At 41.0% G+C, this 72089-nt stretch overlaps 1 protein-coding gene across 1 annotated transcript; it reads right to left on the reverse strand.

Moving 5' to 3' along the window:
• Positions 1-19934: 19934 nt before the first annotated feature.
• Positions 19935-57453, reverse strand: TESPA1 (thymocyte expressed, positive selection associated 1). The gene is made up of 11 exons (XM_037159663.2): positions 57297-57453; positions 43049-43256; positions 42079-42121; positions 34860-34909; positions 34231-34284; positions 33438-33474; positions 33094-33192; positions 30734-30942; positions 28271-29076; positions 27054-27150; positions 19935-20672 (listed from the first exon to the last, which is right to left on the reverse strand). Exons 2-11 carry the CDS (start codon positions 43209-43211, stop codon positions 20464-20466), a joined length of 1767 nt encoding a protein of 588 aa, XP_037015558.2. The 5' UTR covers positions 43212-43256; positions 57297-57453; the 3' UTR covers positions 19935-20463.
• Positions 57454-72089: the final 14636 nt, after the last annotated feature.

The raw sequence follows: 72089 nt of genomic DNA on the forward strand, positions 1-72089 counted from the left end.
ATCCAAAGCTGGCTGCTGCTAGTGCCAGGCCTGGGGATGCTCTATGGTGGCTGGGAGTTCAATGATGCTGGTTGTTGCTTGTTTGACAGGATTTAGGAAGATGTGAAGCCTGAGCTGAGACCAGCCATGAATATGCAAAAGCCACTCTTAACAGCTTGGGTGGGGCTGTAAGTTGGGTGAGGCAGAGCCTCAGGGACTCATCAGGGCGGAGTCAGGTCAGCCAGGTTGATGGAGCCTCAGATATGGCCCCTGCCTGTCATCTCTGTGGTTCTGGTGGGGGAAGGCCCAGAAAACGAGCAATGCCCATGCCTGCCTGTCTGGGAGAAAGCTGGCCCCCTGCTCCTGCCTTGATGTCAGACACTTCGGCTTCTCCTTGTATGCCACTGGTATCTTTTAAATTGCCACCCTGGTGCTGGAGCTCAGAGGGAGTGAGTCCGAATAAGCCTGTGTGTGACTCCTTTAAGAGGAAATGCTTGGGATTCTGGTACTTTCTTTCATTGACTCCAACCCTGCTGGGTTAAAAAAAATTTTTTTAATCTATTTTTAGAGAGAGGAGGGAGAGAAGCATCAATGTGTGGTTGCCTCTCATGCCACCCCTACTGGGGATCTGGTCCTCAACCCAGGCATGTTCTCCTGAGTGGGAATCAAACCAGTGACCCTTTGGTTCACAGGTGGGCACTCAGTCCACCGAGTCACACCATCCAGGGCTTTTTTTTCCCCTGCTGGTTTTTATAGCCATAAGTTATGGGGGATTCTCTTCCAGGCACTGGAACCCTGGGCTGGGTGGCCTGGAGTGGGACTGGGACCCTTTGTTCCCAAGCTATCTCTCCTGAACTTTTATGCACCAGATGCAGATGTGGTACCAGCCTATCCCATGTCTCCATGTCTCCTACCTGGATGGATGTGGTTTCTTTAGTTCCATAGTTGTCAGACTTCCATTCAGCTCTGTTTCTGACAGTTCTGGCTGATGGTTGTTCTATGGTTTAGTTGTGATTTTGATGTGGTCGTGCGAGGAGGTGAGCCATGTTTACCTATGCCTCCATCTTGACCAGAAGTTGGATCTGCTCGCTATCTCTTTGTTGAAATTTTCCCTAAGTTCCTTATTCTGTCTTTATTTTGAATTCTGTATCTGGTAAATTGCTTGCCCCCATTTCATTCAGCACTTTTTCTGGAGATTTCTCCTCTTCTTTCATTTGGAGGTTGTTTCTTTCCCTCTTTGTGTTTATTTCTATGTATTAGGTAGAATTATTATTCTCATTCTTCATAGAGTGGTTTTATGTAGCAGGTGTCCTGTGGGAGCCAGTGGTGCATTCTTCTTGATCACCTGGTCTGGGTACCCCACAAATGTTCCTTGTGTGGGTTATGTGGGCCCCACTATTGTAATTAAGTCTTAATTGCTATCAGGCTGTTCATGTGTTGGGTTGACTTTCAGGCTGGATGATTGCAAGGCTCAACACTGACCACAGTGTACAAACTGCTGTGCAGGTGATGACCACGTGAAGGAGAATTTGTTTCAATAGTATCTGGAGCCTGCCGAGATCTCCCTTTGAATATGCCACCTGTGAAACTAATTGGATCTTGCCCTGATGTTGTCTGAAGCCAGCCACTGGGTGTGTTGGTTCTGGGGCATCTTGGGAGGGACTCTGGTACAGGCCAGTGTTGGATGTTGTTTGTGATTAGGTCTTGGCAACCTATTTGGAGCAGTCTTGATGTGGTCACTTCTCTAAATTATTTGTTATATTCAGCTAGCCTTTAGTTGGTTATTCAGATCGATTGTTTTTATTTTAGCTGTAATTCCAGTTTGGTCCCAAGAGGAGGTAAGTGTAACATCCACCTAGTCTGCCACCAACTTGATCTCAGTTAAGTGATGTTTTTAACGCATAACTTCCAAAAAATACAAAGAATCGAGTGACATTGTTAAAAAACAAAGTTTATACTTTTTTTACCAGCTAGTTTATTTGAAAATATTTTGTCAGTGCTCACAAATAAAAATAAAAAGAGAAATGGTATTGATGCTGAACCATTCTTGGATACACAAATTAATTAAGAAATGGTCTATTCATGAAATGGATTCCCAATTATATATTTTTATATTTGGTATTTGTCAAGATTTACAATTTATGTGTACTACTTTGATCAGTAGTGATTAAATAAAATTTGTAACAATAACTAAATTCAGAAGTAAATTTTTAGAAGTTGGGATTTTATGACTACAGAAAATATTTAAATAATATACATACTTCTGTTGCAGAAAGATATGATAAAGTAATCAATAAAATGCTTTCAAGCATAAAATGTACTAAAATAAAGTTCTCTGGGGGAGTAGGGTATAAATATAGGTTAAGGAGTAGAAGAAACTTTGTAAAAATTTTAACTTTAAAAACAGCTTGTCTTTTAAAAAGGTTTGACAGTGGGTGTCAAATTGCTATGGCATTTAGATCTCATTGGATGCATTTTAAAAAGTGAAGTAACAGTTTTATTCAAAATGTCAATATTATAATGTGCTGTAAGTTATATCACTTGTAACTATTTAAACTTAAATAATTTCTTTAAAAATCTGAAAAGTCTATTTAAAAGTGTGTGAGAGGGTATGTACTTTTTCCCAAATCCTTTTAGGGTGCTCATGAGTAAAATGTTTAGTGGTCGTTTGACTAGACCACATGGGTATCTTCTTTGACTTCAGCCCTAAATGGCCCAAGATTGAATCTCAAAAGTCATTACTCAAATAGGATGGAGAGTTAATACCAACAACTATTAGAGGAGAAAGAGCCAAAGTGAAAATTTTCCCATTGCCTTTACCCATTAAAAAAAAACCCATCTTCACACTTGTTCTGAAATCTGGCCAATTAGAGCAGCATTCCTTCCGCCAGACAACAAGTGAGGTGCCGGTGTTAAGAAAAATGGAAAGGTGTTTCGTACGGCTCCCAAATGATAGTGTAAAGTTAAGGAATAAAATAAATGAAACAAGAAATAACAAATTGGGAACATCCTCATGGTAGCAAGTCATGGTATGCTGAACCTGTGTTCACCATTTCAACACTTGCCATCAAATTTAGTATTATGCAAAACATCCACCCCCCCCCCCCGCCATTTGCCACCATCTTTTAGCCTCGGCAATCACTAATTTGTTCTCCATCTATAAAATTTTATGATTTTACATCACATTCTTTAGAATAATTTTCCTATTATATGGAAGGTAAGTAAAAATTAAAGTAAATTATAGACATACCTCATTTTATTGTACTTCACAGATACTGCACTTTTTACAAATTGAAGGTTTGTGGTAGCCTTGAGCTGGGCTAGTCTATTGGCATGATTTTTCTAGTAACATTTGCTCACTTTGTGTCCTTGTGTCACACTTTGATAATTCTCACAGTATTTCAAACTCTTAATTGTTATTATGGTTTTTTTTGGTGATCTGTAATGAGTGATCATTGATGTTACTGTGGTAATTGTTTTGGGGTGCTATGAACTGTGCCCATGTAAGATGGTGAACTTAATTGGCAAATCTTGTGTGTGTTCTGACTCCTCTGTCAACTGGCTGTTCCCCAGTCTCTATTCCTCTCTTGGGGCCTCCTTATTCTCTAGGACAAAAACATTAAAATTAGGCCAACTAATAACCTTACAAGAGCCTCTAAGTGTTTAAGTAAAAAGAAGAGTCATGTATACCTCACTTTAAATCAAGAGTGAGAAATGATTAAACTTAGTGAGGAAGGTATGTCAAAAGCTGAGATAAGCCAGAAGCTAGGACTCATGCTCTAAACAGTTATCCAAGTTATGAATGCAAAAAAAAGCTCTTGAAAGAAATTAAAATGCTATTCCAGTGAACACACAAATGATAAGAGAGTGAAATATGTAGAAAGTTTTATTGCTCTAGAGAGAAGATCAAAGCAGCCACAACATTTTCTTAAGCCAAATCCTAACCCAAAGCAAGGTCCTAATTCTCTTCAATTCTGTGAAATCTGAGAGGGGTGAAGAAGCTACAGAGGAAAAGTTTGAGGCTAACAGAGTTCAGTGCATGAGGTTTAAGAAAAGAAGCTGTCTCCAGAACAGAAAAGCATTATGTGAAGCAGAAAGTGCTGATACAGAGGTTGCAGCAAGTTATCCAGATCTAGCTAAGAAAATTAATGAAGATGGCTACAATGAACAACTTACTTTCAATGTAGATGAAAAAGATTTACTGGAAGAATATTCCATCTATGACTTTAATAGCTACTGAGGAAAAAGCAATGTCTGGCTTCAAAGCTTCAAAGGACAGGTAGACTCTTTTGCTAGGGACTATTGTAGCTGGTGACTTTAAATGGAAGCCAGTGCTCATTTTCCATGCTGAAAATCCTAGGGTGTGACAGATCCTGGCCGGCAGGATCTGTGTATGTCATGGCTGCTAATGAACAAATACACATGTACTATAGAAATCCTGTGGAAAAAAAGGGATGGCATGCCACTCTCTAAGTGACAGAGAGGGCCTCAACCCCCACCTAGACAGGCTTTTATTGTTTTCCTGGGTACATTACAAGGAGGGTAGTCCTCAATTACTATGCACAGGTTTGTATTAGGTGGCTACCTTTTACAGACAACAAAGGAGAGGATGTTGCTAATTACATCAAAGAAGGAGGATATTTGCAAATGTAAAGGGAAAAGTGGTTGGATCGTTAACACTTCATACTTGGGAGATTTAGCTCACATTTTAGGAAGTTGTAGTAAGCCATTGCTGCCTCAATTCAGGGTGAGGGAGTTTTAGTAAAAGCAAGCCTCATAGGCCTAGGTACAATGCAGGCCTGATTCCCCACGGGAAATCCTCTCCACATGCATGGTCCTGTGTGCCAGCCTACTCCCCACTGGTTTTCCATGTGAGTGCTAAGCTACATTTCCATGACATGCAAAACAGTTTCCTACACCACGGCCCTTAAGAGTTATGCTAATTCTACTTTACCTTTGCTCTATAAAAGGAACAATAAGACAGAACATCTGTTTATAATGATTTACTGAATATTTTAAAGCCCACTGTTGAGTTTAAATGTACTACTCAGAAAAAAATGATTTCTTTCAAAATATGACTGCTCCTTAACATGCCACCTGGTTACCCAAGAGGTCTGATGGAAATGTACAGTGAGATTAATATTGTTTTCATAGTTACTGACCCAAAATTCATCCTGCGGCCCATGGATTAAGAAGCAATTTCAATTTTCAAGCCTTATTATATTAAAAACACATTCCATAAGGCCATAGCTGCCATAGATGGTGATTCCTCTGATGGATCTGTGCAAAATAAGTCGAAAACTTCCTGGAGTAAATTCACCATTCTCAATGCTATCAAAAACATTTGTGATCATGGGAAGAGGTCACTATATCAATGTTAACAGGAATTGGGGAGAAGTTGACTACAACCCTTTGGTGGAGGAAGTAACTACAGATAGACTGAAATAGCAAGAGAACCATAATTAGGAGTGCAGCCTAAAGGTGTGACTGAACTGTCGCAACCTCCTGATTAAACTTTAATGGATGAAGAGTTGCTTCTTGTTTTTTTTTAAATATTTTAAAAAGATTTTATTTATTTATCTTTAGAGGGGAAAGGAAGGAGAGAGGGAGAGAAATGTCAATGTATGGTTGCCTTTCGTGCATACCCTGCTGGGAACTGGCCTACAGGGAACCAGCCTGCAACCCAGGCATGTGCCCTGACTGGGAATCGAACTGCGAATGTGTGGTTCGCAGGCCCGCACTCAATCCACTGAGCTACACCAGCCAGAGCAAGAGTTGCTTCTTGTTGATGAACAAGGAAAGTAGTTTCTTGAGATGGAATCTACTCCTGGTGAAGATGCTATAAAGACTGTTGAAATGACAACAAAGGATTTAGAAGATTACATACATTTTATTGATAAAGTAGTGGTTTGAAAGGATTGACTCCAATTCTGAAAGATGTTGTATTATGGGTAAAATGCTATCAAACAGCATCACATGCCACAGAGAAATCACTCATAAAAGGAAGAGCCAATTGAGTTGGCACACTTCATTGCTATCTTATTTTAAGAAGTTGGCACAGCCATCCCAGTCTTCAGTAACTGCCAGTCAGCATCCATCAACACTGAAGCCAGCATCCTTTACCAGCGAAAAGATTGTGACTTGCTGAAGGCTCAGATGCTGGCAAGCATTTTTAGCAATAAGTATTTTAAAATTAAGCTATGTGTGTGTATGTATATATTAGACAAGAGGCTACTGCACACTGAACAGACTACAGCTCAGTGTAAACATAAGTTGTATGTGCAATGGGAAACCATAACATTCGTGTGACTCACTTTAACTTAATGTTTGCTTCAGTGTGGTGGTCTGGAACCAAACACAGAATCTATCCTCAGTATAGCTCTTCCTCTAAGAGACCTGGGAGACAATAAAAAATTGGCCATATTTAATTTGGACTAATAACCTCTTTGTGTTTGGGTTCTTTTTATGCAGCAGTATTTATATCCCTCCACAACCCCTAAAACTGCCTATGAGAGGTAGTACTGGAACCTTGTCCTTCTCTTTAGATGAGTATAGATTTTTCTTGTGGTTTAGAAAATGCCTTAACTTTTTTGTGTTATTCTTTGTTTCTAACTCACATTGAACTTGAAACATCTTTTCGTTTGCTGACTCCCCTAGTGCAGTTCTTCCTTACACTTGCAGATTCTGGGTCTTAAGTTTCCTTTTCCTCACATCACGATTCTTGGTAATTAATATTTGATACTTTCAATGTCATTAAAAGAAACATATAAGGCACTTGGTACAATTTTTGTCCTTATTTTTAAGTCCACAGTTTGTGTGTGTATATTCCACTCCTCTGCCTGCTTTGATTGGCATCAACACCTGTGTTCATGTGCTCTGTGTCAGGAGTTGTCAAGAGATGGGGATAGGCAGGGTAGTAATCCGTGTATGTGGTCTTAAAAGAATGGCACTTGGTATCCTCTTCTGCCCACCTGTCTACTGCTTCATGCCCCAAGGGATTTTGTCATGTCCTTCTCAGTACTGAATCAATCCACATTGTGTATCTTAAAGGTACGGACTGAACAGGTTGGGGCTCAGGTATGCTAAACAAATATTATGAACAATACATATTGCTACTTACTGACTCTTCTATTGATTAAAGAAAAGGATAAAATTTTATACTATATTAAGGAAAAAGATGGTGAAAGTAACTACAATAGAAAGAAAAAAAGATAGCAGGTGCCAGTGTTAGCTATGGTAAATAATTGTAACTGTTGTGAAGATAAATGCTTTAATCTCAGTATCTTAACACAATAAAAGTTTCATATATTGCTTATACCACAGGTTAGTAAAGACTGTAAATGGGGCATTTGTCAAGGTAGACAGTCTCCTTTCATATAGCTACTTCAAGATTACTTGGGGAAAGTTGTATATTGGACACTATCTCTGGTGAAAAGACACGAGAACACAGTGTGGAGAAAAGGCATTTACTCACCTTGGTCCAGAGGGGATACATAATTTCTACTCACACAATATTAATGAAAACTAGTCAGATGGCACACAGAGAAATGCAGATGATCTGTGTGAGAAAAGAGCAGAAAATATTTGGAAACAATCCCCTTATGGCAGGTAACATTTACTGAAATGCATCCACATTGCTAGCTAATACATCTACAGAATAGGCAAAAACATTTCACAGGTGCACCAGCACCTCCTGTAGCAAAACTTTGTTGAAACCTAGTTACCTGACTATAGTCTTTTGGCTGTGGACTGCCATATGCAAAAGGAAGAACTTAAAGGAGGAAGAGTGAAAGTGTTTTTTACTCTTGCTGCAAATGCTTGGCTCTAAAATCAGCTTCTTGACACCGTGGTCCCTTTCTTCATTCCTGAAGCCACGGATTTTACTAAACCAGCATATTTTTAATAACTGCAACTCTTATAATCATTTATACACACATATCACTTCATTATGAAGTACTATATATGGTAATCTCTGGGAAAATTAATTATCTATGCAAACATTAGCCTTTCTATACAAACAGGTTTATATTAATTTTTCCTGCTTCTGATCAGCTATAATGTTCTTTGAGGGATATGTCTGTGAAGACAAGAAATTATATTTATAAATAAATTAATTAATATTGGTACTGTGCTTTATTAAAACATTTAGAAATCCCAAAGCTGTTTCTTTTCCCCCAAGAAAGTATCTGAGACTCACAATCGATCATATTTCTATCTCCCACCTCTACCCACTTAAACAGCACTGAAAATAGAGAACAGGTTGGTGGTTGCAAGAGATGAGGGTGGGCGAATAGGTGAAATGAGTGAAAATGGTGAAAGGAAAAAACTTCCAGTTATAAGATGAATACATTCTAGGGCTGTAATGCACAACATAGTGACTATGGTTAACAACATTCTATTGCATATTTGAAAGAGAGATCTTAGAAGTTTTTGCATCATGAGAAAAAAATGAAAAGTATGTGAGGTGATGGTTAAATAAAATTATTGTAGTAATCATTTCATAATATATACACATACCAAATCATGTCATATACCTTAAACTTATACAATGTAATATGTTAATGATATCAGTAAAACCAAAAAAAATAGCACTGGATACTTCTACTAAGAAAAATTCATGTTGGATGGTCAGTTCTAGAAACCCCTCATAGGTGTAGGTATTGCTGGTTGGGAGCCCTTGAATCCTCCTGTGAGGTCCTAGACATGTCATTTAATATTTCTAATTTCACTTTCCTTTGTTTTGAAAAAATGTGAAACTAATAAGTCCTAACTCACAGTGTTGTTTGGAAAATCTCATTACATAAATGTTTTATGGAAAACACTCTGAAATGCATGAAATGATTTTAGAAAATATTTGCTAGTGTAGCTATGTAGCATGTAGTCCCTTTTTTCTTGGTAAAACTATCTGGATTTACACTTGAATATCCATCTGCTCCTTGTGCTTCTGAGGAGATTGAGTCTGCCCAGGAGTCTTGGGGGTGGAACAACATGAGGCTGTTCCTAAACCAATCAGCATATCTCAAATCCCCAGTCAAAGTTCATTGTTCAGGAGTGGAGGGATGAGTGGCAAGTGACCAGGTTGAAACAATGAGACTGAGGTCCAAAGCTTTTGTATGACATAGGAGGAAGGGATTCACTCTTCAAGTCAGATGTTCTCAAGGAAGCATTTAGTTAAGGATTGAATGGCAGTAATTTTTGGATTATGAAAGGGAAAGATACTGAATATAGAACCATCACTAAAGAAGCAGAGGTAATAAATAGAAGAATAAACTGCTTTGGTAATGTCATTTGAACTATAAACTCAAGGCTCATCTAAAAACCTCTCTATATTTGAACTTCCCAGGTGTATGAGATAATGTTTTCATTATTATTTTAGACAGCTTGAGATTCCTCTCCTGACAATTAAAAGCATTCCTGCTACCACAATTGTTAGTGTAGCTAGCTAGTTAGTATAATAAAGGAAGGGAGCAAATGGAATCAAACATTAAACCTAATGAACTAGGGAGCTGAATTGGACATTAATCCTAATTTACTAGGAAGCCATAACATTCATAGTCTCCCCAGGGGACAGCTGCATCCTCTGCCCTCTCTGGACTTAATCTCTGAGCAATCCCCAACAGGGCAGGGCAGAATTTCCTTGGGAAACAACTGGCTTGGTACCCAGATCATGGGAGAGGGGGAGCAGGGGGTGAGTTGCTTTGGGCCCAAGTGCAGTAGAAACCAAGATGGCACAGGGGAGGTGAGTGCACACGCAGTGGAAACTAGAGGACACAGCAAAGCTTTGGGGCATGTGCAGTAGGAGCCAAAATGGGGACATAAAGGGGTGGTGCCTAGCTTGGGAAAAGAATCAGATTAGATAAGGGCATGGAACTCTGAATGGTTAAGGAGAGGGGTTGGGTAGGGGAAGGGTCCAGTGAAAGCCTAAAAAAAACCTTTGAAGTAGGTCGGATAGTTCGAATGACAGCCTGCTCTGTCCCCCAAACCAAGAAAATATACGGAGAATTATCAAGGATCTTGAGGCAGTTGCTACTAGAGTTGCTCATGTCTGTATCCTCGAGGGCTTATTATTTCCTTTCACCCCAAAAAACCTTGCCACAATGCTTAAAATTCTTCCACGTATGTGCTCTTTGAAATTGCTTTCTTGTATCACTGCAAGAACCAATTTTCACTGGCAATACAATGTTGTATAAACATAAGGAATTTAAAAATTACTAACCTGCATGTAGATTAATGACTGGAACATGATAAGTGCATTTGTTTTACAAACGTTTTTGTGTTAATAATAATCACTAATTATTTTATATATAACAAAGGAACTGCTATCCTGAAGCTACTTTTTGTGATATGGACTCAGAAAGAAACTTTGACCCCTTACCTGTTTCCTGTTCAAGAGACTGAGACAGAGAAAACTACTTTAGGAAGGAGAACCTCAGGCTAATTTGTATTAACTATTAACTATGGTAAACCAGAGGGCTTGAGGCAGGTGCTCATTAGCTGGATACCTGCTGTGTCCCACTGCTTCTGAGTTGCCTGGCAAAGATTTTCCTGTCAAGTGTGTTCACTCTTCCTCAACTATCTGTAAATCATCTATTCTCACTCCTGAAATCTAATACTCTGTTCCCCTCCTTCCTCCTTTGTTCAAAAATGTCTTATATATCAAGTGTTGCGTGTTGTCTTTGGAGTTTTCATGAAATTATCATGCTATGTGAATGCCCCATGCACATGTATTAAACTTTGATTTTTCTCTCAAACTGTCTCTGTTAATTTGGTTATTATCCCAGCCTGGAAGATCTTAGAAGGTATAGGGAAATGTATTAATATTTATTTTAGTCCCCACAATAACAACAGTAAAATATAGCAATAAAAATAATGACCACTTATGTCATCATCACCATCACCTACAAATGCACAGTTCATGTCTGAATAGAACATGAATAGACCCCTGGCTGTTGAACTTGTTCCCTTTTACATTTAGAGAACCTATGCTTCTCTTATTCATCATTTTAAACTTTCTTTCATATTTCAGCTTCTTTGTAGTAATCCTAAAGGGGTAGGTCTCTGCTTAAACATTTCTAATCCCAAACCCCAATAGCTATACTCAGTACCTCAAACCCTGTATATGTATTGAAAAAAATTTTTGTGCGCTGTCACTGCTATGTATGAAGCTCCTCTACATTCAGGCAGTAGTTCCATATATATGGGACCCCCTGTATGTATGATCTTTAGTGGCATTTCTCAGTTGCCATGAATCTTTAAAGTTTTTCTGAGCTCACAGCAATTTGAGTTCTATGGAGAATTTTGGCTTGTTTTTGTTTGCAAGAGTTCCAAAGCAGAAATTTTTTGTAGCATCTTGCTCAGTCATCTTTGCCATGTTGCTTTATGATTATTACTAACAATTAAGTATCCCCTTGGGTTTAGTCATAACTTCTCCTGCTGACACCATAGCTCATTTCTCCCTCCCATCTTTTAGCAGCAAAGAACAATTCTTTTCCATTTTCTGAAGGTAACAATGTAATCACTGACTCAATTCTCACTCAGCCTGCTTTTTCCTCAGCTGAATCCAATCCTAATGCCCACTGGACAGATTGAGACTATCCAGTCTATTTTTAAGGTACTTCTGGCAACAGAGAACTTAAAAAAACCACCTCTAATTCTAGGTAGGATCACTTCCTGCCAGGCAGAGCAATATTCTTTTTTCTTCTGAAGCACTAGAATTGTAGTAGGCAGTAAGATAGGCATGAGCAGAGCAAGGGCAATAGACCAGGCATAGAAGGTGACCAGGGCAGAAAGCCCTGGGTGCCTAGCAATGGGAAAAAATGGGAAAACAAGGAGCTCATCCTAGGGTAAATGTGCCTCCCTTGGCATATCGCTGGTCATGTGGTTTAGACCCCCTGACCCTTTTTCTTATATCACTTGTCATGCAGTTTGGACCCTCCCCTGACCTTTCCTCCCCTAGCATGTCGATAGCCAGTGGCAGACCCCCTTAGAGGAGGAACAAAGGGGCCAGAGAAGAGCTTCATATAACTCCCATACAAGCCCTTGCACAACCACTCCTTTAAGTGTTAAGCCCTCAAGAAAATAAGGTTCTGGCCCAAATCAAATAATCTTAGGAATGAAGGTTATTGTTGATCTTTGGATCTGTTGATCACAGACAGAGGTTTGGTCAAACCAGACATAACAACTAGACCTCAGTTGTGTTTCAGCTCTAGAAAAGCAGCAAAACCAGAGGGAGTGATGCCATGGCTGACATCAGGACAAGCTTCAATTACTAATGACCCCTGCCCCCAGCATCAACCAATCAGTAGAGACCAGAACCCTGAAAGGACACACCTGGAAAAGCTGATGAATATTATACTGAGTACCTCCCCTGGGACCTACCAGAAGATTCCCCACCTTTAGAGAGGGGATAAAACCCTCCAGACAAAGGACCCAGCATGCGTTTTCTCTCTCTCTGGAGCATGTCTGTGCCTTTCCCCTGTCTTCTTCCTCTAGACATGTTACCTTTCTTTTCTTTCTCTTCAACTCTAAGTGTTCTTCTTTTACCTCTGTAACTTATTTCCTGAGCCCATGCAGCCCAGCTGGCTCACTTTTTCCATGGCTCCCTTCTCTGTGACTTTCTAAATAAACTTTTGCTTGTATTTGAGTCTTGATGCTAAATTCTTTCTTGACAAGAACTCAGGTACTCAGGTTGCTGAACTGAGGTCCAGTTGCTGGTAACATTCTGGTGCTGTTCATCACTAACAGAATCCCAAAGAGAGGGAATGAGTCCCAGGCTTCTCTTACACTGCTTCTTCAGATAGTCACTAAAGCCCTACTCTTAAATTGCTTGCCTTCTTTCTTTGGGTGTACAGATAAAGAGAAGGTCCCAGTGCCTGTCTTTTAGTAGTTTTAGTATACATTGGGAGATAAATTTTATTTAAATGGCATACTTGGGAGCCATTTCTGGTGTAAGAGCTAACATAAATTTTATTTTAACTGTATGAGAAAGGCTTTATATCTAAACTGAATCTTTGATGCTATTACCAAGTTCATGAGATAATAGAAGTGTTTATTACAGTTCACTGGCAGAGGATGATTCAAAGTGGGATGAAACCAAAGGATGAATGTCTCATGACTATGTAAGGCATCTGAGCCAGGGATGAGATAAGATGCCTTGGGGCTTCAGAAGGTTACTGCAGGGAGAGCACCTGAGCAGCCATTAATAGTTATCTCTGAGAATCATATCATGAGCAAGGCCTCTAATTCAAGTTCTGGGTAGTTAAGGTGGGGGCAGAAGTTTCTCTTGAGCCTGGAGCTAAAGTTACCTTTAGCTAGAAAAAAAATCCACATACTGTAGAGGCGCATCATGGGGTGACTTGCTCTGAACCCCCATATTCATAAGGCACTTTTCTAGCCTTGAGGGTATATTATAAACAAAACAGACAAAAAGAGTCAGTGAACAAATTACATAAGTAAACATAAAATTTTAAATAGTGTAAGTTCTATAGAGAAAGTTATAGCAGGAGAAGGAGATATGAATTTTGGGGGCTGCTAAAAGTGTAATGGAAAGTGAATGAGGATCCAGAGGCTGAGAGATGGAGAGACTTGTTCGTACTTGGGCAGTAGGTTAGAGCAACGGCTCCTTGATCCTGTGTTCATTCCTTTATTCCTTCTGTGTGTCCCAAGGTCAGAAGCACCCTTACGAAAGTCACTGCATCCTGACTTACATGAATGAGAGTCAACAGGGAAAAACCCTAACAGTGTACTTTTCTTAAAATATAAATACATTAACCTTGATTTTGATTATAGAGTAAAATTGAATTTACAGGTAAATTTGAGGAGTGGCAGGATTATAAAGAGAATAGCTGTGCCTTAAACTGCAACTTATAAAAATAAATAATGCAATGCTTATAATATATATGGTTTATAATTCACAAAGCACTCTTCTATTTTTTATCTGATATTTATGACAATATGAGAAATAAGCAAATTTCTTTCATGTTATTATCCCCATTTTTAGTAAGTGAAGAAATTGAGGCCCATAGAGAGTAAGTGATAAAATTGACAACTGTGTGGGTCTCTCTCTCTCTATATATATATATAGGATATATATATATATATATATATATATATATATATATATATATATCCTCCCATCAAGTTTTTCTGACCAGGCTAATCAAATTATCAGGAGGAAATTACATATGCATGGGGAATCCACATGGGCATGAATATTCCAAAGACGCTGAGGCAACATTGTGTATATAAGACATTTTTAGACAAAAGAAAAGGGTGGAGAAATGGGGTATTCATTTTCAGAAGCGAGAATGGGCAATTTACAGGTAGTTGGGGAAGAATGAACACAGCTGGCAGGAAAGTCCTTGGTGGGTGGCTCAGAATCAGTGGGACACAGGGGCATCTAGCTAACAGGCATCTACCTAAAGCCCTCCATTTACCATACTTAACTCAAATTAGGCTAAAGTGACGTGCTAAGATTTCCTTCCTGAAGCAGGTTTCTCTGAATCTCTTTGGCAGAAAAGGCAGGTAGGTCAAAATTTCTTTGAGTCTCATTTCATAATAAACAGCTTAAAAATTAATATCCTATAAAGCAGCTTCAGGGTGGCAAAACTTTGGTTCCCTTCACAAAGAAAGAAATATCCAAACCTGTAGGGAATTTTTTATAAGATTTTATTTGTGCCAAATTGATGACATACCAGGAGCAAGATCTCAAATGCTCCAGAGAATAAGTTTCTTATATGCATTTGAAATTAAGGAGGAAATAAGGAAAATTACCTGAGGGTGTGCTAAAACAAGGCGACATTAGATTACAGCACAGTGAAGATTATTGCTCTCTAGAGGGTGTCAGCTTTAGAAGACAGAGTCCGAAAGGGGGTGTTGCAAAGGTGTGGTAACCTAGATGCACAGGGCTCTGCTTAAGGCACAGCTACGCCTTGTACCAAATAGTTATACGCCTGCCCAGTTAGGAGTTTATGAGCAGATCACCCCGTGAGGTTACTTTTCATAGAACCCCCCTTTTTTATTCACAAAATTCATTCTGATAAAGTTCTCACAATAGTGAATGGCCTCTGTGGCTGGGAATAAGTCACTCCCCTAATCAGGGACTGAGGTAGGATGTGTGCACAAGACTCTGTACCTAAGGCTTGTTAACTCATGCAGCCGCGTTGCCTGTTTGCTCTCATGCACAGAACTGATTGGTGACTAAATACAGTCATAGTGATGTGTATGAAGGAGAAGGTCGTACTAGGGAATGCTAACTTTATCATGCACCTGAGAGAGAACTTTCTTAGGACAGAAGATTGTTACAGAAGTTTCATTGGAATTGTTTGGAGTCTTTTGCCATCCAAGCTGGGGTCTCCTATCATAGCCCTGCATAGAAACATGTCCCTTGGAGACAGGACTGAGGAAGGATGGATCAGGCAGAGGTGTTTTCCCTGGTCACCTATCTGCTATTAATTCCCATCTTCATACCAACAAAGAGGTGGGTATAGGGGAACCGGTCATGCCAATCAGCAGGTGATACAAGTCATTTTGGATTAGATTTCAACAAGCACCCATGACAGTCTTCACCCCCGGAAGATGCATACAATTAATTTGGTTTCGTTTATAAAGACTATGAAGTCAGTTTATATTTCCGGAGACTGTTGGGGCCCTGCATGTTTTAGAACAGTCAGCAGAATAAGTGCTGAGCAAGGGCGAGAAGGGGGCTGGAGGTGGAAAGTTCACCTTGGAAAGCTGCCTAAGTACAAACTGATGCCTGGGTAATTGACCGTTATCAGGGTTTCATGATAAAATATTGTTTTCCTGCATTAAAGCATTAATGAGCCTCTGAAATGGAAGAAATCTGAGACATCATTTGTAACATTCATAACTTTAGACCCTTCTCTAGTGATTAGCAAGTGCAAGCACTCTTTTCTGCTCTTTACATAGAATTCATTCAATGCTCACTTCAAGCTCACGAAGTGAATATTATTATTATTGAACAAGATGACGTTAATATCCCCTTTGAGTTTAGTTTGGCTTCTTTCTGACTCGAGCCCCTTGACCTCCGTTTTCATAGAGCATTTACTTCAGAAAACTTGCCATTGTAAATTCTTCCTTGGCCCCCTTGATATGTAAGTCTCCCCTGAGACTCTTGCCAGTTTTACAACTCTAGGATATTTCTCTCAAAGACAGAGAGCCAGCTCTGTGAAACATAACCCTCGAAGATTAGCCAACTTCTCTGGGAGGCTAGGAACCTAACATCTGCACATGCCTAGTTCCCAAGTTGTAAAACTATCTCCTGTAGTAAAGTTATGAGAGAGATTTCCCCTCGGGATAAAGCCAATTAGCAAATACAGGTATGGCCTATGACCTCTCCTAAGGTCCTCAGTACTTTTCCATGATTTCACTCTAGCTCTTAAAAATTCTATCACCCTTGCTTCAGCAGAGATGGCTTCAGACTTAAGTCTGGCCTCTCTTCCCTACTGGGATGGCCGTGTAAAAATTCTTTCTAGTCTGCTTAACTTTGTTGCAAATTTTACTTTGACATTATCCACAGTTTATCGATTAAGCATCTGAGGCACAGAAAAATTGATCAACATGCTGAAGAGCACATGTTAGTGAGTGGGATTCTAGTCCCACCTCCTCGCTTTACTGACAAGTGGATACTGTCAGTCAGGGCTGTCTGTCTGTCTGAAATATTCCTGAATAAACATTACTGCGTTAAAAGCAGTTTCATGCTATTATTTTGTTTGATCCAACCTGATGTACTAGGCAGGACACATATTTTTGTATCTTTACTTTATGGTTGCAAATTTAGGAAGCTCAAACACCTTGCCTAAATCACACAGTTGGCTAGTGAATGATTGAGGCAAACATGTTTGTTTCCTCAAGGAAAGGGCCCCAAGGTTTGGAGTTCCATCCTCACTGAATTCTTGAGCTGTGAATGTAACTAGAACCAGGCACCAGGGAAGGGCTAAGTCCCACCAAACGCTGGAAGCCTAGCCCTCTCCCAGTCAGCTAATTACCTGTAATCCTTTCATCGGAGTTCCAATAGTCCCCCCAGCTCCCCTCTTCCACAACAGCCTCCTGAGGCCTTTCTGGAGTTCAGAAAAGCCATCTCCTAAAGCTTTCTCCACCCACATTGCTTGGCATGAACCAGCTCCCTGTAATGATCCTGCCTTCCCCCAGCCTCTTGGAATTCACCGAGGAACTCTGATTTATAGATGGACACCTGCCACTTCGCCCTGTGAGGCCACGACTATGAGCTCCAGCCGTTTCCTGCAGGTGTCCTCTCTCCCAAATTGGCTTCTCTTCCCTGAAATAGAGCTAGCTTCCCAAATAACCCAGGATGGCAATGGGGTGATGGGGTAGGTGGGAGTAGTCGTGGCAGAGATAAATCAGCTCCGAAAGGGTGTTGGTGCAGGACTGGGTGTGGAAATGCTTGACAACCAGAGAAAGGATCTAATAGAAAAAATTCCCCACTCAGGTCTGGGGACTTGACCTCCATCTAGCTCTAGCTGCTGGCATGTGATTTTGGTCACGTTCATTTCCTTTCTCTGGGCCTTTTTTTCCCTTTACAGTCAGACCACTGGGCTAGTCCTTTCAAGCTGTGATATTCCGGGATGTTCTGGCCTCGGTTTTCTCGGTAGGAATGAAGGGATTTACCCGTTCCCTGCTGGGCTCACAGGGAACTCGGTTGTCCCGATGGGAGGCGGCTTGTCTTGTAAAGAACAGAAGAGCCGGAATCTTGGAGCTTTAAGAGGACCGCAGTGGCTGTGCTGCGCTTCACTGATGGAGCGCCGCATTGCCAGGCATCTGATCTGTTTTTCTTAAACACTGCACGTTCTGCCACCCCTCCCCCACCCACGGGCCAGAGAGGCGGGCACTGCCCACCCCCTTGGGGACTGTTAACTGTTGTCGGGCTGCGACCTGCCCCGGAGCTCCGTCCCTCACGCCCCAGACAAGGCAGGGACAGTCTGTGCCTGGGAGGCTGGCAGAGGGGCCTGGCTCTCCTTGGGAAGGGAGGCTGAGCCCACGCACGTGTCGGTGAACCGGGCTGAGAAGCTTTTGTTCCAGGGCTAACAATAGAACCTTCCGCAAATGATTCTGATTCAGCGTCAGAGTTCAGAATCCGCCTGGGAGGGGCCGTGGAGGCTGCGTGCGTTGCTGTCTTTCCTCCTCCCTGGCAACGCCTGTGCGAATGCATCAGTTGCTCCTCCCGGGCTGTGCGCACCGAGGAAGGGAGCAAAGGAGGGCATCTGGACCATACCCCACCTCCGGAGTGCTGTTCCCACCTCCCGCCAGACGAGCCTCCAGTCATTCATTCCTGTATCTAACAGTAGTTTCTGGCCAAGCGGAATGTAGGGATCACCTCATTCCGCAGCCCCAACGGGTCTCCTCCACGAGATGGGATCAAATGTGCTGTGAGTCTCTTAGGCTCTTTGAATGACAAAAGTCACAGGTCCTCTGTTCCCTCTCATGAAAAATATGTCCTTAACCTTCTCCCAGCGTGACGAAATTTCGGACAGGCTTTTTCTAGACGCTAGCCCCTTAGCGTTTTTTAAGAGGATTTTATTATAAATCCTTTCGTTGTTCCTTCGAGGTGTAAATCTTCTCCCTGCATCGTTCTGGCTGGACCCGAGAACCCTGTCTCTACAATGTAAATATGAGGGAAGTTAGTGTCCTATCTCCCAGTTTCTACGGAAGGGTCGGAGCCTAACTTCAGTGCCCGCGTCGGGGAGACCCTGGCTCCAAGTTGTAAAACTACCTCCTCTTCTGAGGACACCAGAAAGTTTACTTTTCCCTTTGGGTAAGGCCAGTTGCTAAATACAGGTGTCTACGATTCCCCCAGCCCAGCTCTTAAAATCCTGCAGCCTATTGTTTTCACCCAGATTTCGTCTGAGCTGCCTCCCCTAATGCTGGTGATAGTATCAGAATAAAGTCTCTCTTTCTCAGCTCATGGTATCTGTTTTTTTTTTTTTAATTTAACATTCATCACGGTTACAATTTCCCTCGAATCCCTCTCTTCTAGTCTGCGCTGTTTTGCAACTTATTAAGTAACCAAGTAATACATTACTGGAAGAGTGTGTGTGTGTGTGTGCGCGCGTGCGCGCGCGCTGGAGGTGGGGGGGGGACCTCTCCCACTCTACTAAAATTTCCTTGGGAGAGCAATGTGCCTCTGAGATGTCTGTGCCACATACTGCCTCGTGGGGCACTGCAGGTGCTCAAGCCCTGGTTGCTTTCTTTCTTCCCACCCTCCCCTCCCTTTCTAAGACTCACAATACAGGGTATGGCACCCCTGCTGGCTCTGTCTCACATATGCCTCACACTAATTTTTAAGTTTTTCCACTTTCAAAATTGCTGTACTTCACCTGGTATCTTCGGTTGATCTGTCCATCTTTCATCTTGCTAATTAACTAATTTTATCTTGTTGATAATCCAATCTTTTGCTAAATAGTTCCACTGAGTTTAATAAATTGTATGTTTTAGCTCTAAAATGTTCATTAGTTATTTTCTGTCCTTTTCAGTTCTCTGATGAAATTGTCCAACTGTCTATTTTCTCTTTTTTCTTGTGCATTTTAACCATCATTTTTGTGTGCTCACTTCAAACTCAGGGTCACCTGGGTATCTGCTTCTATTATCCCTTTTTACTGTTGGTTTCATCCTATAGTCCCATCTATTGCTATTAATTATTTTTTTACTGAATGGCAGGAATTGTGAATGCAAGACATAGAGCCCCCAGCCTTTCTTATCTTCCTCATGTGAGTGGTCCCCCTTTCCTCTGCTAGGCAGGCAAAGTGAAGAGGTTGATTACCTGAAGCAAATCAGGACTATTCTAAATCAAGGCAGGTTTGCCTTTTTGAAAGTTTTAATGTACCTCTGGTTTGTCAGGAACTCAGTTTCAAGCCCTAATGGTTGATGAAACATTTTCCATCCAACACAAACCGTGACTTTTAGTTCTCTAAACACATGACAAGGTTTTGAAGTACTTTTATTTGTATTGTTTTCTGCCAGCAGAAAATAGTATAAATTTTTGGCAATGGCCAAGAAGAGGGACTCTGAATCCCACTCATCTCTTTTTCTATAAAGATACAAAGTATGGGATACAGGGAGAAACTGGTTTTACGGGAGAGGCTTCCAGAATGGAAGGCACTCTGGAACTTGATGGGGAGCACACAAGGATGAGTAGAGGCTCAGAGGAAATCAGTCCCACGCGTTGCACCGAGGTTTCAGAGCCTCACCGTGGGATTTGTCCTTCCTCATTTCACCTGAGCCCTATGAGAGCATTCCAGTAGCAACCCTTGTTTCTCAAACTTCATCATCTTTAAATCCTTTGAATGTCTTAGGCAGTGTCAAATCTTGGAAGAAACTTAAGTCTTTGCCCAGTTCACCACTGTACTCTATAGCACGTATTCCCATACGCACATAGTAGAGAAACCAATGCGCAGAGAAACAAAGGGACGCGCCTAAGGTCTTTCCCTGTGCATGCGGTTTGTGACAGCATCAGGACGTAGACTCCAAGTCTCTCAGCCTGGTCGTCTTTCCCGTGAACCACGCTGCCTTTCTCCTGCTGAGTTCAGGAGCTTGTAGGGCCTGCGAGGAAGAGCTGGATGTTGGAGGCAGTACGGCCTCCTGTGAGTAGGGGTGGGAATTAGGCTCTTCTATGAAGCCACTGCTGTCCGAACACGTGCTGTCGTGATGGTGGAGAGCGCCTGCCACAGGAAGGGAAAGGAAACAGGTCATGCATTTCGGAGACAGTTTTTGGGGATTGGCGTTGGTAGAAGCTTTCATAACCCACCTGTGGAAATATTTCTCAAAACAGCAGATATATATGCTTTTGGCACAGGGTTAGTTTTGCGTTTCTATTTACGGGGCTATTTTACTACCCTGTAGGGGGAGGGGTTACCTCGAAAATTTATGTTGGATAGAGATGCAAATAATTTCTTTCTAGTAGGATGAGTATTCCCAGAGATGAATTTATGGCATTGTCGGAAATGAACCAGTTTTGTAGGTAGCTGGGCAATTTATTAGTTTGTCTATTTATAACTAGTTTCTCAAATACTCTTTGGATCAGTTGAAACATATTAACTATTAACTTTATTAATTAATAAATAAAACCTTTGAACATGTTTATATTATATTTTCATGAGAGTCATTATTTTGATTTTAGAAAATTATACTTCAAAATATTTGCCTTCTAACTTGTTACTAGTGTATTCTGTTCTTATAAAAGGACATTAATATCCATTTAGTCACCCAAGGAAAAAAACCTGGAAATTTTCTTTCTTTTCTTCACCTCCCACCTTCTAAACATGAGTCTCTTGGTTCTAGATTTAGCCACTGTATATATTAAAAATCTCACAATTCCACTCTTCTTCCTGACTATTCCCAGTATCCTTATCTTATTTCTGGCCATCACATTTCTTTTTAACCTTCTGTGACAGACTCTTGAATGCTTCCCCCTCCTGCACTGGCTGCCTCACCTGCCTGTGGGTCACACCCCTGCCAGGGTGATCTAAAAGATAAATCTAATCAGATCATTTCTCCGTAAAATTTTAAGTGGCTCCCTATCTTCCCAGACTAAATCAAAATACTTAAAATTACACAGAAAACTTTGTTTCACAATTTTATTTCTATTGATCTTTCCTAGTCTTAATTTTGATCTTCTCTCACATATCACCTTTCTCCCACTAGGCACAGGAGCGGTTTCTAAAGATACGATTTTCCCACTCTGCCTGCCTTTGAACGTGTTATCTCTCTAACTAGGATATCGACGTCCTGCTTCTTCTACTTCCCTTCACTGCCTTTGCTCTTCTGTCCAGATTCACCTGGATATGCCATCTTCTGGGAAGTTCATTTTGATGTCCCCATGGCATCTAATGATATTAAATCAAAGTAATGGTTGAATTTTTGCCATGTCTTTCACTAAACTATGAGTTACAAGTGTTGTGTGAGGGTTCTTGTTTAATCTATATAATAACAACCCCTGTGAGTGTATAAGAAGGCGAGCGAAGCTCAGGGGTCAGGGCAACTCCATGCGCAGAAAGTGAGGCTCGCCCTGACCCCCGGCCACGGGCCGGGCTCCTGCACACTCAGGGAAGCCCGGCCTCATGAAAAGGGCCTGGGTTCTGATTCTGAGATTAACTGACTAGTTACACGATCTTGCTAAGTCATTTTCCTTCTCAAATAGTCTATATGATTATAAGACTTAACACGGGATAACATCTATGAAAGTGCTACATACTCACTAGAGGTACTTTCTACCTGTAGGTCTGGGTAAGGGAGTGTGGATGAATCAGGGCCTCTGCTCTGGCCGTCCCCGGGAGCAGTGCTTATACTGCTGTCCACGTGAGTGGTGACCGGCAGTTGCGTGGCCCGACAGCCAGCAGCCGTGGGTGTGGCCTTGGTGATCCATCGAAATGTTTGAAATCAATAACTCAGAAAATAAGCATTCTGTGATGCAGAGAGAGAGTAGCCTTCTGCTTTCCACAGTTTAAAGAATAGGAGCGTGCCGATAAAGGGAAGGCTAAATGGGAGGGTGGGTGGGGTGAGAAGATACACAGAGGTGAATCAGCAAATACAAATTAAAATGAAGCTTAATTATTCCTGTGGTGAAAGAGGCTTCATCCCTTCCCCCACCTTTTCTTAAAGTGGGTTTCTTTAGAAAACCTGGAAGTTCTTCAGTTGTATGCAAATCTTTTAAAAAGGCTCACTGAGCCTCTCACCACCTTTAGAGGCCAGAGGCGTCTTTCTCAAAGGAAGCTATGGCTCTGAAATGTAATCATCAAGGACCGTAGCACCCCTACAGCCCACTCTTCATGGGAAGGCAGGAGTCGGACTCAGGTGCCTGGTTCCAACTTACAAAACTATCTTCTGCCATAAATAGGATAAATTTTATTATTCCTTTAGATAAAGGCAATTAGTGAACACAGTCAGCCACCCCGCTTACCAGGTGAATCTAGGATGAACCATGTGTGGCAAATAGTGTTCTCACTTGCGGACTGGTTATCGTTTATTTTGACCTGTATGTAATGGGTTGTATTTGCTTGGCTGTATAAGACGTGAGATTTCTTTTTGTGTTTCCAGGCTTGTTCCTGGATTGCCTGGGATGCACATCATATTCTGGTTAAATGCTTAATTACAAATAAAACTGTTTTCTTTCTCTTACTCCTTTTTGGAGAGGCTTTCTGGTGTGGAAGATTTTGTTTTAAATTATATTTCCCCAGCAGGCACACAACAGCCCTGGTAAGAATTATAAATGAGGCAGAAAAATAACGGTCACATTCTTAACAATGTCCTCTCCCTTGCCCCTCTCCCTTTATCTAGTAGTTCCTCTTCAGAATTTATTTTGGTATAAAAATAACTGGTGCCATCATGTATAGAATGGGAAACAATAAAAACATACATCATTGGAGTAAATGATTTAATTCCCATAAAGTGCTAAGAATAGTAGTGTGTATAATGTAGTGAGCGCTGTACGTATTTGTTACTGTTAATATTATCATATGGAAAAACCTTACATGGAAGAGCGAGCCTGAAGCTATCCGACCCACAGGGGTTGCACCCAGTGCAAGCAGACAGCAGTGAGTCACCCCCTGTGGGGTGACATCACACTAGTTTCCTCCTTTGTCCTAAGCTCTGCACCAGCCTCCCCACCTGACCCTTCCTGTCTCTTCTCTCACTGCCACTGGAAGAGCTGACCATAAAACGAAACCTTCCATCTTCATATATGACCACTTCACAAACAGAATATCTGTTGGCCCCTGCTACCTCAGATCTGGTGAAAGAAACAAACAAAAAATAAATAAAAACCTCCTTGGCCCTGCCTTTTATAGATGTGGTAAATGTCAAGCAGTTTACATTCCAGCAACGGTGCACTGATAAAAGACTTTGAAGTTCTTGAGCACGGTGCATGGGATGAGGGATGATGAGGGTCATCACAGAACTTGGAGGAAGAGTAAGACTTCTTCTCTGGTAGAGACGACGTGATAGAGTGGAAGGGGAGAAGGCTGCTGGCTGGGGACCAGATCCCCTTTTAACAGAAAAGGTGTCCTTGTGCTGATCACAGAAAAGCATTTACTTTATGTAGTCGAATTAGAAGAAAAGAAGGAACTCTGTCTGAGAAGATGAAGACCCTTGAGATTTTTGAACCCAGGGTTACCTCTCTAAGGGGGTGTCTTTGTGCATTGTGAGGACTGTGCAGGCTGGACACAGCGGCTGCTCGGGTGTTGCTGCCACTTCTCACCTGTGCTCACGCCCCTCTGTGCCTGATAATCAGTAGTAGGTTGACTTCTGGGTCTTGATACAGAAATCCTGGGAGATAATTCACCCTTTGGAGATAATTACAGACCCTGGAAGGGGCAGATCGGAGCTGTTTTTCAGTAGGTCTGAGGGACTGCCCCACTGGTCTCTGCGTTCGATGGTGGTACGTGAATGCCCTTCTCTCCCATTTCTCTCACAATCTTTAATCTCAGCAGTACTGAGCTGTTTTCATGGCTGTTCCTTACTTCTTATGCACTCTTAAGGGATGACAAGGAGTGGACTGAGGGAGATAATTCCTGGCTTTGTGAGAAGATGATTAGACAAACTCACAGAGAATTGGAAAGATTTGGGAACCGCTGGGATCCCTGTTTCTGCTAAAGGCTGGCTGTGAAGAAGAGATCTCTCTTCTAGAGAGGCATGAAAGAAAAATGTACGGAATCGCTGGAGACACTCAGTGCATTTAATGTCTAAAGTTACAGTGTTTTATTGAATCTTATAAGCCTTCATTTGTAATACATAATTATTTCATATTCCACTTAGGAGGTCCAAAAATTAGACACTTAAATTGGCTGACAATGCCAATTATTAATAGGTATTCTATTTGAGAGATTAACATGTGGAAAAACCTATGCCATAGAATATGTGAAATACAGCATTTCTAACTGCTACCTCTCTTGCTGTAATGAAATCACATTGCCATGGCAGAAAATGAAATCTAGTAACTTATTTGAAATATATAACTCCTAGAAATACTTCTCCCCTGACTCTTCGCCCCAGCATAACCTTCTAGTTTGTGCACTGCCTGCCTGGGGGCACATCGTGGTATTTTTCTTGTGCAAGACTGACATCTGCTGGACAAATAACACTTGGGCAAAGCTTTGTACAGTAGTCCCCTGCTATCTGCGGTTTGGCTTTCTACCTGTTCAGTTACTCACGGTAACAGCAGTCCGAAATATTAAGTGAACAATTCAGGAAATAAACGATTCATAAGTTTTAAACTGTATGCTGTTCTGAATAGCATGCTGAACTCACTGTCCTGCCCCGTCCTGCCCTGGGTGTGGATCATCCCTCAGACCCCAGTCTCCGCACTTTAAAGGGTCCCCACCCATCAGTCACTCAGTCGCAGTCTCAGCTATCAGAGCGACTGTCAGGGAATCCCAGAGCTTGTCTTCAGGTCACCCTTACTTTACTTAAGAATGCTACATTCCCATAACTTTCATTACAGTATATTGTTATAATTGTTCTATTTTATTATCTGTTGTTGTTACCCTCTTACTGTGCCTGATTTGTAAATTACACTTTAATCATAGGTATGTATTACTGGGAAAGGAACAGTATGTATAGGGTTCGGTGCCAGCTGTGGGTTCAGGTGCCCCATGTGGGTCTTGGAACGTAGCCTATCCCCAGTGTGTGTGTGTGTGTGTGTGTTATTCTCCTATTTTGAAGGACAAAACTCAAGTGATTTCTGCAAGAACTAGTATGAGGTATGCCATTTGGTTCCATGTCTTAAACCTTTCCACTACACATAACATAAGGCTGCCTTCTGATATTTGCCCCTGTTGTGAGTAACGTATACGTACAGTCTGTGTACTTGGAGGAGAAGGTAATGGGTCAGAGAGAAAGAGGAGCCATTAAAGCCCTACAACCACAGAGAATTAGAATGAAAGAGTTAGAAGTGTAAAGATCTTTGTGACTTTGGACTAGTAACATTGAAACTGTGGAGTAGTGACCAAAAATCTATTGCGTTAGGAGGTGCAGTGACTAGTACTAAGACATGCAAAATGAAGGGAAATCTAAGCCAGATGAATCTTGACTCATTTACTTAATTCAAAAAAGGTTTCAATTTCTACTATCTTGAAAAAATCATTATCCCTGTGCCATCTTCTCAGTGCTCCCAGGACACAGGTAATAAAAACTACAGGAGATTAATTTTCACTTAGTTTGAATAATAAATCTTTAGCCAAAATGTTCAAAGGCATGGGGGATAATTCTGAAAGAGTTGATATGCAAAACTCACATTGAGAGGAAAGACATGCAGCAGCATTAACCACCCCCGTGCGGTTCGTTGTTTTTGAGGAGGGAAGGGGAGCTACGTACACTAAACCCTCATCGCAGAAAGGAACTCAGAGCCTAAATAGACAAAGTGATGAGATACACTGAGGAGTCTCCCCTAAGTCCTACGACGTGAGCTGATTAGAAAGTAGCACAAAAAGTAAGTGCTGGCCTATAAATCTCCCTACCTATTACAAAACTTCTATAATAATGCTTCTCAAACTTCGATGTGTAAAAGAAATCACTAAGAATCTTGATACAATGGTGATTCATCAGGTCTGGGGTAGGGGCTGGGGTCCCCAGTTTCTAACAAAATCCCAAGTGACGTTAATGTTGCTGGCCTGCGGGACACATTTTGAATATTAAGGTCATACAGAGTTTCCCCTGGAACAGCAGTTCTCAGACTGTGAGTCAGCCCAGCAGCCTCAGCACTACCTGGGAACTTGCTAGAAATGCAGGCCCGAACCCCTATTTAATTAGAAACTCTGGGAGTTGGGGCCCAGCCAGCTATAGTTTAACAAGTTCTCCAAATGATTCTGATGCTAACATCTGAGAACCACTGCTTTAGAGAAGTATTTATCCAGCCATAACAGAGTTACTCTAGGAGCTTAAAAACAAGACATCAGCCACTGGTTTTCATGCCAACTCAATTAAATTGGAATTTTAGGATGCAGGACCCTTGATTGTGAGTATTTAAAAAAAAATTCCCAGGTGATTATAATATGCAGATGGGTGTGAGAACTATTGCCAGAGAACGAGGGAGAGAGAGAGAGACTTACTTTTTGAGTCTTTGTCAGCAAAAGTCTGGTAAAGGTGAGGGAATCTGGGTCTGCTGGCCCGGTGGGTCTCCTCCTCCTCCTTACTGTTGCTTTGCACCTGTAACCAAGATCCAAGCAGAACCAGTCAGAGCAAGTGGTGGGGAAAGGGGCAGGGTGGCAGGCAGCTGTGGGGGAGGGAGGCTGAGTGTACTTGAGGGTCTTCTCCTGTGGCAGGAACCCAGCAGTGAGAAAGGCAGGAAGGAACTGAGGTGCAGCTCTACATTCAGTGAGAGATGACACAGGTGCAAATGATATTTTGAATCCTAACAGCTTCTGTTTGTGGCAAAGACTTGAGAGCTTTTCCAAGTCACCCTTGCACTTGGTGGCAGTACTATAGACCCAGGCAAGAGGAGTCCTGAGTTTTTCAGAGTCCATGGGATAAAGAATTAGTGGACCTAGGGGGGATGTGCTCACCTGGATCTTATGCTATCCCTTCTGGACTGTGCTCTGGTCACCCAGGATCCCAAATGTGCTGCTCTTATGGCTCCAAGCCTGCTTCAGTGAACTGCACTGGTTTTGCCTGGTATCTATTCTCTCAATGGCCATCTTCTCTACTAGTATATGCACTCTTGGGCCTGAGTGATGACCAATGAATGGCCATTTGTGTGGTAGGAGCATGAGGCATTTGGATATGCAGGCTGGGCTGTTCACACACTTGTGTAGGAAATCCCTGATGGTTCAGGACAGATCTTGGCATGAGAAGAGAAGGAGACAGGCCAGGGGCTGGGGACTGGCTCTGTCCAGGCCATGTTCTAGTGCACAAGTCCTAAGAACCTTCTAGTTTTGAACCTGGACTTGCAGGTCGTTATGGTTACATATTTGTCAAGGTAGAAGGGAAACTACTTTGTTTACAATAATAGTGTTCAGCTTATTGTATAGCTGACCTCTACTCTTGTGTGGATCCCACAAATGACAGGGGTAGGGGTACTTGATGAGAAACTTCAAGAAGATCAGATCAGATGAGGAGTTAGAAAAGCAGTTTTGGAAACCTAGATGCTTTTAAGAAGCCAGACCTATTTCTTTTTCTCCTTTTATATTAACCCACTCCCAAAGGTTTCTGAATACATTTCAAAAATTGGTACATCTGATGAGGACAGAGAGTCAGGATTCCCTTTATCCAAGGGCAAACGTTTAGAACCTTTCTCTGCCAGTCTCTCCCTCACCTCCACCCCACTCACCTCCTCCAAGTCAAAAGTGTCCCACAGCTGCTCGGTCAGAGACTGGCGCAGTTCTGGTCTCACTTGGTTTTGCTTCCATTTCTGCTGGACGATGGACAGGTCCAATGATTTGACCTTCCTGCCTGTGGGATTCTTCTGAAACAGGCTCTTTCTCGCTCTGCTCTTCCCTTTCCAGAAAGTCTCATCCTTGGCCAAGTGGGCTTCTTTATTGGTGGCCTGCAGACCCCACAGCTCTCTCTTGACCTGTGCAGGGTCTGTGCTCCACTGCACATCTGCTCTGGGTAACGAATGTGTGCAACAGGGTGTCTCGGGGTTAGAATGCAGAGTTTGTGATGGTGTGTGCACTGTGGACATCCCCTGCTGCGTCTCCCCTTTAGGGCAGCAGACACACGGACAAGAAGTAGGCAGCACTGTACCACTGATGCGGGACGCAGGACCTTCCTGTGAGCCTGGCTCAAACTCAGAGTCTTGCTGGAGAACCAGCTTGTCTCCTCTCACTCTGTCCATCACTTCCCACACCACTTGGTCCAAACTGTTCCTTAGGGGGGTGTTGTGGGGTGGGGATAGCCGAACCCGGGGGCATGTGTATAGGCACATTTTGGAGATGGCTTTCCGCAGGCGCTCTCTGGGTGAGTGAGGTTCAGATTCTGGAGCTAGAATCTTGATGGATGGCACATCAGTTGGGTCACAATTCCAGAACATGTGGGATGGTGTGAACTTCTGGACAGGCGTCTTAGACACATAGGAGTAGAGACAGAAGAAGGCATCGGCGGTGACAGCCAGTGTTTGCACCTGCTTAAACCTGCCTGGGTATAAGGGTTGAAGGTGGTGAGTCTGGTGGCTAATCAGCCACCAGAATTTCTCCTTTTGATAGCTTTCCTAAACTTAAAATAAGAAGGAAGGTGCCAATTTTCCCATTTAGATTTCTGACACCCAGGATCCCCTTCCTTGACTTTCTTGATTTCTGTTTTAATTTTTATTACATTTATTGGGGTAACATTGGTTAATAAAATTACATAGGTTTCAGGTGTACAGTTCTGTTATACACCATCTATATATTGTACTGTGTATTCACCACCCAGAGTTAAGTGTCCTTCCACTTTCTTGATTTCTTGACCCCCCCATCCCAAGTAGGTATTTTATTTTATCCAGAAATCAATTCTATACAGATTGGAAACATTTCCCTATTCTGAGTTAGCATATCTTTTTGCTGTCAGTATATTCTAAGCAATGGCCTCCATCACTGTGTTTGCTTTAGATGACAAACATGATAAAAAACAACACAACATTACTTTCTTAGTGAAAAAACTTTAGGGTTATAGAAGGCTTCTTGATAGCAACAAATTAAAGGGATAGGGATGACTAGGCAATGGACTGGATTAGAGAAATTTAGATGGAGTCCATCCTTTCTCTTAGACCTTTGCTTCTCAAAGTGTGGTCAGCAGTGCAGTGGCATCAGCCTGGCGTGGTACCTTGTTATGACTGCAGAATCTCAGACTGTACCTCAAACATTTTAGCGACATCTTTGGGTAATTCATGTGCACATCCCTGTTTGAAAAGTGGTGTGATCAACCGTATATCTATTAAATTGTAACCTTCCTGAAGGCAAGAATCATATACCTCTTGTCTAGCTATTGTTATTACAGAATGTAACACCTGATTATGTAGCTGGCACATACAATGAATGCAACAAATTATCCTCAAGCGAGTGCGACAAGAATCACCTAAGAGGTGAATAAACTCCAACTCAAAATCCTTGTTTCAGCAGGTGGTGCTCAGGAGGCTGGCTTCACCAAGGTTTTAAGCTGAATCTGACACAAACATCATTATGTATCAGATGTAGTAGAATAAAATTTGAGATGTATTCTAACATATAGAATCAAATAGAGTCTTTTATACCTCACCAAGGTAGAGAAGCCCTCTCACATCTTTCCTTAGTATTAAATCAGTACTACTGAAATTATTGTTGCCCTAGATGTGGTCTAAGGATTATGCATAAGAATCATCTGTGTGCTTGTTTAAACCTAAACTGATATCCCTGAGCCCCTCTGTTTCTGGGGGAAAAACCTATAAATATGAATGCTTTGTAAACTCCTTGAGCAATTTAACATCGAAACTTGAGAACCACTGTCTTAAATGGAAATGATTTTAATGCAATGGCTATAAATAGGAGCATTCAATAATCCCAACTGAGAAGTAAAAAAATGGGATGAGATATAAAGATGTTATTCTGCATTGAGATGACCTATAAAAAGCAATGGTGATATGTGGTCTCTTGAAGAGTATTTCAAAGGACAGAAGCAGATGTCAAAGTTCATCTTCACTGAAGACAACATAAGAGAAAATAGACACAAGAGACAAAGGATCAAGTGAAGCCAATCAAAAGAAAGTAGGATTTGGATCCATTGATCATCATGTGGAGTCTCGGGGAGGAGCAGAGCATGGATCTGTGGGAACACTCACTGGCCAGCATGAGGCAAGGGTCCTCCATCTCGATCCTCCGCACTTGGGCCTTCAGGAAGAGCTGGAAATCAATGCCTCTGGCCTGGGAGGGGTTGGTGAAAAATCGGGCAGGAATCCGAGAAGTGTCTTTGTGGTCCTCTTGGCCAAAGCCCAGACTGAAGAGGACATCTTCTGCATCTTCTTGCACCTTGTCCAGAATCTCAGAGATGCTAACAAGAGGGAGATGGGGTAAGAAGGGGCAATTTTGAGGCACAGGGTAACCCAGAGTGTCTTTGACTTTGAGAAAAGCTTTCATTTTTCTGAACCTAAATTCTCTGTCTGAAACAAGAAAATGACAATGTAGCTCTGGTTTAAAAATTGAATGAGATTCTGTCATAGTACTTTGAATAACTGATTACAGGTGAATGAACTTTACTATGAGAGGATTTGCACAATCAAAAGCAGTACAGATGCAAAGAAACCTATAGTTGTATTATTAACCAGGCAGTTCCTGCTTGCGTGTCTGCACTATGACACAGCTGGCTTCTGCCAAGTGCTTTGCATCTTGCTATGCAGTTTGACCTAACGGTTGTGTGGGACAACCAGAGAATGCATGTGTAGGGAACATAAAACTCATTTTATTCTCACTTTCAGGGTAAAAAAATTTCAATATGGTAGGTCCTCACTTAACATTGTTAATAGATTCTGTGACTTTAAGCAAAACAATATATAATGAAATCAGATTTTACCATAGGCTAAATTGTTAGAAATAACTGTTAAGTTCCTATGGCATCTCATCAATGTTGTAACAAAATGGCATTGAATGGAACAGCATTATTTGAGAACCTGCTGTGTAAGTATGTTCAAAACCTGACTTTGAGAGGTAGACCCCTTTGTAGCACCATCTCAGTACAGAAGCCCTCTCTCTTTGTGGCACCAGCATGTAGCTACATCTGGGTCTGTATTCCACCAGGCTGGGAGACACAGAGCTCAATAACTACGCATCCCAAACAACAACAGGGGCTGTGGATTACTTGAAAATTTGAATAATCACTGTCACTTTCTTCAGAAAAGATGTTAGGCTTTTGATTCAAATAGGTACCATCTTGTTTAATTAATAGCTGGATAATTAACTGGAATCCCTGGCTCTATTTTGATGTTTGTTACCTAAGTGCTGATTGTATTTCCATGGTCCTAGTTTTCCTTATATGAATTGTGGGTCTAAATCTGGATCACTGGTTCTCAGTCATGGGCGCATATTAGAAGTGATATGGGAAACTTTGAAAAACCTCTGTTTAACCTTTATTTGCCCAGACCCCAGGCGCCATAGGAGAACAATAAGGCCGTCTAGGAAGAGCAGATAAAGCAGATAGCCGGATAGTCACTAGGACTAGGGCTAGCACCCTTGCAGATAGAACCAATTTTCACATTTAGCCTTTGAACTCTGCTTCTGCCCCGAAGATAGAACTAATTACCGCATTCTGCTTCTGTATCCTGCTTTGCCACGTAGATAGGAAGACCCCTAATCTATATATTCCCCAAGAATCTTTTGTTTGGGGCTCAGAATTTGGAGACTGACTCCTCTGGGCCCGTGCACGTAAAAGGAATAAACCTCATACTCCAGAATCCCTCGGTGTCTGGTCGCTTCATTTCCCGTAACAGAATCGCTTTGGGAGGGCACTTTACAAAATGCAGACCTCTGAGTCTTATCTCAAGAGATGCTGGTTTAATTGATTGGAATGGATTGGCTAGGCTTGGGGCTCTGTAGAAACAAGTCACTAAAGATAGTTATGTGGCTAATAAGTCTCAGAAGCAGATCTCAAATTCAAACTTTGACTTGAAATTCAAGGCACTTTTAATCACACCACACTAGTTTTCATGGCTTTCCATCTTGTTTTAACATCATTTGCATGTTATTTTGTTCACCCTATTGAGTTGTTAAACTCCTGGGGCAACTTCATCTTCTTCATCTTTTCAAATTCTGTACAGTCATTCCCTGGCCTGAGCTCAGGAATTCAAAATTGCCTGAATGAATCAATATTTTATTGCTTCATTTAACCAACAAATCAATTAATCAATCCCTGTATGGGCTGTTTATGAACACTCAGTAAAGTCCAGGAGCTGTGATGGTACCAGTGCTGTATCTCCTGGTCTACAAAGTTCAGTGGAAAGAACCGAACTATTTTGCATGTAGCATCTAGCTCTGAGCAGTAGAGTCCTCTGTGTTCCCCACTATTCTTGAAGCAAGTATGCCATATTTTTCAAGTATGTGGCTGCATAAAATCTTCAGTGAGATATCCCAGGAAAACTGGGCAGTGGATTATCAGTTCTATTCTCTTCATCTTCCCCATTCTTCTACCCCTGCCAAACTTGGTACATACCTTGAACTAGTCTTGTTGGTCCCACCAGTCATGCTGCTGGAAGCCAAACTGCAGCCAAGATCTAGTAGCTGGCAGGGCCGGGCTGTCTCTAGGAAATGCCTGCAGGGATCAGAGATGATGTCAGACTAATCCTGTAAGCAGTCTGCACCCAAGCTCCAAGACATGCCTGCTGGGCATCGTCACTCCCTGTGAAAATCCAGTCTATGACTTCATTCTTAGTGGCAAAATCTCACCCTCCTGTGAATTTTCAGCTCTTTGTTTTTCACTTCTTTGACTCTGACACTTACCCTAGTTCATAGCTCCTGAAGGAGAGACCCTTTATCCCAGCTGAACCTTACACTTACCTGGAGAAGAGTTTGCCATTGGCGGCCAACAATGTGGCTGGACAAGGAACAGAAAGACAAAGAGAAAGTTATAAGGAAAAATAAAAATCACCTAAACTGCCCTGCCCTCTGAACTAAAAACTCAGCCCCCTCCGTTCCTCTCTGCAACTACTGTAGGATCACTGAACCAAATTCAGTGACCTAAAGGGGGTATCTAAAGGTTCTCAAACACAGATCTGAAAGGGGGACAGACATGGTGGAGAACAATGGACCCCAAGCCTCTGAACTTCTGGACCATGACTGATTTCTAGGCAAGAATTCCTCTGTCCTGAGAAGGATAGAGTCATTCAGCCCTCCAGGCCAGACTCCCTATCCTACTATAGGAGTCTCTACAGGTCCCAGGAGACACTAATAGGTTGTTATAACTCCATCTTTTACTCAAACCCTTATTTTTCTGCAACGTAGTCTCTCTCATGCGCACTACTGAGAGAGACTGCATTGGGTTTCCTACACAGAAAACCATTTTGAAGATGTCTGAGCAGCCAATGTTACTGTGATATTGTATGTTATATTCCCAGGGTCCAAAGGAAAGCTCCAGTGGTGGACCAGTAGACATCCTGACAGGCTGGTGCAGAAGTATTTCTGGGCAGATGATGCTTTCTGAGTTTCACATTAGATCCTATTGAGACTATTCTTTCCCTGTGGATAAAACCCAGGGATGCCTTTTCTGCAGTTATCCCCTTTCATTCTACCCTTATTAATCCAATATACAGTTTCTTACTCAATCTCAACCTCACAGAGCTGTGCCACTTACCCTCTGCTCCAAGGGTCAAGTCATCTTCAAAGCTGGTTCCATGGCTGGGACACCCTGTCAAATAATGAGGCAAAGGTCACAGAAAATCAGGCTTGGACACACACACACACACACACACACACACACACACACACACACAACCACATAGTCACATCAGACATCCACGTGTTTGCAAACCTACCCCCAGCTGTATGTACATATACTACCTCAGGAATCACACTCATATTTTGACTCAGAAAGAATCACACGCACACTCATCTATAATTAACCTGTCCCCTACACCACATAGTCATGCACACAATCTTCTGCCAAATAGCATGTGGGGGTGCACACACATAAATACACATTTTATAAAGCTCTTTTTCTGTAGCAGTGATTGTTAGCTGAGTAACCACTAATGGAAGATAACCTTTGAGTACTGTTGAGCCAGTGGGCTCTATGCCAATGCTCACTTTATCTTCTGGACCTTTCCAACTGCTTGTGATCACTGATAGGCGTTTTGCAGATAGTTATGAGAGTCAGCCTTCTGGTGGATGCACATGCCCATGCATATACACACACACTCACACACACACAGCCACATCACCAGGTAGATGAACAATAGAAGGAAGAACAGACCCTATACTCACCATTATAGATTGACTGTCCTGCTTCCTCAAAAAACCCTTCTTCAGAGTATCTAAAAACCAAACATAAACTTATAGGTCCAAATCACCACATTTTCCAAGGGGGCTTTCCTCAAATATGTCCCACAGGTTCATGTAATTTTTTAATGAGAGTCAGCAGTATTTAAGCTGATTTTATGTTGAAGAAAGCAAGACAGGGTGGTTATTTGACTGACAAGTTCATGGAGGTAGTCAGGGAAGATGGAATTGGAGGGCTGTTGTTGCACTGACCACATTGTCTAAAGTTAGCTTAGCAATAATTCTCTAGGTGAGTTCCTAGGTAGAATAGACAGTAAAGAGTATAGGAGCAAAACTGGAGAGACATACATTTATAGAAGCAGGGCTTTGGGTGTATAATTTTCACATTACAAAAGCAAATATAGAAAAAAAAACTTTTAGTAGGCCATCTTTTCTATCCAGACCCCTTTTCTTGTCTCTGAGCCATAGTCTTGCAGAACATCATATCTCTCAGGAAGCAGCAGAAACTGCATCTTGGTTAGAGATTATATTTTTACATTTTGAGATATGGGCTTATCAAACATTTACCATCTCCAGAAGAAAAACAGATGGAAACCAGCATAATTGGTAGTGAGAAACAGCTCAGTTTTATAAACAAGGAAGAAATTCTCTAAAACAGATGAGTGAAATAATCTGTGACAAAGCTTTGGATGGGGACCAGAGCACCTGGAGTCTAGTCCTGGCTCCTTGCTACTGCTATGTTCTCAAATATGACGTAGGGGATCAGATGACTAGTTATTATTGTTAGTTAAGTCTACCTCAAACACTGATGTGTTGTGAGTTGCATAGAGTTTGCTTCCTGAGGGTTTGAAAAATGGAAGTTGCACATGATGCTTTGAATGTAGTCTCCTGTGGAGGCTGGAGCAGAGACTTGTTGAGTGAGTTATCAGGGAGGGACTGGAGTGCGTCTGTTCCACTGGAGTGGTCTGAAATGAGCCTCCTCCTTTTTCAGTCTCCAGCAATGCAAAGAAATCTCAAGCTATTGAAGCATCATTCCATGAAATGTTTAATAATGGCAATGGGCTTCCTAATTGAACATCTGTAGATTAGTTGTGCTTAAATTTTACAAAATAAGCCTTGTATATTGTATACTGACATTTTTTTACCAGCACTTTGCTTTTAATGTTAAAAAAAATCCCTGTTTTCCAAATTCTGTATTTTTATATGTCTTATGAAAAAACTGGACATCAAGGTATGATATAAAATGTGAAATCAAACAAGACAAGTAATAATGAGTGTTGGAGAGGTTGTGGAGAAAAGGGAACCCTCATTCACTGCTGGTGGGAAGGAAGACTGGGACAGCCACTATGGAAAATGGTCTGGCAGTTCCTCAAAAAATTAAGAATGGAGTTACCACATGACCAACAATCCCTCTCCTGAGTACCTATCTGAAAAACTTGAAAACATGTACTAGCAAAGACATCTGAACCCCTATGTTCATTGCAGCACTATTCACGGTGGCCAAGACATGGAGAAAACTGAAGTGTTCTTCCGAAGAGGACTGGATTAAGAGGATGTGGTGAATATGTACAATACTCCTCAGCCACAAGGAAAGGCAAAATACTGCCATCTGTGACAACATGGATGGACCTTGAGAATATTATGCTGAGTGAAATAAGTCAGTCAGAAGAAGCTAAGAATAATATGATTGTACTCACGCGTGGGATGTACAATAAAACGGAAACTCATGGACACAGACAGCAGTGCAGTGGTTACCAGAGGGAAGGGAGTTGGGGGTTGATGGGTGGAGGGGGCCTAATATGTGGTGACAGTAGATGGTTTGACTTTGGGTAGTGGGTATACAGTGTGATATACAGATCCTGTCTCATACAAATGTACACTTGAAGCCTAGACAATCCTATTAACCAATGCCACTCCAATAAAGTTAAAAAATGTGAAATTATATTCCCAAGCTAATTAAGAACCAGTAACTTTAATACTACAACTTGAACTACAAATATATACTTTTCTTTCTAGTATATAACATTATACATAAACCATAATTTTATTATACATATAACATTATTAAATAAATATATTTAATATAATACTATAGATATGTTAAATATATATTACAAATATTAATATAAATTAATATTTACTATTACTGTTAAAACACTGGTAACAAATATAATCAACTACTAAATATTGACATTTACAACTGCATTTAATGCTTGTGCTGTAGCTACATAGTAATACAGCTACTAAAGCCAACTATTATCATAACTACAATAAAAACACACTACTACTGTGTTTCTGGGTGTGTGTTCAGTGGATAGTCACCCATTTATAGTCACCAAAAGAAGTGATTTTCAGAATAATCCACAACTGGAAGACCCAAATCTCTCATTATTGTAAAGTGGATAAACTGTAGGATGAATATACAATTTAATGCTACATAATAAAATCTATGACCAGTTGCTGCTTGTAAAACACGAACATCACAAACATAATGCTGAATGAAAGAAACACATGAAACAGTTCATGTTGTATGATTCTACCTACATAAAGTTAAAAAACTGGAAAACTCATCTATGAGGTTATAAGTCAGGTTACTGGTTACCTTGGGAGCTGGGTGATGAGTGAGGGGGACAGACAGGAGTTTCTGGAGTGTGAATGATGTTCCTGTAGGTCTTATAGATGAGTGCCCTCTGAGAAAATTCCTTAAGGTATGTATTTAATACTTGTTTATTTTTCAGTAAATACTTTATACTTCAATACAATTTATATTATTGTTATTTTGGCAGCTTTATTGAGGTATAATTGATATATTATTGGGTTGGCCAAAATATCCATATGGTATTTTTCCATAAAATAAAATACACATTTTTCATTTTCACCAATAATTTTATTCATTTGGTGAGACATTCAATTAATGTCTCAGTTTGATTGCTATCAAGTTCGACTGGTCTACCCAACTATGGAGCATTGTCCAGTGAGAAATCACCAGCACAAAACTTCACAAACCACTTTTGACATGTTTGATCAGTCACAGAACCTTCTGCACACTGAACAAATCTTTAGTTGTGTTTTTACCTTTCTTGAAACAATAAAGTATAATATGCCAAAAATATTGCATATTTTCTTCCATCTTCAACATTAAAATGGCTACACAAATAATTACCAATTTTGATGTTTTTAAAAATGCATGATGATATGACAGCTGTGACAATACAATCTAACAAAAACGGTTTCAAATGAAATTAAAGACAACCAAGTGCTACCAGAGCCATCTTTCATAAAGAACCAAGTGAACTTTTTGGCCAACCCAATACAAAGAACTGCACATATTTCATGTGTACAATGTGATGAATTTGGATATGTGCAGACACCCGTGATACTGTGACCAATCGAGCTAATAGACACACCCAACAACTCCCAGTTTCCTTTTTCCCCTTTGTGTCTTTTTGAAGTAAGGACACTTAACATGAGATCCACCCTCTTAACAAATTTTAAAGTATACAATAGCACATTGTTAGCCATAAGCACTATACTGTACAGTAGATACCTAGAACTTATCTAGCACAACCAAAATGTACACCTGCTGAGTTCTACCACAATTTATGTTAAAAAAGAAATGCTACTAATATTTATGCTCTGCTTCAATAAAATTTACATTAAAAATACCACTGATAACCCTGGCTGGTGTAGCTCAGTGATTGAGCACTGGATTAATCCTCTGGATTGTGAACCAGAGGATCACGGTTTGATTCCTAGTCAGGGCACATGCCTGAGTTGCGGGCCAGTTCCTGGTGGGGGACCCACAAGAGGCAACCACACATTGATATATCTCTCCCTCTCTCTTTCCCTTCCCCTCTAAAGATAGATAAATAAAATCTTTAAAAAATACCACTGATAAAATTCCTAGTCTGGCCAAAGGCAAACTTGCTATTATTCATTAGACACAAGTTTTTGTGGAGTGTTCACCCTGTATTTCTCTCTCTAGTTGTACCCTGGCAGGCATGTCCTTATGTTCCATATGAGGACCAGCCCAGGAAGACACTGGGGCAGTAGGCTTCTCTCTGTGCATGTGGGATCTACCACAGTCATATGGATGTGGGCCTGGATTTACTGGTGCCTTTTTACTGAGTGTGTTGGTTTGAAACTTCATGTCTACCACCCAAGTCGCAGGCCTTTCATGGGTTGTCACTGAAGATGTAATGTCAATGACTGAGGACTAGATCCACAGCTGCACCTCTCTCTCCACCTGTTCACTGAAAGGTCACTTAGCATGATTTTAAGTCTGAAGTACAAGAGCCAAGGTGCCATTCTCCTGTACACTCAATTCATAAAGAAAGAGTAGGGAGGTGGATTGGATTATGAGAAGAAGCATGTGACTATTTTTAGCTACTTCCAGCAACTTCCATAGGCTCTGTTTGCAGAGATTTTAAACTGACATCCACACAGATGGATTTGGGCTCCTGACCCTACCTCCGATGATTCACAAGCAACATATTCATGTCTCAGAAAATCCCCTGAGGGCTTAAGAAGGGAAAGAAAAAGGAGAGGTATAGTTTGTAAAGACGCACATGATCTAAACCTGTAGCGGAAGGGTCTGCTACTAGATTCAATTTCCCCGAGAAACACTGACACTAAATTACCAAGGAACTTTCTTGGAAAGCTTGTCATAAAACAAAGCCCCTTTGCTACCAGAGGGTGTTTGGCATTGGAAAGAAAATGGTAACTACACGGTCTTGAAATAAAATTTGAAAGGTGCCTCCCAGGGCGCCTCCCAACAGAGTGGGCAATCGGTGAATGTGGGTTTCTTGTCTGTCTTCTTTCCACTGTGGTCTTTGCAGCTTAAGAATCAAAGATGGTAGTAACATAGAAGGTCATATTTGGAGTACATTTCATCTAAATCTACCTCAAAGTATTTTCTCACTATCATCAATCATCATTTTTATTTTTTTTATTTTCCCATATAGTTAAAAAGTATTACATACTCTTTGGGAAGATTAGAAAATAGAGAAAATTAGAAATATTTTATGAACTTACTAGGTCCCCTTCCAAAGGCAAATGTAAGTATGCTAATAGGTTGATTTCCTGGGGGCCTTTTTGAAGTTTAAATATTGAATTTTTCAACAATTAGAAAAGTAAAGCATTTTTGACAGATACTCTTTCACCTGTCACCCTATTTTCACAGATGTAAACATTTTGTCATATTTGCTTCAGATAAAAATAAAAATGAATAAAATGTTAATGATATAACTGGTGTCTCATTTTACTCCCATTCTCCCTCCTTTCTTCTTTTCTACAGATAACCATCATCCCGGAGGTGGTGTGCATTACTTCCGGACGTATTTTTTGATAAAGCGATAGAAGACAGACTGGCAGATAGATAGACAGATGATAGACTTGTTTTGTGAAGTTTTAAAGTAGCAGAAAGCCCCTACTTTATAGGCCTTACCACTCACATATTACTACAGAGCATTACAGCACTTGTACATACACCATAACATTAAATCTTTGAAAACTTTTGACACTATTATTCTAGTTCTCCACTTTATAGGTGAGAAATCTGAAATAGAATTTCACCTGTTGACTTACAGTTTACACAGATAGATAGCAAAAGAATTAGACTCAAATCTTGGACTCTTTATTTACCAGTATGCATTTTCAACATATATTTTGTATCAGGGTTTATTTTTGTGAAAAAGAGGTGGGGAAAGGTGATCTCTGAAGTTTGTGATCTCGTAGTGAATTTATTCTTTTCAACTAGAATGTAGTATGTCTAAAGTTAAGCAGCATATTTAAAACTATTTAGCACCTATCTAGACTATTTAGACAATCAGACAGTTAGCAAATGCACAGTTAGTAATTGTTGATGTAAATTGATTAAGACTCAAGAAAAGTTAGTGAGATAAAGACATTAACTGAGACAACTTGTTCTCTTGAACAAATCTGGTGAAGCATTTTATTTTATTTTTATAATTTTTTAATTTTAATTTTTTACTGAATTTATTGGGGTCACATTGGTTAATAAAATTATATAGATTTTAGGTATACAATTCTATAAAATGTCATCTGTATATTGTATTGTGTGTCCACCATCCCAAGTCAAGTCTTCTATTACCATTTATCGCCCCTGCATCTCTTCTTCCTCCTCCCACCCCTCCCCCCTTTCCTCTGTCAGTGGTGAAGGATTTAAAAATCTCAGAACAGTTTTCACACACCAAAACTTGCAAATGTCCCTATTCCTACATTACTTTACTTCTCTATATTTCGATTACCCTTAACTGACTTTGAAGTCATTGAATTGTGAAACAGATTAGGACTATAAAGACAACATGTTTTGTAAACAACAAAAACACCAAATAAATCCCTCCTGGCATTACCTTCTGGGTCACAGTTGAACTAAATAATGTTGGATTATTCAGTGCTATTTATTTCCTACCAAATAAGCAAGGGTGGGTTCATGTATATGTTAATAGATGAGTTTAGATGAAAGGCTATATAAAGACTGGACCATTCCTGGAGGGGAAGTAAAGAGCAGGCAGGAGTTATAACTTCTGAGAATTCACTATCACACGAATGATCAGGCTTAAATAGGTCACAGGAGCCTTCTCTCTGTGTCTGAGTAGACTGACTCTAAAACGGTATAGGCTGTGGGGTGTATGGTCTCATATTTTAAATGTTTCTGAGGAAAGATACTACATTTTGCCCTGAAGTATCTGCTGAAATTCTTCACTACTTGGAATGTTTGGAGTAAACTCTTAGCCCCTTTGTCCTGTGTTCTGCAGTAGAAGTAAACAACATAGTGACAAATTATTCTGATCAGAAGAGCAATTAGGTTTCTAACCTCTTTCGGGACATAGTGTTAGGCTCTAGCCTGAAGGGAAAGGCAGTAGAGTGGGGATCTGGGTCTCAGCCCAGCCATTCCCCAAAGCTGCAGATTTCTGTCATTCTTGGCTTCAGACTAGATCCTGCCTGCATTTCCAGGCCTCCACATTAAATTAGTCTCATCCCAGAGTTGCACTTGATTCACAGCTGCCATGCCCACACTCAGCCCAAGGCTCCCCTCTCTTCCCCTCCTCATTTCAACCCCACTTCGAACCCTTAGGCCCAATTCAAACCCATTTTCTTGTTTCTGAGTTCCCATGAGTCAGTGCCTGTTAGCATATCCAACCATCCACATGTTCAGTCCCACTGCCCCTCCAGCGCTTACCCACAGTCCTGCAGCCAGTCTTCAATCTTGGTGATTGGATTCCCTAGGAAAGTCAGACATCAGATCAGTGTGGGAGCTGAAGAAAGTCAGACTCCTTCCCTGCAACTCACCCCATTTTCAAGTTTGTCCTTATATAAGTCTCGTCACAAATCCTTCCCTCCCCCCATAAGACTTTTCCTTAAGATATAAGAGGAGTATACCCATGTATACAAATAGTGGATATTTCTTCTCTCTTTTCCCTCTGTCCCTTTCTTCCAAGGCACCTGGAAAATGCCTAGGATGTTAAGCCCACTGCTCTCTTTCCCCCATGCTTTGGGAAAAGGTGTGGGTCCTTCCCCTAAAAGAAAAAAAAAAGGAACAAACCCAAAATAAAACCAGAAAAGCACAGTATTGCATTTGTGATTTTTGTTTACTATTAAATAAGCAAAACTGGGTTTATTTATAAAAGATTCCCACCTCCTACCCCATGGCTAAAGTCACATTTGAACCTCAAAGAAGTTCTGAGAGGCATACAGAAAAAGTACTACTATTACACAATTTAAATGAGACAACTATGTCTTAGAGCTGAGTGACTTGCCAAAGGATACACAGCTTGTCAGTGACAGAGATGCAGCCAGAGTCCAGGCATTTGGGCTGTGATTGTGTTACACAGACAAAATTGAAACATCCCAAAGCACTCACAGAGCACTCTGACCCCATGCCCTACAGACAACTTCTCAGGATGACACACAAATATGCCTTTTTCTGTTTCCCAATCTTATGCCTGTCTTTTTCTCACGTAATTCACATTTTGTATTACTTTATCCTTCTTCCCTTAAACTCATTTAAACCAGTCAAAATGAGCCTCCTTGAGGGCCTCGCCTAGACAAGGGACCTACCTACTGCCCATACAATGCAGGCCTGTGCCTGCCGCCCCATTCCCCTACCGAAGACGACGTGGAAGTCTGTTTGGTGTCTAACTGCCTCTTACCTTCCTGGAAAACATCATCCAGGTTGGCTGGCTCAGGATCTGGGACATCCTGCAGGGCAGCTGCAGCCTCCTCTTCCAGGACCTGGGTCTGCCAGTGCCGGCTCTGACGGATCCAGGCCCGTCGCTTCTCCCAGGATGTGGGGCTTAGCACAGAGCCCTCCATGGCCCTGGTTCAGTCTTCAAGGTCTCCTGCGACAGTGCTGCTGCCCTGAGGATTGAAGCACAGTGGTACTCCCTCATCCTCTACTTGGACACTCGTGGGGTGCCCCGGACTCCCTGTCTTCCTGGATCCCCACAAAGGAGCGTGACTCCTGTACCGATTTTTGGAGGCGCAGGGAAGAAAGACATGTTTAGCTCTTCCTCCATCTTCAAGAAAAAAGAGTGCTCTGAAAAATCCAAACACCAGGGCTTTCAAATCAGTAAGTCTGGAAACTTCAAACATCACATGCTTTAAGGAGCTCAATTCAAAGAGTTCTTCCTACTTAAAGAGGAGCTACTTTCTGTGATTACACAGAAGTGGTGTGTTAGAAAACATTTTTCTTTAATCCTTTCGGATTTTGTCTCAGAATCTTCCACTAACATCAAAATATTTATGAATTTGCAATTTATAAACTCCACTTTGTTTGATTCTCATAAAGGCATATGAAGAAGTCTCAGATCTCAAAAGTTGAACAACTTTTCTAAGGTCCACAACCAGGAATTCATTTTAACTATAGTCATTCTGAGTTTGCCTTGTTTAATTTCCTCTTTTGTATATTAGGGGTTCACATAGGATTTCTTTTGGGGTGGGGGAATCTCACAATAAAAACAACAAGGAGATGTTGCCTTAACCAATTGCAGCCACCACCTCAAGGATCACCATTTTCCACACTGTGTCCATGGCTTTCTCCATAGCTATGAGTTCATTCCCTGGCTCATCCATTTGTTTGTATTTCTTTTAGCACTGCCTAATCAACACCATTGTATTCTTCCAAGAGGTTCATCCTGAAGGCACTAGCCATTTATTCAAAGAGGAAGAAAGAGGAGAGGAATCATTTAATTGTCCAAAAAGAGCTTTAAAGACTCAAGGCTAGTGAACGCTTATTGGTTTATGCTCTGTTCTCCTGCCTCTTCCTCACTTGCTGCACTCATAGCAATGAGTTAGTGGAGGTGGGACCATTGCTCTCTACTGCCTTGTCTCTCTATTCCCTGGAGCTACCACACCAGCCCCTCATCTTAGCTATACTTCTGTTGGAGTAAAGGGAAAGAAAAATAAGGAGAGTGCCAATTTCCAGAGACTTCTGTTCTTCAAGCCTTTAAAAACAAAATCATTTGTGAGGCATTCAACAATTTAGGCAATAAAATAGCTATTTTTGAAGAGAACAAATTGAACATAAAACACATTCCTAGGGCAATAAAATTGTTTTGAATGCCTCTGCTTGCTACAGGAAAATGTATCAAGAGGAAAATAATACATGATTACTGTGGTCCGATCTAAATTCTTCTACTTCAGGTCTAACCTAAGAATATTTTTCTCTAAGGAGCGACAACAGTTGGAGCAATGAAATTTTGTTAACCTGGCCTTTTGTCCACTGCCTGTGCCTTTAAGGGGAAATTAAATGGTTGAATTAAGCTTGTGACATAGGGAAGCCACAAAAAAGGGGTAGCAGAGATAATTAGTCCTTTGGTCAGAGTTGTTGTGAGGTGATAAAAAGAGGATAACATTGTAACTAGAAAGATTTTAGGAAAAGAATCTAAAAAACCTTGATCAGTTCCAACAAAGCTGTAGCAAAGGGTAGAATCCCCTTTCTCTCTGCTGCATTTACATTGTGTAAATGTACCATTGTTTTCTGATCCAATCATTTGCTGATGGGCACTTAGGAGGGGGGAGGGCAGTTGGGAGAAGGGTTTTCAGGAACTACTATAAAGGACACATGGACAAAACCAAGTGGGAGGTTGGAAGCAGGGGAGGGAGGTGGGTTTTGCTGGGGTGGTGGGGGAGGGGTGGGAAGAAAATGCAGACAACTGTAGTTGAACAATAATAAAGTAATTTTTAAAAAAGCCTTCATCAGAATTTATTTACCTTATCAGTTCTGTGCCTCCAAACTATTTACTAGGTTGGTGTCAGTAAGCCCAGAAAAGAAAATGTCAGACATTGACTTGCCTATTGTCTTTAATTCCCAGAGCAAATGGACTTCCACCTAAATCTTGTGAACTGTTCTTTTAATAAGAAGAATGTTTTTGGTGATTAGGAAAATTTAAAAGGAAGGCAGAAAGACAGCAGGGCAGGAAGAGAGAATGAAAAAAAGAAAGAAAGAAAGAAAGAAAGAAAGAAAGAAAGAAAGAAAGAAAGAAAGAAAGAAAGAAAGAAAGAAAGAAAGAAAAAGAAAGAAAGAGGAAGAAAAAAGAGAAGGAAAGAAAGAAAAGAAAAAGAAAGAGGGGGGAGGGAGGGAGGAATATTTGACTTTCACTCTTAATTCAGTCACTTGCTAGTGATATAGGTTGGAAAATTCAATCCCTCTTTCTAGTCTCATTTTCTCAATAAGGACACTCTAGCTTAGCATAGTGCCAGAGTTTCACTTACTGAGATGGTAAATGAAAGCCTCTACTTGAGTTTCAACATACTCTGTGATATGAATCTATTCTATATTCTTCCCACACATTTGAAACTACATCACACTCATATACGCTAATTTTTCCTCTGCCCCCTGAAAATGCTTATCTTTTTATTAATCCTAGGTTGTTCTTATGTTCTTCACTCATTTCTCCTTTTGTCTCTCAACCTTTGCACACTTAACTTGCAAAACTCAGCATGTACCAATATCCCCCATGAAGCCCGGCCTGACTTCTACAGCCTACAATAGTTCCTTTTCACTGAGTCTATATCTTGCTTAATTTTCTTCTTCATTGTTACCACTAAAATATTTTACATTTATTTATTAATCTAGTTTACTGTTTCCTCTTCTGATTAGAATATGAGCTCCATGAGGACAGAGATTTTTATCTGGGTTGTTCAGTGTTGTGTTCCTAATGTCTAATACAGAACTTAACTTGTCACAGTTGCTTAATAAATGCTTATTCTCTAAATCAATGAATAATTAGTAAGTGACTATTCCCCAAAGGAGGTCAGTGTTTTACAGTCATCATAGACACATGTAGGGAGATTGGCTGCAAAACTGTGACAATAAGCTTATAATTATATGTTTGCTAAGCATGGAAAAACATTTTGGGCTAGATGTTGGAGAAAGATGAATTTGAGGGTTATTCTATGACTTGTTTACAATCTTGGAGTTCCTATCATTGTAAGCAGGAGCTGTATTTTTTCTTAACTATTTCTATTTGTTGTTCTGCCCTATGAGGAAAAGTTTTACTTAATGTAAATACTTAAAGAAAAAAATTCATATGGAAAGAGATCCTCAATACTTAATAGTTCTAAAGAAAACCTTAGAAATACATGATTATTATAGTTATGACAACAAGAAGACTGGACAAGTTAAGGACTCTATTGTCTATTGAGAATAACTGTCATTTTCTAAGCAATTTGGGTGAAAATTGAATAATTTCTTTTCTTGAAAAAGTAACAATGGTCTCAATTCTGAAATAAAAGATGCAAGAGATATCTAAGCTAATCTTTTCAACTGTGGCAAACTGGACATGGGACCAGGGAATTGAATAAGCTAATTTTCCTCAATTTCTGTTACACTTGGGTTATAGAGACCTATTCATGGGGTATTATAAGTACAATGATAGTATGAGGCAAGGAGAGATAGAATTGACTAGTTAATGGTAACAGGGGGAAGCTGTGCTACTGGGAGATAAGAAAGTGGGTATTCTTTGTGGAAATCTAGAGGAAATGGCAAATGATTATCAGGCAAGCACATCAGCAGTGAGAGTGTTAGAAAGAATTGAAGGATGGGGGGGGTGCACACAGCTGTCCAGATGGCACTTTTGAAGGCTGTGGGGCCCCCTGTAATAGAGAGAAGGGTGTGGAGATATTTTTCCCCAAGCAAGCCATACAAAACATACATCAATCTGCACAGTGGGATTTGGTGCAGTGAAAAGAGCACTGACTGGAAATCAGGAAAGTTGGGCATCCTTCCAACCTTTGTGTTCAATTAATTGACTTCTGGCACATCATTTAGATTTTCTTTTTCTTTCTTTTTTTTTCAAAGCTCATTTTAATTACAGTATAGTTGACACAATACTATATTAGTTTCAGGTATTTAACAGTAATTTGACATTTATATACCTTAAAAGTGATCACCAGTATCCATCTGTCACCATCACCAAGTTATTGTGATGTTGACAGTATTTCCTCTGTTGTGCTTTACATCCCCATGACTTATTTATGTTATCACCATACATTTTTACCTCTTAGCCCCCTTTACCTTTTTGCCCAACCTCTACCCACTGGCAACTATCAGTTTTTCTGTATCTGTTATTCTGTTTGTTTTGTTTGTTCATTTTAGTTTTTTTTATTTCATATACAAGTGAAATGACATTTCACATAACATAATATCCTCTAGGTCTATCCATGTTGTTGCAATGGCATGATTTCATTCTTTTTCATGGCTGGGTAATATTCTTGCACACACACACACACATCCAATTATTTTTTGTATGTCCATCTATTGATGAATCCCCAGGCTGCTTCCATATCATGGCTGTTGTAAATAACGCTGCAGTGAACACAGGGGTGCATATATCTTTTCAAATTAGTGTTTCACTTTTCTTCAGATAAGCATTCAGAAATGAAATTGCTGGGTCCTTCTTTGTGTTTTGATATAGTCTTTGTTTTAAAGTTATTTTATCTGATATAAATATTATTATTCTGGCTTTTTTTTCATTTCCATTTTCATAAAATATCTTTTTCCATGCCTCTCCTTTCAGTCTCTGTGTGCCTCCTGACACAAAGTGAGTGTCATATAGGCAGCATACTCAAGGGTCTTGTTTTTTATCTGCCCAGTCACCCTATGGCTTCTGAATGGAGAGCTTAGTCCATTTACATTTAATTACTGATAGGTATGTGCTTATTGCAACTTTAATTGTTTTCATACTAGACTTATAAGTGGTTGGTCTTCTACCTTCTACTAGTAAAGGTTTGCTTTTACTAGAGTGGTTACTTTTTTCCATATATTTTCTTATTTATAGTTTTGGCCTTTTCCACTTAAAGAATTCCCTTTAACATTTCTTGTAATGCTGGTTTAATGATGTTAAACTCCTTTAGCTTTTGCTTATCTGGCAAAATCTTGATCTCTCCTTCAATTCTGAATAATAGCCTTGTGGGATAAAGTATTCTTGGTTGTTGATCATTGAATATGTTATGCCACCTCCTTCTGGCCTGTGAAGTTTCTGTTGAAAAGTCAACTGATAGTCTTGTGGGCATTCCCTTGTATGTAGCCAGTTGTTTTTCTCTGGCTGCTTTTAAGATTCTCTCTTTATCTTTAACTTTTAACAATTTAATTACAATGCTTCTTGGTGTTGGTCTCTTTGGGTTCATCTTGTTTGAGACTCATTGTGCTTTACGGAGGGAAAAAGAGGGGGAAAGAGGGGCAGAAGAACATCATGTGTGAGAGAAACATTGATCAGTGTCTTCTCAAACACACCTCAACTGGGGACTGAACCTGCCACCCAGGCATATTCCCTGACCAGGAATTGAACTAGTGACATTTCACTTTTTGAGACAATGCCTGAACAACCAGACCACATCGGTCAGGGTTAGGAACTCTATGATTTGAATGTTGGTATGCTTGATGTTGTTTCAGAGGTCCCTCATTGCTATCCTCATTCTTTTCAATTATTTTTTCTTTTTGATCTTTCAGTTGGGTAATTTCCACAATCCTTTCTTCCTAATTGCTAGTCTATTTTTCTGTATCATCTGATCTGCTGTTGTTTTTCTCCAGTGTATTTTTCATTCCAATTGTTACATTCTTCACTTCTGATAGGTCCTTTTAAAAATAATTTTTACCTCTTTACCAAAGTTTTCATTGAGTTTATCCACTTGTATGCAGAGTTTGATGAGAATTTTTTTAAAAGTTAATCTTTACTTGAGGACATTTTTTCCCTTGCCTTTAGAGAGAGAGGAAGTGAGAGGGAGAAACATCAGTGCCAGAGAGAAGCACCAATTGGTTGTCTCTTGTACATGCCCAGGCCCAGTGGTGAAATCCCCCTTATCATCAGAGTTGGGTGCTCCAGAGGTGTTCCCTGGGTGGACTAGCATTGCCTCCTGTTGTGGTTGGACCTCAGCTTCTATGAACACACTGGCAGGAGAGGCTGGTCACTGGTGCAGCTGGCCATGAGGCCTGGCCACAACTGTTGCAGGCATGCTGGTGTGCAGGACAGGCCTTCAGTGGAACTGGCTGTGAGTCCCAGCCATGCTATTGCAGACACACTGCTGTGTACTGGTGCTGGCTGAGGCTACCCACAGGGTGTGGCAGGGCAGGAGCTGCTTTGGAAAGGTGACAGCCTGGATGAGTCCTCAGGGAAATGCCAGAGTGGGGTGCATAGTGTCAGCAAGGTTAATGGAGAGTGTCAGAAATGGCTCCTGCCAACATCAGACCAGCTAGGTGGGAGGAGAGTAGAGGAAGGGGGAAGAAAAATGGTGCCTACCAGCCCTTCTGACTCAGGAGAAAGTTCCAACAGGTCACTGTCCCTCCAGCACATGCTCTAAAATTAGTCAAAGTATCACCTCCATGGGTGACCTAAGTGCTTTTCGTACAGCTGCCTCTGTGTCGGGACTCAGAAAGAACACAACCTGTGCTTCCTATAGCCCTTTGGCTTTCCCAGATGTAAGCCCCACTGGTTTTCAAAGCCAGATATTATGGGGGTTCCTCTTCCTGGTGCAGGTCCCCTAGGCTAGGGTTCAAACCTCTCACTCTTTGGGGATGACCTCTGCAGTTATGATATCCCTCCCACTTGTTAGTCACCACACTGGGGGCGTGGGGGTTGGATGGGTTCTGACAAGACTTAGTCTTTACGCCTTCTACCCATCTCAGTGTGGCTTTTTATTTATATATGTAGTTGTAGAAAATCTGTTCTGCTAGTCTTCAGGTTGTTTTCAGAGATAGCTGTTTTGTATGTAGTTGTAGTTTTGGTGTCAATGAGAGGAAGTGAGCTCAGGATCTTCCTACTGTGTTATCTTGAAATTGAAGCCAGGAGGCTTACTCTTAAATACCAATTTAGCTTGTCCATGAAATGTAATATCTGGTGGTTGGTGCATTGCTCTCACAACAAATGTGGCTCCAGATGAGATTACTGAGTTACTCTAGATTTTCTATTAGGGCATTGGTTTTATTCTCTTAAATGTGAATTGATGGTCCTGGCTGGTGTGGTTCAGTGGATTGAGCATCAGCCTAGAAACTGAAATGTTGCTGGTGCGATTCCTGGTCAGTGCATATGCCTGGGTTGTAGGCTAAGTCCCTAGTTGGGGGTGTGCAAGAGGCAACCAGTCAATGTTTCTCTCACACATTGATGTTTCTCCCCCTCTCTTTCTCCTTCCCTCCCTCTCTCTCTTTAAAAATAAATAAATAAATTCTTTAAAAAAATGAATTGATGGGACTCAATGTATAAGTTTGCTGCTAATACCAATGTTTAAATGCTTATGAATTTATTCTAGTTGACTTTGAAATACGTGTAGGAATAATATTTGTAAAAGTGCATTTGTATAGTTTTTCCCATAAGGATTAGAAAATGGTCCAGTAGCCTCTGAAGTCACTTCCTTTGCAAATTCCCTTTCAAATTAGCAGTGACTTATTGGGTTCCTGGACTTCCAGCTTTCACTGATCCAGGGAAGTAGAGAGCCTGAATGAGCGAGGTTGCGAAGGAACCCAAATGTATACGTTCAGTCAGGTGTTGCTCACTGACTTCCAGCACTTGAATTTTTCTTTTTGGTTTAGTTTAAACAGATTCATCCACCTTCTTCTCTATCCAAAAAAATTCTATTTACCCTTTGAAGGCCTACATAAGTCATTTACTTTCTATTACTTACCTCTAACAACCAGCACACGTGTTATAATATATTCAACAAGAGATAAGTGTTTACCTTTCTCATTGTTCACCACTTTTTGTAGCTTGTCCCCTGAATCTTATTTTAGGGCATAGTAAGTACCTTGCAACACAAAAGTGCTCAGTAAATACTGTACCTGCAGAGCAAGAATCACATTGGTGCTAAAAAATTATCCTTACATGTCACAAGACAGGTGCTCCTGATTTTCCCTATGGAAAAAACAGTCTCAACTTCTAATATATATATTCTGTATACATTGTAGTGAAGGGGAAGAAGGGTTGGGGCATAGTCACGCCAATCCTTTGCTGATATAGTATGAAGGTCACAATAGTTTGACTAAATTTATAAGCTTAAACTATCAAATTTTCCTATCTTAAAAAATTTCCTAGAATTCCATTCTAAGTTTTCATTCCTCAGTCAAAAGTTCTTTCTGAAATTTGAGTATCATCTTTCTCAATGTTTGTATTATAATATTATATTTAATCTATCTCCTATGAAGATGGAAATCTGAAGCCTGCTCATATCTTTTCTATGACATTTCCATTAACCACCCCCCCAAAACAAAACAACAAAAACTTTACAATGTATCTACAGTTAATTGTCTGAATCACCCCAAAATCTTATTTTTTCCCTCTGCTGTCATTACCAGCCCTTTCCTCTTCTCTACATTTCTCAAAAGACTCACTCTGCAATATTTCTCCACAATCTGTCAAGTGCTCTGAAAACTGACTCCAACCAAGTAGAGTAGGAAAGAATTCTCTGTTCTGAGAATGTTACAGTTAAAAGCAGAAATTGCAGCAGACAGGGCTGATGTTAGGCAAGAGAAATCACCTCTAGTGGTTTAACATTAGGGCATAGTTTAAAAGCTTTAAAATGAAAAGTTTTGAACAAAAATCATCACCAGAAGCAGTAACTTTAGTAGCGAAGAAAACCTTTATGAGTATGTTATTATTACTACATTGAGAACATCCCGTACTTCCAGTCTCTGTTTTCTAAGGGATATAGTTAGAGCTTCTTTACATAGTAACATGGGCAGGTGAAAGCAATAGGTACTCATAATAACTCATAATACATCATAATATGTATTGAGTACCTTATGTTTATTCATAAAACCTTTCCACAAACTATCTCCCTTGGTGCTGACAATCACCTTTGAGCTAATTATTATTATCTGAAGCTCAAAGAGATATGTGACTTGTCCAAGGTCATCATATATTTAGGATCTTATAGTGTTGAGATTTAAACTCAGGTTGGTCTGACTTTTGGTTTATGCTGCCTCTTCTCTACTAGGGAAAATGGAGAGTTTATGTAATGTGAAATGGAGATTTTACTAAAATAGTTTCTCCTTTTATTTACCCTAAATTATATTTACTACTGACATCTAAATGGTGATCTTGGGTTATTTTTATTCTATTATTAGTGGAGACACTGCACCACACGTCAGACCAACCTGAGCTGTGACAGTCTTGGTGAGAGAGGAACTGCCTTGTTTCGTTACTAGCGTAGGGTTCCCTCTGGACTCCAACCAGGTGATTCCCAAGCAGCGCTGCCTTCCTCAGCCTTACAGAGTGGATTAGCAGCAAGGGCCCAGCTAAGGTCTAGTTGAGAGGGAAAGTCTGTTTGGAAATTTACTTTACTTGTAGATTATTGTGATATGCAGAACATTTAACAATGGTGATAGGATGGCACAGACCCATCAGGGTTGGCACCAGCCGCCGCCCTGTGGCTGAGTCCTACCAGTGTATGGCTGGTGAGGCACCGAGTGTTCGGTGCCAGTCTTGGGAACCTTGTGGGAAGCAGGGTTCATTGTGGGCACTCAGAGGTCTTGGAACAATGGGTATTTATCATAATTTGGAGTGGACATATTTTAATATTTAAGAACTAATACAGGCCTTCCGTATTAGTTGTACCTGTCAAAGATCAGCTCTGCTTAGTTACCTCATCATGAGAGTATCCCTAAGAGGCTCAGGAAGGATGGTCAGCCCTTGAGAAGAAAAACCAGAGAGAGCCAGGGCCATGGAATCAGAGTCAGTTTTGTTTGCAATGACAGTTCCGTCTCCTTACTGCATGCGTCCTTAGTAAAATCACTCACTGCCCCTAAACCTAGGTTTCTTCATATGTAAATCAGATGACATATCAAACTTGATGAGTTACTGGGGGTTAAAATTGTATAATATACAGAATGGGGCAAAAGTAAGTTTACGGTTGTTCTTATGGAAAATAATATGAGAATAATAAGTGATAAATAATAGTAAATAATGATTTATTAATAATAAATATGTATTATTAATAAACAATAATAAAAGAACACACTCTGTGCTTCATGAACTCACAGCTATAAACCCACTTTTGCCCAACCCTGTATATTAAGTCCCTGATGTATAAAGCAAGTGCTCGATAACTGATAGCTATTATTAGTGGCAATCTTCTCTCAGTCTAAACCACTCTTACTAAGCTGGAACGTTTTCAGGCAGAAGGAAAGAAGGAAAGTATGGGCAGCAGTGGACAGTAGTGTGTGTGAAATCCAGATGGTAAGAAGGGGGAGCTGCTGTTAAGCACAGATGAGAAGTATGCAGTGACTGGGTCCTTCGTTCTTACTAATGTCCGAAGGGATCTGAGAGATCATCGAATTCTCATCACTCATTTTGCAGTGGAGGAAAATAAAAGAGCAACAAAAAGAGATAGAGATACTAAAAGAGAGAGGCTTATCTGAAGTCATGTAGAATATTAATGATTATTAATGGAACTCACACAAGTTCTGAGTTCTCAGAACTTGCTTTCTTCCTCTATGCTTCCTCTATGCTTCCTATGTGCCTTCTTCCTCTATGTCATATAGCCTTCCTCTTGCCACTCTTGGTTTCCAAGACTCTGCCTCAGGTTTTTGTTTAACACTCTAGGCCTCTGCTCAGGGGCATGCATCAGATAGATCTCTCTTCTTGACTTTCTGTATTGTTCCTACACCCCAAGCAGTGTCTGTGAATTGGGACTGAGAGTAAAAACAAGCGTGGGAGGAGAGAGAAAGGAAACAGAGTTTCCATGTTGGGGCCCATAAGACCTTCCACATCTTATCTGTATTCACAACCAGAACACACATCGCCACCACTGCAAAGGGCTGTAGGAAGTCCGAGGACAGCCAGCATTTCTTTGTGATGGGACCAACTCCACCTCAAGCCAGAGTGACCCCTGCCCCCATTCTACATACCCCAACCACAGTGTCCTCTCATATTGCCTTCATACATAGAAAACTTCTTCCTATTATCGAATTATACTCTACACCACTGCAGTTTGTGAAATCATCAGAACAAAAATTACCCCAAGGATAGCATTTGAGCATTTTGAGACTTCTGTGGTCTAAGGCAGCAGTTCAATCCATTTCAGGGAAAAAGGAAGATGTTATCTGATAAATAATACCAAGAAAAGTGTCAATATAACTTTCCCCCCTCCCTTTTTGTCCCCTCCCTTCTAAAATAAGTTTAGCTGAATAAAGACTAAGAGAAGACTGTCCAAGACCTTTTTCTCTCCTTCTTTTCTTTCTTACTTCTACTTCTAGGATGTAAATAAGTTCTAAGAAAAGCCTTTAAATTGCTACAGAAAATATTAAAGTTGTACATTTGTAAAGAAGTGATCCTGTGCTCTGAGTGTTGGGAGACACTCTATTTTATTTATCTTGGTAGGCTCTAAGACATCAAAAATAAGCTACTGAGTGTTGGAGAGGCTGTGGAGAAAAAGGAACCCGTATGCACTGCTGGTGGGAATGAAAACTGGCACAGTCTCTATGGAAAACAGTATGGAGGGAGGTTCCCCCCAAATTACAAATACAATTACCATATGACTCAGCAACCTTTCTTCTGGGTATCTATTCTCAAAATTTGAAAACATTTATTTGCAAAGGTATATGCACTCCTACATTCACTGCAGCATTATTCACAAGGACCAAGACACGGAAACAACTGAAGTGTCCTTCAATAGATGATTGAATAAAGAAGAAGTGGTCCATATATACAATGGAATGTTACTCAGCTATAAGAAAAGAGGAAATGATGCCATTTGTGACAACATGGATGGACCTTGAGAATATTATGGTGAGATAAGTCAGACACCAAAAGTTAAGAACTATATGATTCCACTCATATGTGAAATAAAAAACTGAAAGTAACAGATGAACAAGCAAGAAAAACAAACAAACAAAACTCACAGACACAGACAACAGTATGATGGCTACTAGAGGGAAGGGGGTGGTGGGGAGCCATACAGAATACGGGGGTCAAATATATGGTGACAGGAGATGATTTGACTTTGGGTGGTGGGCACACAATGCAGTATACAGGTCATGAATCAGAAATGAACACCTGAAACCTATATAATCTTCTTAGCTAATGTCACTCCAATAAACTTAATAAATAAACAAACACAAATACTTAAAGGAAGAAATATCAGTTCACCAGGACTGGTTTACAGATACCTTAGCCTAATATGTGGGAAAATGAGCAGATTTCATAATCATTTAGTTCTATAAATTCATATCTTGAATTCTTCATTTTTATTTTCTTGGTAATGAAGCACTTTCCCTCATGAACTAAGATTCTTCCTTTTCTTTCACCATATCTGAATCTTGTCTTCAGACTCTGTGTTTAAGCCTTTTTGCATCAGGCCTGGGCTTACACGGGGTACAGAATGCGCAGGGGTATTGGGATGCCTACTTTGTTCTCGTCCTACAGGTGAAAAACAGAAGTGGTCAGCTGTCAAATGGAAGTGTCTGATCTTTTCCCCTTGCTGCAGCCCAGAGTGGGCCCTGTGAATTATGATCTGAGCTGGGACCAAACTTTCCCCCCATTCTCTGTTAGAATGCTAAGCCTGAACCTTGAATCAAAAACGGCTGTGTTGGTTCTCTATGGCCACTACCTAATGCGTCGTCACTGGATTCCATTTAACCTTCCGAGAACCAACAGAGTTCTGAGAAAATGTTCTTAGTGTGGTTGCAAAGAACATGTAAACTCCCTGGGGTGCTGGAGAAAAAGAAATCCTTTGTTAGATCTCTTCCTGCCCCTTTGTTATATTTTCAGTTGGTTATCTCTGATAATATGTGGAAATAGATAATGGACCTGGCTTACTCTCTTCCTTATAATGTTTCACATTACAGGAAAATCACATCAGATCTTTATCTCAACTCACGCAAATCTAACAACTGTTAAGTCTGAAGCTTGAACATGTGAGTTGAAAGCTTCCAACCTCCAACCTCCTATCCTCGGCTCTGCCTCGTACTGTCTAGAAAGTCCCTGGGCCTCTCTCTGCAAGGCCACCTGTGGCAGACGGAGTCACTATTACTTCCCTGGGCATCGCTTCCAAATCCTCATGGTCTTGTCAGCCACTAATGTGGGACTCTTTTATCTTGTCCTGGTTCTATATTGGGGACCCACCTCTTCTCCTCTACCGACTGGTAAGCTCGGTAGCAGAATAGGGACATGGGAAAGCCCCAGTATAGATCTTTCCACTCTCTACCCTCCCCAAAACTCATGTAGGTGGTGACATGCTCAGCCTGGCTGCAGCTGAGATAAGGACATCGGAGAAGCACAGAACCCGTCCCCACCCAGGACGGTGTAGGTCATTAGGTAGCCAACGCATTCATCTCTTCATCTCTGCATCTCTGAGACGCACAGCTGAAATCCAGCCCTGACAGGCAGTTATCTGTCTGGAGCCTTCCAGTTAATTTGGCCTGGTATTGTCCCATTGTGTAGCTTCACATGTAGCCACAATCTCTCTTTGTTCTGTGGCTTCTGAAGAAAGTTCATACCCACAAAAAGCGAAATTGATTTAGGCCAGGTAGTCTCCATCGTCGGAGTTACGAACGCTAGAGGGGACCTGCGACGAAGCTGAGAATCTTTTCTCCTGAAGAATCTTTCAAAGTGAGAGTTACATTGAGTTTACAGTAAAAGTGAGTACAGCAAGACAGAGATAAACTTCTTAGGCAAGAAAGGTAGAGAATTCCTAACTGATAATTTAGGCCACCAAAGGAACCCATGCTTTGTGACCCCAGAAAGAGTACCTGTCTGGTGATGGGAAGGAAAAAAGAAAGTCAAGGGACCCCTTTCTTCTGAGAGGTGCGAGGATGAATTTTTTAAGATTGAAGTCAGAGGTGTGGGAGATTTTTCTCTTAACTTTTTCCTTTTCTTCACAGCCTGATTTTTCTCTGACCTGTTTCCCCTGGTCTCCCAGCATCCCCCTAAATCAGTATAGCCTTAAAATTGAAGTGGAAGTTGCACTCACCTGTCTGCTGGTAGAGAGCTGAGTTTGAGGCAAAGCAGTTACCACCGCTGGACCGACCCTTTCCCAGGCAGGGGGAAGGCAGTGAGGGCAGTGAGAAAGTATCATATTGCATATTGCACCTTTCTCTCTGTCCTCATTACACTGCTGTTGCCAGCTTGAAAGGGGAAGCGGAAATGAGAACACACACACACACGCACATATACACACAGATGCACAGTCCCCGCCTCCGACCCAGCCACATCCTTTGCTCTAGCTCAGGAGGCTGACTGAAGAACAAAGTATCTGACACAGAGCTGAGCTCACCGGCAGCAGTGAGCCCTTCCCGTCAGAGAGCTGAGCTGCCTTGGTCTTTCCAAAACAGCAGACCTTTTCCTGTTAAGGGAAGTCTTCCTGCCATGTAACTAAATCCCACGGCTGCAAATACAGCTTCCTGTCCCCTGGAGAAGCGGTGTCTCAAAACGATGATAAAACTCGCTCTGGGAAATTATCTCACATTTATCTCAGAGAAGATGCTTACAGCCTTAGCACACACTTGAGAGGCTCGGAGCCAAAATGTATCTATTTTCATAACTCACACACTGGTAAATTCCTCAGAAGTTTGTTTTCAAATACCACAAATCATTGTAAGGCACTTTTTTTTTCTGGATTGATTTCTTAGCACTTTGTTTTTATGTTCAAATCACTTCAAAGTTTTCTTTTCTTTTTGTGAATAAACAATTCCCTTCTCAAGGAACTTTTAAAGCTGGATGAAAAAAATCCATCATACCCTGGAGATATCTTCAGTTTATTGACTTTCAGCTCCAAGAAGCCTGTTAAACTCCAAATATTTCCCCCCAATCCTCACTCACTTTCACCCTGACTAATCCAGCCGGGCTGACTATCCTACCCCCCACTTCGCTGATATCCGAGGCTACAATCTCTTCTTTGTGTGAAGTGGTACCATTCCAGGTATCTCCTCTCTCTCTTTCCTGATCCTGCTCTATTTCCTTCCCCGTATCATTTATTTGCAGGTATTCATCACAATATTTATTGTGTAAGGCACATCTCCAGTGTGCTCAATGTGGCTGATTTTCACACGTTCATTCTTTTCTTTCTAATTTCTTGGTTATAGCTACAGTTGGATCTCTTTTTACCATGTCCCTGAATTCCATTTCAGACTGCTAACAGGACGGTTTCATTGGAGATCCACACTGTAGCTCTGGTATGGTGGAAAGAAGCCTAACTAAAATTCCTGCATGACAAGGTAAGTTTTATAAACATTATTTTCTTCAAGGATAACATAAGTAAAATAATCATTCTCTGTCTGGTTCTCTAACATACACACACACACCCCACATTCATTTATGTGTAGAGATGAAAATATCTAACATATTTTCCAGTATACAGTAGGTGCTAAATCTATGCTTTTTGGGGTGTGGGAATTACCTGAAAGTCAATGAATAAAAAACAAAACCTGGCCCTTTCAACCTGGCCCTTTCTTGGTCTCTTCATTACTATTCTTTTCTGTACAAGTTAATTGCAAATAGTAAATGAATGGAATGCTTAAAATTCTTTCAAACCCTAGGTTTCTGAAATTCAGTATTTTTCTTAAAGGTTATTTTCAGTGTGTTGGGAATAGGGAGAGTACCACTTCTAGAGAGAGTTTATCAACATGCAAGGGCATTCTAGTTTTCAGAGTGATGGGAAGCTGCTTCTGCTATTCTGTGCTCGAGGACCAGAGATACTGAATGTGTTTGAAGGCACGGGACTGTTCAGCATAAGAAGCAATTGTTCTGGCCAAAATGCCAGCATTCTGATAAACACAGGTGGGTTCACGGTTAGTGCAGTAGACTTCAGAGTCAGACGCTGCTGCTAGGTGGCGCTGTAGTTCTAGACACATTAATCAACACCTCCAGGTCTCAACCTCCTTGTCTGCAGAATGGGGATAATCTACAAGAAAGGAAGGGTTGAAAGCTACATTATAAAGGAATGTAGGGTTTTTAGCCCAGGGTCAAACTCGTGGCAAATGCACAACAAATTGCAGCTGTGTTTAAGGATCTTTAATACAATGTTTTCAATGTTTTCTAGCATGCTATACACCAAACATGACTCATTCAATAACCAAGCAGCTTCACAAGCAACTTTCTAGAGATTTTTTTGTTAATTAAAAAATTGCTGTTTTGGTTTTTTTTTAAAGAAATGTTTCTTCTTTTATAAGTAGTTGCTGAAAGATGAGGATGAAGACTGTATGCAAGATTTCCAGGAGGTGAAGGAAATACAGGGTTTTTTTTTGTCTTCCTCCTCAGTTGTAAAGTATCTTTCTCTCTCTCCTTCCCTCCCTCACTCTATTCCATCTACCCTTCTTTTATCCTTGGAAAATATCAGCTGTCTCCCTACTGCTGATATGGTAAAGTTCTCTGATCATATATTCTACATGCATCCTGAAAACTTACCCAATTGCCCTCTTGTGCAAATGTAGTTCAGAATTTCAAAAGATTTTCATGAGACTTTAATACCTGCCCTCCCAGTTAAAAAGAAAGATCATGATGCTAAATGAGATGGTGAGTTAACTCTCTCCTGCCTGTATGATTCACAGCTTAGCACCTCATCACATGGCCAGTTTATTATTCTGGGGAACCCTCCCTCATGCTTTATGGAATTTAGTAAAACACTGAGCCTGTGACTTTAACACTCCCTGTATGATACTTAATTTCACTGGGTTTCCGTGTCCTCCTCTGACAAACAGAGAAATATTTTCTGAGATTCTCTTGCTTCTAAAATTCTGTAACATGTAGACACACTATTTTCCCCTGCTCTTAATGTAACTTTGTGTATTTTATTATGGAAAATGAAAATATCGAGTGACATCTTTGGTAAGGAATCCTGATAAAGGTAATAAAGAATGCATTAGGAAAACACTCTTGTCCATTGAAAAGTCTAATAAAATTGCTTTTGAATGATATTATCCTTCAGATGTGCAACCTGATAACACTGATAAGAATAGCTTCTGAACACAGATGTGTCCATCAGACAGATGAGCTGGGTTGGGCATGTGTTCTGAAGCTACAGAAGTAAGAGCTGAGCTGGCAGGTTGCCCAGCCCAGCTGGGGCAGAGCCAGGACAGCTGCCCAGAGGGGCTATCCCACGACAGGGAAGTAGCTGCTCACAGCCTCTGCTCTGAGCTGAGCAGCTGGCCTGTCTGTCCAGGTCTAGACGCAAGTCATCTACTTCCATTTCTGTTCTCAGCTTTCTCCTTTCACAGACCCTGGATTTGCAAATGCTCATTTCTCATTGAGCCTGTTACTTCAAATTGCTGCTGGGAAAGTTCAAGGGAGTTTGTTTTCTTCCCGTATCAAAGGCTCAAATGTGGGGAGAGAGAATGGGTGGAATCCTAGGCGAGGGTTCAGTGGTGGTTTAATTAATCAAAAGTTTTCTGAACTTTCTTGACAGAGAATCATTCACCAAGGTCACCCTGTTCTCTCTGCTTCTTGTTCTGGAAGTAAATAATTCCAAGAAATGGGATTTGCTAACTTGTAATTGCTGGGAAGTTCTTCCTTTGGTTTTGTTGTATCTTCCTTATTTGTAAGCCCAGCAGAACTGAAAAACAGTCCGTCACAGGCCTCTGCAGAGGGTACTTCTTTAGAGGTTTGAAACTATAGTTCTATTCAAATAGTATTTTACTGGGCACTGCCTAAGTGCCAGAAATAAGCTAGATCCAAGGGACATGAGCAGAAACAATATAAAATGATTTTAGAGGGCTTACTTTTATGTGATCATGCAATTTTTGGTAAATTCATGATTAACAAAAGATACACCTGATTCTTTCTTTTCCCTGTTTCACTAACTTTATTCCCCATGTTTGCTTACCCATCATTTGTTTCCAAACATCTGTTTTCTTTCTTTACATTAAATTTATTGGGGTGATATTAGGTAATAAAATTATATAGGTTTCAAGTGTTCATTTCTATGATGCACGATCTGTATGTTACATTGTGTGCCCACCACCAAAGTCAAGTCATCTTCTATCACCACGTATTTGACCCCTTTACCCTTCACTACCCCTCACCCCCTTCCCTTTGGTAACCACCTTGTGGTTGTCTGTGCCTATGAGCTTTTGTTTGCTTGTTCTTTTGTTGCTTTCAGTTTTATATTTCACTTATGAGTGAAGGCATATGGTTCTTGTACTTTTCCACCTGACTTATTTCACTTGGCATGATATGCTCCAGCTCCATCCATGTTGTCACAAATGGCACTATTTCATCTTTTCTTATAGCTGGTAGTATTCCATTGTATACATGCACCACATTTTCTTCATCCAGTCACCTATCGAAGGACACTTCAGTTGTTTCCATGTCTTGGCCACCATGAAAACGCTGCCATGAACATAATGGTGCATATATCTTTGCAGATAAATGTTTTCAAGGTTTTGGGGTTGATACCCAGAAGAGGGACTGCTGGGTCATATGCTAACTCTATTCTTAACCTTTTGAGGAACCTCCACACTCTTTCCCATAGTTGCTGTACCAGTTTACATTCCCACCGGCAGTCAGTGAGGGTTCCTTGTCCTCCACAGCCTCTCCCACACTTGCCATTACTTGCCTTGTTGATAACACCCATGCTAACAAGAAGACACACTTGATTCTTTAAGGCACAACTTCTTGAAACTTTCGACAAACTGATGTAAATCATGACTCTTCTAGGAGAGAGTTTATATTTAACAAGTGCATTAGTCTATTTTTCTGAAGTGCATCTTGAGGAAATTACTTTTGGAAAAATGTCTTCCACTACAGCCACTTCAGTTCTGTCTTTTTTAATGCTAAATACTGGCTTTTCTGTCATCAGTCTCAGATGATTTGAACACAAATTTTTGACTGCCTGGTGAGTCTATGTTCTTTCTTCTGATGAAGACTGTTTAATTTAGAAGCACAGTACTTCTTTGAGGTCTCAAAGTGAGTATTCAGGGTTTTATATGACTACTGAGGTGGGCAGATCCAGGGCCCCAGAGGATGTGCATGTAAGTGCCATGGAGCAGGATGGATTTAGTAGGATGGGGCAAGGACAGTCCCATGGACTTGAGCAACATGAAATGTAGGCTAATTTTTAGTTTAGTCCTCATATCTAGGAGAGGGCTTCAGGTCAGGCTCCTCTTTGTAGCAGGTACCTGGTACAAAGCAGACACTCAGTGGTGGTATAACTCGTGGTGGGAAAGAACGAGGGGGATGACAGGAAAGCAGTAAAAAATTTTGGAGGAAAGAGCATTTCAAGTGGATGGAACCTGGAGAAACTATGTAGCGGGTGCCAGGGGTGAGAGACCTCATGGATTTGGAAATTTTAAAAGTGGGGTCTTTAGGTATATCCAGCACTCTAAATAAAGTCTTAAAAGGGCAGGCACTAAAAGCCACAACAGCATGCAGAATTTGGAGGCTGCTGTGGATCTGGCATAAGGGCGAAAATGCAGGGTGAGTGCGGGGTGAGGGTTTGGGGGCAGAGCATGAGAACATGGGTTGGAGTGAGAAAGGGCAGGAGGTAACAGATCAGAGGAAGGGATGACTCTTATCTAAGCCTTGTCCCTCTGTTATCTCTACAAAAGGGGAGACTTGAATCTTCTCGGCCATCCCACCAGACTGTTTTCCCCAGGCGGTGAACTGGAGTCCCTGGCTGGCACAGTGAACGCAGACACAGGAGATGGTGTGGGCAGAACCCAGGGATGAACTGGGGAACAACAAAGCAGGGTTTCTAGAAAGCTGTAAAATGTTTCATCCCTGTCGTGTCAGTTAAATAGAGGAAGTGGGATAACTGTCACCTTCTGAGCAGATTGGAGGACCCATGGCAGCAGGGGAAGAGGGTACACGTGTCAGCCCAGCGCTTGGTCTGCACAGGAGACTTGGCTCCAAGGGGAGTTCTCTTTGCTCAGTTTAGAGAATCAGAAGGAGGAAGAAGTAGAGGAGAAGAAAGAAGAGAGACTGAACTAGAGTGATGCGGAGAGAGGAGCTGAAAGGAAGTGATTTACACACAAGGAAAAGTGAAACTAGAGTGTAACCACCCAAACTATGAAAGGCAAATTGGTCTTCCTCAAGGAGGAAGCATCTCATTTTTTGCAGACGCCTGTTCCTTCCACAGCCGTCCCCTGCCCCACTTCACAGAGGGAATATTCTCACTCCTGGAGTCCCCCCCTGCCCTTATCTACTTGGAACTGGTGGCTTGCCAGGGCTGCCTGAGAAAGGAGAAGTACATGGGAGGGTGGGTATGGGTGAGACGTATGTGTTCTACAATTACACACTATCATTTTTGTTATACTCATAACGAACTTGTTTCTTCTGACATACATTCAGTAAAGGAGTGAGGAGTCAAAAAGTATGTCCTTGAGATCTTGCCTTATGTGTCTTTTAGATGTCAGGTTCCTTAACTATAAGATGACAAAATGAAAATAACTGGTCTGTAAGGTTCTTTCCAGGACAGTATTTTATGTTTCTAACAATACTAGCTACCACTTATTGAGGGACCATTCTGTAAAAACAATAATGTATTTTAACTCTAGTCCTCAAAACCTTTCATTAATTGCATGTGATAACCTACAGATGAATGAGACTTTGAGCAGAATCTGTGTGTCCTTTTTTCATTCTGCAAACCTCTTTGCTCACAGATGCTCTTCAAATGAATCTATTCCTAAGGACCACCAGGTGGCAGTCTACTCCCATTCTGAGTCTGCTTGTTAACTCAGGCAAAATGGGAGAAGCCCACAGCTCAGAAGGCTGATCTAACCCAAATTGATGAATTAAGCCAGGAGATTGGATGGATTTGGGGGCTGAGTAAATGAGGGTTTCTTCATTGGATTGGCTGATTTTATTTTTTTTTTTAAGGATGGCCAGGGTTGAAAGGGATTTCAAAGATTAAGGAGTAAAACGAAGGCTGTCCTGGCCAAGGAGTTCTGGGTGAACACAAACACCATGGTGAAAAAGAGAGGGGGTATTGGTATGTTTGAGAAAAATCAAGGAGCTCAATGTGGCTCTCATGTGAGTTTTATGATAGAGAATAAGTGGAACAGAAGATTGTTAAGAGAGAGCTAAGAAGTCTAAGAAATCCTTGAATGTCATGTTTCAGGGTTTGAACTTTTTTATTTTGTAAATTCTTGTTTTGAAATAATTCCAAACTTATGAAAGAATAGTAAGAAGAATGAAGAGAACTCTGGTACACCTGCCACTCTGATTTACAATGGTTAGTATTTTGCTTTATGACGCCGTCTTTTTTTTCTGAACCTTTGAGAGTAATTTGCAGATCTTGTGCCCCTTTACCTAAAAAACAAGGGCAATCATTTTTACAGTTAGTGTGATCACAAAAATCAGAAAACTTAACGTTGATACAGTATTGTTATCTAGTGTACAGACCTTATTAAAATCTCATTATTTTCCCTTAAATAATGCACGGAATCATACCCTGCACATGGATTTCACGTCCTTTGTCTCCTTTAATCTGGAACTGCTACTCAGCTTCTCATTCTCTTTTCAGATTGACATAAAAAAAATCCTCACCCAAGGATATGCTCATTGATTTTCGACAGAGGAAGGAAGGGGGAGAGGGACAGAAAGAAACACCGATGTGAGATTGATTGGTTGACTCCCCTACGCACCTGACTGGGTATAATACCCGCAAACCATGGGTTTAGGAGATGGTGCTTCATTCACCCGAACCGCCTGGCCAGGGTGAGATTGGCATTTTTGAAGACCATAGTCCTTCTCTTCTGTAAAATGTCCCTCGGTGTGGTTTGTTTGCAGTTCCATGTGACTAAGTCTGGGTTAGGCAATGTTTTCGAGATGGTAAATGTGACACCGTGTACCCCGCCTAATGCATCACCATCAGGCAGCACACGGTGTCAGTTTTCCCATAATTAGTTACATAGGTAGTAGTCTTCTTTTTTACTGTAAAATTATCATTTTTCCTTTTATTTCTTTAAATTTAATCTTTATTGTATTTTTTTCCATTACCATTTAGTCCCCTCAGCAATCCTCACTGTTGTTCGTGTCCATGAGTTGTTTTTCCTTTATCCTCAATCCCTCTAACGCCTAACTTTCTCCCCACTAGGCTGTCCCCATTTTCCTTGTTACTTCAGTTTGTTCATTAGATTCCACATATGAGTGAAATCACATGGTATTTGTCTTTCTCTGACTGGCTTATTTCACTTAGCACAATGTTCTCCAGGTCCATCCATGCTGTTGTAAAGGATAAAATTTTCTTTTTTTTCTATAGCTGAATATAATGCTGTTGTTTAATGTCCCATAGTTGTTTTATTCACTCATCTACTGATGGACACGGGCTGCTTCCACAAGTTGGTGATCGTAAAGAACAGTGCAATGAACATAGAAAATTTTTATGGTGATTTTTTAATCTATGCTCTATGGAACATAGAGGTGCTTATGTTTTTTCAAATTAGTGTTTTGGGTTCCTTCAGATATGTTCCCAGATGTGGGATCATTGGGTTGAAAGGCAGAAACATTTTTAATGTTTTGAAGTCTTTCCATACTGCTTTCCACAGTGGCTGCACCAGCCTACAATCCCCCAACAGTGCAAAAGGGTTCCCCTTTCTCTGCATCCTTGCCATCACTTGTTTGTCAATTTATTGAGGATAGCCATTCTGACAGATGTGAAATGGTATTTTATTGTGGTTTTAATTTGCATTTCCCTTATGATTAGCGATGTTGAGCATCTTCTCATATGTCTATTGGCCATCTGTATGTCCTCTTTGGAGAAGTGTCTATTCAGGTTCTTTGCCCAGTTTTAAAATTATGTTGTTTATATTTTTGGTGTTGAGTTTAGACAGTTTCTTTATAAATTTTGGATATTAATCCCTTAGCATACATATTGGCAGAAATGTTCTCCCATTCTGTGGGTTGTCTTTTTATTTTGTTGATGATTTCCTTGCTGTATAAAACCTTTTTAGTTTGATATAGTCCCACTTGCTTATTTTTTCTTTTGTTTCCCTTGCCTGGGGAGATATATCCAACAAAAGATTTCTGTGAGAAGTGTCTGAGGTTTTGCTGCCTATATTTTCTTCTAGGATTTTTATGGTTTCAGGTCTAACATTTAAGTCTTTGACCCATTTTGAATTTATTCTTGTGTGTCGTGTAAGAAGGTGGTCTAATTTCATTTTTCTGTAAATATCTAATTTTCCCAACACCATTTATTGAATAAACTGTCTTTAGCTCATTGTATGTGCTTGCTTCCTCTGTCATATATTAATTTACTATGAAAGTGCAAGTTTATTTCTGGGCTCTCTACTCCGTTCCACTGACCTGTGTGTCTGTTTTTATGCCAGTACCAGGCCCTTTTGTTACTATGGACTTGTAGTATAGTTTGATACTAGGCAGCATGATTCCTTTTGTTCTCGTTTCTCAGTATGGCTGTTGCTATGCAGCACCTGTTGTGGTTCCATATAAATTTTTGAAATATTTGTTCTAGTTCTGTGAAATATATCATTGGAATCTTGATAGGAATTGCATTGAATCTATAGATTGATTTGGATAGTATGGACATTTTAATGATGTTAATTCTTCCTATCCATGAACACAGTATGTGCTTCCACTTATTTGTATCTTCTTCAATTTTTCTTCACTGTCTCATAATTTTCCAAGTGCAGGTCTTTTACATCCTTGGTTAGATTTATTCCTAGGTATTTTATTCTTTTTTGTAGCATTTGTGAATGGGATTGTTTTCTTAATTTCCATTCTGTTAGTTCATTATCTCGTTTATCTTTTCAAAGAACCAGCTCTTGGATTCATTGATCTTTGGTATCATTTTTAAAACTATTTCATTTATTTTTGCCCTGGTCTTTGTTATTTTCTTTGTTTTATTCACTTTGGGTTTTGTTTGTTGTTATTTTTAAAAATATATATTTTATTGATTATGCCATTAGAGTTGTCCTATTCCCCCCTTCATTACCCTCCACCCTTCACACCCTCTTCCACCCACATTTCCCCCCTTTAGTTATGTCCATGTGTCATAAGTTCTTTAACTTCTACATTTCCCATACTATTTTTGCCCTCCCCCCATCTATTTTCTATCTACTGTCTATGCTACTTATTTTCTGTACCTTCTCCCCCCTTCCCTCCTCCCACTCCCCTGTTGCTGACCCTCCTTGAGATCTTCATTTCTATGTTTCCACTCCAGATCTAGCTGTCCTTTTAGCTTGCTTTCATTTTAGATGTGGTCGTTAATAACTGGAGTTTGCTGTCCTTTCACTGTTCATATTTTTTATCTTCTTTATCTTAGATAAGTGCCTTTAACATTTCATATAATAAGGGCTTGGTGATGATGAACTCCTTGAATTTGATCTTATCTGAGAAGCACTTTATCTGCCCTTCCACTGTAAATGAAAGTTTTGCTGGATAGAGCAATCTTGGTTGTAGGTCTTTGGATTTCATGACTTGGAATACCTCTTTCCAGCCCCTTCTTGCCTCTAAGGTCTCTTTTGAGAAATCCGCTGACAGTCTGATGGGAACTCCTTTGTAGGTGACTGTCCCCTTATGTCTTGTTGCTTCTAGGATTCTGTCCTTCATTTTAATTTCGGCTAATGTAATTATGATGTGCCTTGGTGTGTTCCTTCTTGGGTCCAACTTCTATGGGACTCTCTGAGCTTCGTGGATTTCCTGGAAGTCTATTTCCTTTGCCAGATTGGGGAAATTCTCCTTTATTATTTGTTCAAATAAGTTTTCCACTCATGGCTGTTCCTCTTCCCATTCCGGTACCCCTATAATTCAAATGCTGGAGCGTTTAAAGTTGTCCTGGAGGTTCCTAAGTCTCTTCTCATTTTTTTGAATTCTTGTTTCTTCATCCTTTTCTGTTTGGTCATCTTTTCCTTCCTTCTGGTCTGCTCCCTTGATTTGAGTCCCAGTTTCCTTTCTATTACTATTGGTTTCCTGTGCATTGCCATTCATTTCAATTAGTTTAGCCTTCATATGTTCCTCTAATTTGTGACTAAAATCAACCAGTTCTGTGAGCATCCTGATCACCAGTGTTTTGAACTGTGCATCTGAAAGTTTGGATATTTCTTTATTGCTTAGATTTATGGGCTCTGGGGCTCTGAGTTGTTCTTGAGCCATGTTTGATCTGTTCCTGCCTGTTACATATGAGGAGAGGCGCCTTAGGTGTTCACCAGGGTGGGGCCACCTAGGTCGCTGGTTTGTGATGCTGTATGTGGGGGCGGGGTCAGAGTGGAGAAATGGCGTCCCCCTCTCCTGCTTCCCTTTGCTGGGTGAGGAGTGAAGCCTAAGGTGTTCACCAGGGTAGGGTCGCTCAGGTCACTGGGTTGTGACGCTGTATGTGGGGGCAGGGTCAGAGCTGGCAAATGGCGGCCGTCTCTGCTGCCTCCCATTGCTGAGACCTGCTCGGTCCCGTCTCACTGCCCACTCCCTCGCTGGTCTATCTGTGCAGGAATGCCGGACCACAGTCAACCTGAGGCGCCCTTCACCCTCGCTGGATCCGCTGGTCGCTCACTGGGTTCATCCTTTGCAACCCCACACCTGGGATCCGTGTGCCTGCGTCCGTCTGACTGAGTTTTCCTGTGTAACCCTGCTCCGCCAGCTGCTGGTTTCGCCCCTCTTACTGGTCAGGCTGAAGAATTTGTTGTTATCGGACTTCCGAAAAGTTCAATTTTCTGTGTTCTGGCTATCTTTTCTGTTACTAATATTTTGTTGTCTCTAAACTTATTTGTGTGAGAAAGCACGGCTTCTCCACCTATGCCTCCATCTTGGCGGAAATCCTGTCTTCCCATTTTGATTGCTTCTTTGTATTTTCTACCTCAATTGTTAAACTAATCACTTGCTAGGCTAATCAAGCTATAATCAGCAGCCTGGCTTAAACACCACAGGGTGGGGTAGAGTAATTCCTGCAGGCAGAGCTATGCTGCCCCTCAGCTGATGTCACTGAGAGAAGAGTGCTCTGCTAGTGAAAGATGGCCTCTGCAGTATGGGGAATGACTCAGCACAGGGATCCTCATAGCTGTTCCTTCAGAGCTGTTTCTTCTCTCCCCAGAGCCACCAACCCCAGACTCTCCTCAAGCATCTCTAGTACACTCTTCCCTCCCTCTGCTGGAGCCTAGGGCAAGTGGTTTTAAACAAAATTTTTTGTGTTGGTCCTTTAAGAGGTTCTCTGCCTCTCTAGCCATCTCTCTCTGGCGGACAGAAACCCTGCTGCTTTTCACAGCTGGATGTTACCTGGGTTACTTTCTGGCTGTGGTGCTGTAGTCTGGGAAGACCAGCTTAGAGTTTAGACCCCGCACTTCTCATGGGGAACCCCTTGGCTGATGAGGTATACCTCCAGAACTTCAGCTGCCATCTCTGGATGCCCTGCCAGCCCTCTCATGCCTCCTCTACTCTCCCTACCAGTCTTGTTATGGTGAAGTGGTTTCTTCTGTCTGTCTGTGGTTATAAGGGTTCTCTCCAGCTAGTATTCAGTTGGTTATTTGGGATACTTTCTCTACAATTTAGTTGTAATTCCAGATTGGTCCTGGGAGGAGGTTAGCGTAGCTTCTACTCACTTCTCCATCTTGAATCACTTCACTGTTGTTTTCTTTTTTTTTAAATAAGTGCTTTTAAATATTTTACAACTATGTAAATATCCTATTCTTTATCCAATTTTCAACCGTCACCCACCAGTTTTAGTATTTTATTTTCTATGGTGGAGATTAAGTATATCCAAACTACATTGAGTAGGGCAGGGAGTTTTCAGAGTCATGTGTAGAAATATCACCCTGGAAGGCATGTGTATGTGTGTTATGTTCCTATCTCTAACTCCTATACACTGAACTCCTTCTGCCTGGAGCTCTGGTACTGGAGTCTCAACCTGCTTCAGGAAATCTTTACTCTTGAGCCAAGCACATACAAATGTTGGTAGGTTGGAGGGCAAAGCAGACACCCTTCTTCTAGGCCAGTGCAGCCTGGTCTCAGAGTGCACCCTGTCTTCCCCAGTTATATTTGTGTCTTTGGACAGGTTCCCTGTGTAAGACACAACCAGCACAGTCATAAGCCCAGGGGCCTACAGCTCTGGATTGATTTAGGGAGCATTAGAGTCTGGGAGAGGACAAATATGTATTAAGCTCTCATTACCCACCTACCTCCTTTTCAGGTATTCTACTATACACCCTCTCCCTTAAATCTACAGCAACCCTTCAAGGCAGATATCAGTATTTCCAATATACAGATGAGGAAAATGAGTTCCATCAGTCTCAGCAGAAGGCCAAACTTTCATCCCTATCTGTCTGATTCTGATTCTGAAACCTGTATCTCATCTGCTACTTTATAGCTTCATTCACTGTGATGACAGCACTGAGAGCAAGCCTTGCCATTGCCTCAGTGAATGACATTACCAGATTCTTGATATACATTTTCCTCTCACTCTCACAACTTTGTTAGAAATATAGAGCAGAAATTGTCTTTTTTTGTAGATGAAGATACTGCTCACATAACTAATGGCAAAACCAAACTTTTGGGTTTCTAATCAAAAGCTCTAATTATAGCATGCACACTCTTCTGAGGAGATAGGGGAGGATTTGGGGGAGTGAGGGAGAAGACAAGGAATAAATTATATGGTTGGAGGTTAGGGGTAGAGAACCTGTGAAATCTTCTGGCTTCCTGGACCTGGCTGTGGAGCCACCTGGTAGTGTTTGCAGGCTCCAGGATGCAGGGCACACCTGTGTCCTTTTTGGCTCCTTTTTCCAGGGCTTGAGATTGGCAGAGAGCCTAGAGAAGACCCACTTGTGGGTGTAGCTATATGCTGACCAGCTGAGCAAGCAGGGTTAGGCAGGCACGGAGGGCCAGCTCCTGCAGCTCACTTGGTTTTCCAGAGGCCCTGTGAGCATAGTCTCTCTTTCATCCTCTTTTGGGAGGAGAAAGTTGGCTTCCCTCCCTTCTTATTCACCGTGGCTCTCCAGGTTCCAAAGGGAGGACTTTACCTGAGAAAAAGAGAGTTGAAGGAGTAACAAAACCTCAAAGTACAAAAGAAGAGGAAGAACCAGACTAGTCCTCTGTGTCTCTCTTTTAAGACAAGAGACCCCTGGGATAGGACAGAGAACAAATAATTTTGAAAGGGAGGGGAAAGGTTAAAAGCCACAAGGAAAGTTAACTCTGAAGGTGAAGGAAACAATCCCCAGTATATAGTTATATGTCTTCCAATACCCCAATGGACAAGCTGAAATTCAAGTGGGACTGGTTTAGACTCGAAATAAAGAAAGATTTCTGTGGCTCTTTAAGTTTTACGACACTTCACAGGGTGACTAAAACGCACAGATCCATCTTGGACCCAGAGGGAGGGGTGCGGTGCTGCCTGAAGGAGCAGTATGGTTCACAGGGAGACAGGGATTAAGAGATGGGCTGCTTGGAATGGGATCCCTGCTCTGTCTTTAACCAGGTGTTTGAGTTTGGGAAACCTATGTTGCCTTGACGTCTCAGTCTTCTCACGTAACAGGGGACAGGAATAGTGCCCATCTCAAGGTGTTGTCATGGGAGTGTGGCTAAGGGATATCACCTGGAACATAGTAAGTGAAAAAAAAATAGCTTTCTTTTTATGCTTTTCTTGTAATGAAAAGAGCACTGGGTTGAGCGAGAGGAAAACTGGTTTTTATTTCTATTTCTTTCAAGAGATCCAGTTTTGATTGGACAAATTTTTTCTTTCCCCTTTATGCTCTCTGTGCAGAAAGGCAGTATTGTGTGAGATCCAAGTTCTATTTCCAGCTGTGATATTTACTCACATTTTGAGCTAATGCAAGTATGTCAGTACTCAGAGCCTCAGTTTCCCCATATGTAAATGGAGAGGATAATACCTATT

The sequence above is a fragment of the Artibeus jamaicensis genome, unplaced genomic scaffold, assembly GCF_021234435.1.
Source record: "Artibeus jamaicensis isolate MK-2021 breed Jamaican fruit bat unplaced genomic scaffold, CSHL_Jam_final contig_233, whole genome shotgun sequence".
In the NCBI taxonomy this organism is placed as follows: domain Eukaryota; kingdom Metazoa; phylum Chordata; class Mammalia; order Chiroptera; family Phyllostomidae; genus Artibeus; species Artibeus jamaicensis.

Bases quoted from the DNA above. Each gene is read 5' to 3' on its own strand.
- TESPA1 (XM_037159663.2), bottom strand. From the start codon at position 43,211: ATGGAGGGCTCTGTGCTAAGCCCCACATCCTGGGAGAAGCGACGGGCC. The intron at 34,285-34,859 runs GTGAGTATAGGG...ATTATTTGACAG, and splicing joins AGGACAGTCAATCTATAATG to GGTGTCCCAGCCATGGAACC. The intron at 29,077-30,733 runs GTGAGTGTTCCC...CCTTATACCCAG, and splicing joins CCCTTGCCTCATGCTGGCCA to GCAGGTTTAAGCAGGTGCAA.